Source organism: Perna viridis, chromosome 7, assembly GCF_037379345.1.
Source record: "Perna viridis isolate PV_CMFRI_1.1 ecotype Kerala chromosome 7, ASM3737934v1, whole genome shotgun sequence".
Lineage (NCBI taxonomy): Eukaryota > Metazoa > Mollusca > Bivalvia > Mytilida > Mytilidae > Perna > Perna viridis.
In genome coordinates this window covers 31,538,485-31,610,573 of record NC_142451.1, presented here as the reverse complement: position 1 = coordinate 31,610,573, position 72,089 = coordinate 31,538,485, and the positions used below count along the sequence as shown (strand labels likewise).

The 72,089-nt window shown below is 34.3% G+C and overlaps 7 protein-coding genes across 8 annotated transcripts in view; 3 read left to right on the top strand and 4 right to left on the bottom strand.

Annotated features, from left to right (window-relative positions):
- The first annotated feature begins 23,512 nt into the window (after positions 1-23,512).
- Positions 23,513-31,234, top strand: LOC148612302 (membrane-associated transporter protein-like). Its single transcript, XM_088593607.1, has 4 exons — positions 23,513-24,644; positions 25,037-25,495; positions 25,920-26,095; positions 31,001-31,234. Exons 1-4 carry the CDS (start codon positions 23,513-23,515, stop codon positions 31,232-31,234), a joined length of 2,001 nt encoding a protein of 666 aa, XP_088449733.1.
- Positions 30,909-35,878, bottom strand: LOC148612301 (uncharacterized). The gene is made up of 4 exons (XM_088593611.1): positions 35,632-35,878; positions 33,621-33,731; positions 32,908-32,983; positions 30,909-32,273 (listed from the first exon to the last, which is right to left on the bottom strand). Exons 1-4 carry the CDS (start codon positions 35,747-35,749, stop codon positions 31,832-31,834), a joined length of 747 nt encoding a protein of 248 aa, XP_088449737.1. The 5' UTR covers positions 35,750-35,878; the 3' UTR covers positions 30,909-31,831.
- A 1,967-nt stretch (positions 35,879-37,845) lies between these two features.
- LOC148612300 (uncharacterized) lies at positions 37,846-43,479 on the top strand. Its single transcript, XM_088593608.1, has 3 exons — positions 37,846-38,023; positions 39,443-40,301; positions 42,208-43,479. The coding sequence occupies exons 1-3, from the start codon at positions 37,969-37,971 to the stop codon at positions 43,163-43,165; spliced, it is 1,872 nt and encodes a 623-aa protein (XP_088449734.1). The 5' UTR covers positions 37,846-37,968; the 3' UTR covers positions 43,166-43,479.
- A 1,704-nt stretch (positions 43,480-45,183) lies between these two features.
- Positions 45,184-50,391, bottom strand: LOC148612299 (uncharacterized). The gene is made up of 3 exons (XM_088593612.1): positions 49,654-50,391; positions 46,397-46,539; positions 45,184-45,872 (listed from the first exon to the last, which is right to left on the bottom strand). Exons 1-3 carry the CDS (start codon positions 49,857-49,859, stop codon positions 45,562-45,564), a joined length of 660 nt encoding a protein of 219 aa, XP_088449738.1. The 5' UTR covers positions 49,860-50,391; the 3' UTR covers positions 45,184-45,561.
- Positions 50,392-50,556: 165 nt separating this feature from the next.
- LOC148612298 (uncharacterized) lies at positions 50,557-64,609 on the bottom strand. Of its 2 annotated transcripts, XM_088593609.1 has the most exons (6): positions 64,455-64,609; positions 63,620-63,787; positions 60,500-60,589; positions 56,180-56,641; positions 54,253-54,328; positions 50,557-51,926 (listed from the first exon to the last, which is right to left on the bottom strand). In XM_088593609.1, the coding sequence occupies exons 1-6, from the start codon at positions 64,522-64,524 to the stop codon at positions 51,365-51,367; spliced, it is 1,428 nt and encodes a 475-aa protein (XP_088449735.1). In that variant the 5' UTR covers positions 64,525-64,609; the 3' UTR covers positions 50,557-51,364. The 2 variants fall into 2 exon arrangements, with proteins under 2 accessions (XP_088449735.1, XP_088449736.1); XM_088593610.1 differs by lacking the exons at positions 60,500-60,589; positions 63,620-63,787; positions 64,455-64,609 and adding an exon at positions 59,472-59,714.
- A 1,989-nt stretch (positions 64,610-66,598) lies between these two features.
- On the bottom strand, positions 66,599-68,354 carry LOC148612297 (uncharacterized). The gene is made up of 2 exons (XM_088593606.1): positions 68,231-68,354; positions 66,599-67,702 (listed from the first exon to the last, which is right to left on the bottom strand). The coding sequence occupies exon 2, from the start codon at positions 67,643-67,645 to the stop codon at positions 66,734-66,736; it is 912 nt and encodes a 303-aa protein (XP_088449732.1). The 5' UTR covers positions 67,646-67,702; positions 68,231-68,354; the 3' UTR covers positions 66,599-66,733.
- Positions 68,355-70,643: 2,289 nt separating this feature from the next.
- Positions 70,644-72,089, top strand: part of LOC148612296 (mitochondrial calcium uniporter regulator 1-like) — a 2,411-nt gene continuing 965 nt past the window's right edge. Inside the window, exon 1 of the mRNA XM_088593605.1 lies at positions 70,644-72,089. This exon is cut by the window's right edge and continues 965 nt beyond it. Coding sequence (XP_088449731.1) covers positions 70,770-71,693 — 924 coding nt within the window. The 5' untranslated portion in view covers positions 70,644-70,769 and the 3' untranslated portion in view covers positions 71,694-72,089.

The following is a 72,089-nucleotide window of genomic DNA, read 5'->3' as shown; positions in this document are numbered from 1 at the left end:
AATACATCGTGATAGACTAAGTATAAGTCTGCACCTAGGCCTTTTATTAATTATCCCCTCATAGAAAGGGTTGCAGCGTCTCTGACACAATTATAAATATCAAACAGAGGGATGATTAACATTCTACTGGCACGGTTTGTCTTAATTTGTGGCGACCTTTCTTGGAGCTTGTCCATTGTTTGCGTTCATTTATTGTAATTTGAAGTTTTGCGGATTCAAGGATTCAAACGTTTCTAAGTTAGTTCCAAAATACCTTTTTGTACGTGTATTTTATTTTCTTTCAATTGTTAAGGGATGTGGGACATATCTCAATGTCTATGTAACTACAATGTGAGTAGAACCTTTAGCCGTGAATGTTGGTTGGGGCTCCTACTAATGACAGAGCGGCCTCAAGTCAACTCGGCATTAATACCGAAACAATTCGACTTTAACGGTTTTTCAAAGGGAATCACTAAAATGTCTTTTAAAACGTGAAACTAAGTATATTTGTATATCAAATAAACAAGTGGCGGCTTCAGAAAGGGTGGAGGGAACGTTCGCCACTGAATTTGGGGAACATTATACTTTTTACATGAAATCTTTCAATTCTTACCTCACCCCAAAAAAAACTCTTAATTTTGGGGAAAATGTAATACATTTTTAGAAATAGTTGTTTCCCAAAAAATACCCCTTAAGTGAGTTTCGCACTGTTCGTCAATTCCTTATGTTTACGTCCATATAATTTGAAATCTGTTGATCTTTTTCCGTAAAATTTCTCATGATTCTAACCATTCAAATGGTACAATAAGCATCAGGTAGGAACATTAAGTTTTCCTTGTAACATTTAGTTTCTGTTCCATTCTACAGTGTTCTCATTTTGTCTTTTCTCTTCTAATGTGTTATTCAAGATAAAAAAAAAAACAGATTAAATTCAGTCAGTGTTGACTTGGGGTGATAAAATTAGTTTTGTCATTGAGTTACTATGAGGCTTAGAGAAAATAACCTTTAATTGTAAAACTTCCAATGATTTCCGAATTCAATTTTCTCAGAACCATTAGCAAAGTAAGGATGTCAGACAAAATATCATTGTACATTAATTTGAATTAAAAAAGTGTGTTTGCTAATTCTGGAAAGGCCGAGTTTTGGCTTTTTGACGAGCAAAATAATTCTATTGTGCACCAACACAGCACTTAGATGACCGATATGGTCAGTTTGTTTACAAATAAAAAAGAAATATTAGTATGCAAGTTACACAACCATAGAAGGCTGAATTGTTACTTCTGGTAGCTTACTTCTACTTTTTGTTAACTTTGTAAGTCCACGAAACACATTAAGCCATGAATTGACAGAAAATCCGCACATATCCCAACACAACTTGAAAGATTGACAAAAATTTACACAATGAATCATCTGAAATTAATTTAAAATATGATAAGAAAATCCATGATAAACGGAAATCCACAGAACGCAACACCCCTTTAATGAAGAGTTAGTAGCATTGATAACTCCTGCTTTTGTTTACGTATAAAGTTGTGAACCCATTAAGCTCTTATTTCTTAGATACAGCTTTCCTCCTTTAGGGTTTTCTATCTTGTTTTATCCCTATCGACCTTGATACCAAGGTCAATTATTTACTTATCAATTTACGATTGTTTTGTTCTTCTTGTTGTTTTCCATGCGGTGTTGGGAAATGCGAAATTTTGATGGGTTAACTGTTTGTTCGTTTGCTTTTTGAGAGGAGATGGGGTATTCTAAACATCTTTTGATATATTGTCACACCTTACTACACTTCAAAACTGATTTCGAAAAATGTCGGTCTGGATAGGACAAATAAATAATTTTAAAGCTAACTTTCATTTTGTACAGGCTGTGTTAGCGTTTTATTTGTTAAGTGTCTCATTTTTCTGAATTGTCATTTGGACTCTTTGGACTTTCGAAGTTTCGTTTCGTTGTAGATGATGTCGAAATCTTACAGAGGAATTATTGTGAAAAATCTCTTGAACCTTTTCTGAAATGACAAAAACTCTTAAATGATTTTAAGCGTAAAATATTTGCACAATATTTAATTATCATGATATTACACCGAATATTTGAAGAAGAAAAAAATCGACTAAGTAAATTTTGCTTTAAGAAAAATCTGACTCTCATCAAAACAGACTATAAATAGGTTGAACTAATAAAGGCTATGGATTTCAAAACGCATTCGTCAAAGCTAAGACGATTTTTTCCATTAAAATTTGCATGATGCTTGAGGCAACCTTTCGTGTTAATTTGAAATATGACAAAATTAAACCTAAGAAAATTAATAAAATCAGATCTTAATAGTCAAGCGGACGGCTTCTAACGTAATTGGATCTTAGTCGGCTCTTTGCTGTATCAATTTTTGAACAGAACGTGTACCTAGAACGCCGAGCCTTATTTCCATAAAAGCAGAATAATAAAAACTCGCAATTAGCTGATGACTCTCAAAGCAAATTAAAGTTCTTTACCTACACAGCATGGGCTTCGTTTAGTCAACACAATAAATTAACAGCCTATGTTAAAACAACATTTAGTACAGCAATCACTGAGCAAACTATTTTTAGTAGCTTGTTTCTAAACCTTTAACCCCATACTTTCTTTCAAGGAAAACTAGAACTACATAACCGAGTCTAAAACAATTTCTGTTAAGAAGAGCATATTGATTGGATAGTATTGGGATCTATATTTGATGAGATTCGTTCCAACTCTGTCATCAGTTGCGTAGATGACGAGAGACAGGCCTCGGAAACTGACAGGTAAGAACAATATTTATTATTTTAGGATTTTTTGTCGTTTAAAAAAAACATGATACCTTCGTCGTAAGCAATCTTTTTCATGTAGTGTTTATGGTTTCTTGTTCGTTAGTTTTGTTTGTTTGTTCAAACTAAATTTTGAATTTGAATTTTAAGTCAACTCGTTTTGGAACATCAAAGATTTGACAGAAACGTATGCACACAGAAAGCTGTTGTTCTCTATATTTTTATTATAACTATTTTTTATCTCCTTGCTATTTGAGCTTGATGCTATTTTAATATGTTTTTCTTTATTCTTCTAGAAAGCTGCACTGTAAACGTTTTATTGTTTTTATTGCTTTTCTTGTATTTTTTTGTTTAGTTTGTTATCCTCTTCATTGTTGGTTACTTTAAATGTTTCTTTGGCTTTTTGTTTTTCTGTACCTTACTACTTTATAAACGGCTTCACTACAGATAAACCACCGAATTCCGATTTGAGCTTTTTTGTCATGACTTGTTAACAACTTACTGGCTATGGAATAAATTTGGCTGATTTTATATTATGTGTGTAAGTTTGTTTTTGTTTGTTTGTTTTCTTGCTTGCTTGAATGTTTGTTGTTTGTTTGTGTAGTTATGTTTTTGCTTGGGGATTATTTTAACTGAGAATGAATTTTTTTACATAAAATAATGTCTTGTTGGCCCATCATCACAGGCTTGAAAGCAAAGCTACAAAAAGGACTTTTTTATTTCCTGTAAAGAGTAAAGAATAATAGAATAATTAATTTGAAGGAGTGAATAACCAAAATATAACGAGTGCCGAAGAACGCCAAGTGTGCGAACTTGTTCCGCGCACGCACGAGTTAAATCTTACTGCGTTCTTGGCATGAGTGATCATATTTTGGTTATTTACGATTTATTATCCTATTTATTATATAGATTTCCTCTATTATTCGTTGCTATTTATTAACATAGATTTCAAATTTTGTTAACGGCGGATTGATTTCAAAACTCTGACGTTTTAGCGGAAGACAGTCCGAGAGTGAAATTACCGGATTTATTTCACAGTGTGAATTATCGAAATATATTTCACTGGGAACATTCGATAAAACACCGCTATCTATATAATAATCTTATTTCCTTCACGTCATCGCCTGAATATAGCTGAAATCTTGCTGCTCGGGCGTTAAACCCCAATCATGAATCAATCAATCAATCATCCACTCTTGTATAAATATCCCATCACTATGTGCTCATCGTTCTATTAGTTTAAACATATTTCATTCAGAAATAGTTTGATTAAAATAAATTACACAACATGATAGTAATAAGACAAGGATTCGGAAACAAGCATAGCTTATATTTAGTCCGTCTCTTTATAAAAATGACAATTTGGTTAGCACAAATGTTCTATTGCACGCTCACATGTTGAAGAATATAATATGTGACGAGAAGAAAATAAAGTATTTAGGAAAAAAGGGATGGGATGAAATACATTAATAGGTAATTGATTTTAGTTATGTGTTCACAAACCGTTTACTGTCTACTATATACCTTTGCACATTTGTAAATATATATATATATATATATATATATATATATATATATATATATATATATATATATATATATATATATATATATATATATATATATATATTGTTCTAAAGTTAGAGCATCTGATCCATGAAGCAAAATTTTGGGAGTTAACGGCTGCATACTTGTTGCAGTGAAGAAGATAATGGGCTGACGTTTCAGATTGACCGCATGGGTTATCGACAAGATTTCGCGCAAATAAATGAGCATTCAAAGAACTACCCATACGTAATCGTACATGAAGCACCTGACCGATTCTACTGCCGATAAAGAAGTATGTTGGGCATTCTACGTTCTGAACTTTCAAACAGTTCTTAAACGTTTCTAACGACGACGCATTACAAATGTCGAGAGGCAAGTTGTTCCATAATTTGACACTTGAAGGTAACCAGAATAGATATTGGTTCTCGTACGTATTTCGGCCACGTTGTTGGGATGTCGAGTAAAACGATGATGCAGTTCCGAAACCGTGTTTGGTATCAAGTTGTCAGGAGCATTCTTATGCACCATTTTATGAATCATAATAAGTTTATGATTCTTTTTACGATCTGTGAGCTTTTCCCACCCTGTCTCAACGTATAATTTTGCTACAGAAGTTACTTTAGTCCCACCCGTTACTATTCGCATGGCCTCGATTTGCACACTCTCGACTTTTTCAGACAAATATTCTATATTGTTTTCCTAAATGACGTCGCCATATTCCATTAGTGGTCTAACGTACGAGAAATACATTTTTTCGAGTGTAGATCTATCAAGAACTACTCTCAAGCGACGAAGTGCATTTACACGGATAAACGCTTTTTTGACAATAGACCCTTTTGTGGTAAGTTGGTGTGCATGCTCAATATACACTTCCGCGAGGTAGAGCTTGGGAAGAACAAAAGAATTTTCCTCGCAGAAGTGTATATTGAGCATGCTCTACGCATGCTCATCGACTACCCCAACGTTAGCACAAAAGGGTCTATAATGCCGATGTGATTATGCACCGATCCGTTATCTGAGAATGTTATACTCATTATATTGATGATGTTTGTTATTAAAACTATAAACCATATCAATTTATACACATTTATGTCTTAGTTCGGTTTTGTTTTGATTTTTCTGTTTTTAGTTTATTTTTACGTTTTTACGTTTTATATTTAATTTTGACATTTGCTCACCAATTAGAGCGTTATATTGTATAACTGATTAGTTATTTTATGTCCCCATAAGCAATTAATTATTGCAGATTTTAGAAACCCCACAAACGTCGCGATGATACGAGTACTCAATAACATGACGTTTCAAATTTGTAATACATGTACCTGTGATTTTACAACTTACGAATTACTGTAAAATGTGACTTTTTTTTTCTTTTTTTTATTTGACTTCGTTACTAACCGGAAAGACGTTATAGAATTTTTTATATATATTTTTTTTTAAAGATTTTAATATTTTGGGTTGGGAGGGAATTGAATTAAATCATCCTAGTTTTTTCAGATTGGCATTTCGACATTTGGTCCGAACATTTCATCTGAATTGCTATAGATCCCGAAAAAAGCCAAAACCCCCGACCTCTGAGTTGGATTTAAAGCGGGGGAAAAATGCGAAGGCGCATTGATTCAATTTTATACAGACATGCAGCAATGGAAATTTCGCGAATTACCGTCCTATTAATATCATTTTCATACCATTTATTAAATTTAGGCACTTTCTTTAACATTAAATAGTTTGTTCTGTCACCACAGACTAATGTTATTTACTCGCTCTGATTGTGTCCTAACAAGCTGAAATACAAAAAGAAGGTAATCACGTTATCTAATACAAAAAAAACGATGTTGTCGCTAACCAGACTATTAAATTACATTGATTTTTACAAAGTATTTGAGTGTGTTCTCAATATGGATCAATCACTTCCAGTTAACTAGAAATTCCGGTGCAAAAAGAGTATAAATTACCTCCCTTTTGTTGCAAAGGCGAGAATTGTTGGTTTGCATGCGTTTTGTTTTAATTTGTTTTTCCTGTTATTCTGTTTTTTTTTCGTCTCAGCTTAAACGTTCCGGAAAGTTAACTTTTCAAAAAAATCTTTGTCTATCCCTAGGAAATGAATATAGCCTGCTAAAGAGAGAGAGAATCCTTATCGAAACCAAGTGGAAAGACTTGTTCGGACTCTTTTTCTGTTTACCGAAAAAAAAACTATTAAATTTATGAATTGTCTAGAACTAAACCTTTTTCACAAGGAACGAGTATTACTTACTTAATACTCCCTTCACATACACGAATTTCTCTTACGAATCCTTGCGAATCTCCAAAATTTACAAGATTCGTAAAACTAACACGAATCATTGCGAATGAAGCCACTTATACGAGTGATTTGCGAGTGTTTTACGATTGGTTACGTGTATGAGCGATCATTGAATGAATGCGATGCGTTTACGATACTAGTTCACGATTTACTCCTACAACGTAAGAGGTGGGAGTTACTCCATACCCCCAATCTCTTACTTCCTAACGCCGTATTGCATAACGCTCGTTCCGACATTCTTTGAAATCGGCAGAATAATTGTATTTAACTAGTTAAAACGCTTTATAATTCCTTTACCATAATACGGCAGATGGTGACTAAACTGAAGAAAACAAATGACCTACCTGACGAAAAATCCAGCAATCTTGGAAATCCTTTGTAAAAGCAGTTAAAATGAACTTCTTGTTCGGTTGTTAGATTTTTGAGTGTGTAATTCCGGTTGATAAAATTACGGATTTTAAAATTTGCGAAACGAACATATCAAATTAACCAAAGAATTTCCATTACCAACTTTAAGATCGTTTTGTCAAAAACATATTGCATTCCGTAAAATAAGTGACCTAATTCAAAATGGCTGGCCATTTTGACAACTGTCTTCATTACAAATGTTTTCTAGGTATTTAACAGATATTTAGGATTTTTATCGCTCGATTTCCGGTACGTTTAACTTCTTTTATGTAAATAAAAGATACAAAATATTTTAAAACGCATGTTTAGCTAATTCACATTGGCGGTGGCTTTCAACATGTCAGATGCTAGAGGTTAGGGTGGCACGAGTTAAATAGGCTTGCTAACTGATGATTTGTAAGGATTCCGGAGAAAGATTCGTGTATGTGAAGGGGGTAGCTCTTTCTATGTTACTGTACTAATCTGTTAAGGGGAACGGACAGGAGATCAACTTCAATTAATCCCTTTAGGGATTCGGCGCTGAAGATATTTTTTTTTGTTTCGACCACCACTGAATCCCTTGAAATGCCCAATATGTTGTATTTTGGAAAACTTTACAACTCGACCTCGACTCGTACCGGGACTGATTGCACCAACAGCAGCACGTCAAAGATTCGGGATGGTGGATGATTTGAAAGTAGACATATTTTGCTATGTAAGTAAATATGTCCATTTGAATACCAAAGTCCACCTTATTCGCTAGCTACAGCACATTTTTGTCGGATGACCGCTTCAAATTGTCTGGAGGCCGCCATCTTTGTGTATACTTAAACTCATCATGCGACACACATGGTGGTCAAAATAAAAAAAAAATATCTCCAGCGCCGAATCCCTAGAGGGATTACAACTTGAATGTACGAATCACATACACGCTTAAGGTTGAATATATAGGCTAAAAACCACTATTTCCACTTCCCATAGGCTTCTATGCTAATTTCACAATATTCAATGGCTTCTCTGGACTTTACCTTAACTTTAACCTGCAGAGGACTATATATCAGCATGATTCTACATATGTCAGCTCACAATCCTCAGAATGGCATGTGGGGTTAGCAGACTTGCAGTGCAGTACTGGTCACCGGAAGTGAAGTGTCTATAAATAGCATGGGAAATCCCAGTGTTTTCACAAGATAGGGGTATATTTAGAAATCATTATGGAGATTAGGCTTCATATCACAAGAAGCAAAATGCACCTATAAAATGTACAGAAATGTTTTTCCTATCAGAAACTGTTTAAATTTTTTAAATGAGATGAGAACTTTTTTTCACAGCACTATGAGGAACAGGGGTAATTTCTGCGTAGGACTATTTTTGCCTACGTTCCAAATGCTCATTGGTTGAATTGGTGGTCTGTAACCTATACTAATTGTTGCGTTAAGACCACCCAAACGTGGAAGTCCGAAGCGACTCGTTTAAGAACAGACACATAATTCAGACAGTTATTAGGACGGATGTAATACTTTCGAACAGAAAAAAATGGTTTCTTTTTATTTGTAGACTTCTTTCTAATTGGCCAGTGTCTTGTCCCGTCTTTGTTTTTTGTTGTCGTTTTTGTTTGTTTGTTTGTTTTATTTTACCAAAAGTCATATCCCGCCTTCGCTCGAATCAAATGGTTACCCACAGAAGCACCGAAAGAATAACTGTTTTATAATTTGTTTCGTGTTTTTTTTTTATAATTTATGTTGTTAGTGTTGGCGATTTTTTTTCGAAGAAAAATATTCTTAAATTGTCGATTCAAATATATTCACAGTACAGTTTTATTACATTTCACTGTTTTAGTGCATTTTTTTCTTGTTTTGTATATATTTAGTATATGCATCCGAATTCACGATTACTAATAGTACTATTTTCAGCCACATTTTGCCCAATTGTAGGATTCTAACACATACTTTCTTAATGTAATATAATACCACGTTTATATCATTGTGTTATCTTATTTCTGTGTTATTTGAAAATTTAATTAAAAGACTCCTACGATTCTAACTTGCCACAATGGAACCATTCAAAGTAAAATCGAAAATAAGTAGTTTTTGAATGAAAGAAATTTTAAGTATAATGGCACTGAATGTTTGTGCCATGTCTGAATGTTTTTTTTTAAGTAGTATTTATTTTAGAGTCGTGTACGTCTTGCTATCTATCGTATTAGTTGGGTAAAATCAGGGACAGATCCGTGATTTAAGGGTATTTTTGGGAGGGGTGCTTAAGTATAATAAGGTAGAATTTGTGCGAGAAAAAAAAAAAAAAAAAACGATATTTCATGCGAAAAAAATCCCCAAGTTTAGGGGGCTCACGCAGGGTCCGTCAACATATGAATCCGCGCCTGCAAATGCATCCTCAGTACGAATGAAATTATTATCCGATTATCAATAACATTTTTGTTTTGGAAAGACATAATGTTGTCTGTGATTTATAAGCTCTACAAATAATCAGTTTCTATAATTTATATACATGTAGGTAAAATCAGCTCAGAAATAAAATGTCAAGAAATCACATCATTTGAAATATGTATAATGTGTAGAGAGCAAGTGTTTAGTTAAAAAAAGGGAAAATGTTCGAACCGGTAAGCCCATGTCAACATTCACGTGGCATCGTCTACGATCCGGAATTTGTACTTTAAAATTTGAAATGGCCAGTTTTTGTCATAATGCAGACCCACTCTTATTCAAATAGCCGGACTTAAGGAGGTAGACCTATGGTAAGGGACATAACTCTTGAAATCAGTGACATGTTTGCAACATATTCAATTTCACCAAAACCTATCAAGCTTTCATTTGAAACGGAATGAAATCAGTCCAAGTTACTTTTGATGAGATGATGTAAAATGCTGAATACAAACGTTCCAGTGATTTATAAGAGTTACGTCCCTTACCCTAGGACTATCTCCTTAACTGTAATATTTAGCAGTTTCTTTTTCCTGTTGTACTACATTAAACGAAGAGAAACAAAGTGGCAGGCCAATTTACCAATAAAATGAATCTTTTTCAATTAGAATATGCATGTTCATACAACAGAATCAAATGCAGTACTGATCATCCGTCTGGTTGCAAGTAGGTTACAAAAAATTGGAATGTTTCCTAGAACATCCTTTAATTATTTTTTTTTTAATTCTTTAAACTAGTTCTAAATCGGTAGTAACATGCACTATTCAAACTTGTATTATATAATTGCTTTCGTAACATTTTATTTCTTAGAAACAACAAAGGAAGGAAAGCAATTTTTAAAGTAATAATCTTTGTGTCATCAAACTGCTGCAGTGATATATTACCAACACGAGGAAATAAGCTTGATTGTAAATTTTAGAAACAGAATCGCACTCTATGAATCCAATGACTGTCTACTTCTTATTAAGCTTGTTGCACGCTACAAAACGATGTTGTCTTTGGATACGATCTGCAACATATCTATACGATGTCAACACAAATAAAGACATCACCTAAGTAACATGCGGAAACGGAGGTGTGGGCCATAAATAAAAAAAAACTGCTTAAATTCCTTCGAATTACTCAAGACGTTTTAATTATTTTGAACAAGTATATAGGTAATGGTGATTCTCTTACAATTTTTGAAAATACCGTTTTAACTTATAATTCCCGCGAACATTTTCACACTATGACCTAACAGATCAAAGTTTTTAATTGAACCTTAGCTACATGTATAGTTTTCTATTACAATACATGATAACACATCCTGTTAGAGATCGCTCTAGGCACAGGCCATTTTCTTAATTCTCGAGGTTGAGGGATTTTATTTTGAGGTAGAAAAAAATGTTTTCGCGCAAGCGCAAAACAGGTTTTGCTGTGAACATAAATACATAGCTAAGGATTCTTTAAGACCAAAATCATAATAAATACCAACCGAATCCATCTCCTTTAGCTTCTGGATGAATGGACACAAGTAAAAAATATATATTCTTCGTCAGTTTCAAGAGTATTACAAGATTTCTCTTCTCGAGATATAGATATCTTTAGATTTGAACCCACGAGCTTCAGCGAATGGATTAAATCTAAAATTTAACTATCGAGAATGAAGAAATCATGTCATCCCCGAGAGCGTTGGAGAAGAATCTATTTCTCCCCCATAAAATCTGTAGAAAACTCGGAAATGTAAAATGGCGAGAAAATCTCGCGTAAATTTAATCACCGCCCGATGGTTAAAAAGTCACGTGCATTTTTAATTACCGATTTAGAATGGGAGAAATCATTTTATTATTTCTGATTTCATTATTTATGTGGGAAGGTTTCGATCAAAGGTTTTTTCTTGATTTATTTCGCTGAATTTTTTTATCATTATTTTTTTATTATTCTACGACCTTTTAAGAAGAGGAGTGATATCACATGATGCACTGTTATTCCATAAATTCTATTTGATCATCTTTCTAATTTCGAATTTTGTCCTTCAACAAATCGGGCAAAATGGGAAAAACCAGAAACTTGCATGTAAAAAACTTATCGATATATATATATATATATATATATATATATAATTTCACTCAAGGATATGCTTATTTGATCTTTGCATCACTGGATTTGCTCAGAGTTTTTTAATGGAATGTTATCTGCCCTTGAGATGTTCATTTTCAGTGCATTTCAATGAAATTATAACTTAATTAACATAAGTTATATGGAAAATCTTGTTTCTTTTCCTTGATTCTGATGGTGCAAGTAGTCAAATTAAACTTTCAAAATCCTGGTTTTTATACCATGTTTCGCTAACTGTCTGCTTCTTACAGAGACTTAACACTAAAGTGCACTTATTTCTTTAATCTGTATATTTTGACAAAATCATGACGGCATTGGTCTGGTCCTTTATCAATATCTGGAAAATAATGAATACCTCCTTGAAGATAATATTTTATTTTAGGCACCCCACTATGCAACTATGGTTATAACGGTTATGAGTCTTGTCTTTAGATCTAAAGAAAAACCTCGGAGACGCTAAGCGAAAGAAGGTTACAGACCACCAATTCAACCAATGAGCATTTGGAACGTACCAAAACTAGTCCTACACAGAAATTACCCCTGTTCCTCTTGGTGCTGTGAAAAAAGTATCTAATTAAATCTTATTAAAAAAAAATTAAACAGTTTCTGAAAGGAAAAACATTTCTGTACATTTTATAGGTGCATTTTGCTTCTTGTGATGTGAAGCCTAATCTCCATAATGATTTCTAAATATACCCCTATCTTGTGAAAACACTGGGATTTCCTATGCTATTTATAGACCTTTCACTTCCGGTGTCCAGTACTGCACTGCAAGTCTGCTAACCCTACATGCCATTCTGAGGATTGTGAGCTGACATATGTAGAATCATGCTGATATATAGTCCTCTGCAGGTTAAAGTTAAGGTAAAGTCCAGAGAAGCCATTGAATATTGTAAAATTAGCATAGAAGCCTATGGGAAGTGGAATTAGTGGTTTCTAGCCTTTATAATGTACAGAAATGTTTTTCCTTTCAGAAACTGTTTAAATTTTTTTAAATAAGATGAGAACTTTTTTCACAGCACTATGAGGAACAGGGGTAATTTCTGCGTAGGACTATTTTTGCGTACGTTCCAAATGCTCATTGGTTGAATTGGTGGTCTGTAACCTAAACAGTCACTTTTTGTCTTAGAAAAAATAAATAACTATACAGGTATCTTCCTACACACATACTGAATGCATTTGCAAAGTTTCAGTGAAATGTGACAAGCACTTTTTTAAATATTTGATTTTTAAATATAGGGTAACCAAGTTGTGCGAGCAAAAAAGTGAAAATATTCTACCATACTGAAATGCATTAAATATTTGCAAAGAACTTTTTCTGACTTTTCAAATAAAAAATATCAATCACAACTTGTTTTTTAACAATATTAATGAAGAAATAGTTTTAAAAGTAATCATTTTCTGAGAAATTGGTCTATTTTTAAAAATTTATTTCTGACATGCCTCCCCCTTTTTCTTGATCACATGTCAAAAATCCTAAATCTTTAAATTTTCACAAAAGGTGATATATTTGGCTTTAAATTTGTAAATACAGTGTTTTCACATTAGAACATGACCAGTAAAGGGCACCTAAAGCAAAAAAAGTGCTCAATAATGGATTTTCCATGTTGCCATAGGGGAATGCTTATATGGCCTTAACCGCAGTAATGAAAGTGAGTTTTTCCTCATTTCTTACCTAATTTTTGCTCAAATCTACACAAAACTTGATTTCAAGTGCTTATTACTACCATATTTAGGTAAATATAGCCCTCAATGTTTAATATTTGATATTTTTACTAAATTTTCTACACTTTTTACAAGATAGGACATAAAAATCAGCCAAAAAGACCAATTTTCCATAATTTGGACCTATAACTTAAAAAAATGCATATTTTGAAGGATTTTTGTAGTGTATTCCTCTCATGGCAAAGTTAACAAGATCTTCAAGTAGTTTAAAGCTATTTCAAGAAACTTTTCATTTTGCCATGGCTTCATCTTAAGGCTAAAAACCACTAATTCCACTTCCCATAGGCTTCTATGCTAATTTCACAATATTCAATGGCTTCTCTGGACTTTACCTTAACTTTAACCTGCAGATGACTATATATCAGCATGATTCTACATATGTCAGCTCACAATCCTCAGAATGGCATGTGGGGTTAGCAGACTTGCAGTGCAGTACTGGTCACCAGAAGTGAAGGGTCTATAAATAGCATGGGAAATCCCAGTGTTTTCACAAGATAGGGGTATATTTAGAAATCATTATGGAGATTAGGCTTCACATCACAAGAAGCAAAATGCACCTATAAAATGTACAGAAATGTTTTTCCTTTCAGAAACTGTTTAAATTTTTTAAATAAGATGAGAACTTTTTTCACAGCACTATGAGGAACAGGGGTAATTTCTGCGTAGGACTATTTTTGCGTACGTTCCAAATGCTCATTGGTTGAATTGGTGGTCTGTAACCTAGAATCTGTCCGGAATTTGACCGATCCGATTCTAAAATTATAGTTTAACTGGTTGAAAATTATACCATTTTTTCCGTGCTCCTAGCTTCGCGCCAAAATTCTTGACAGAGTTATTGTCCTTTTTCAAGTAATATCTAACCAAATTGTTTAGCTCCTCCTAGCGGGTAGAACTACTTTGAGTCTCGTATGACTACAATTCCGGCATTTTTTCAAGAAATACTTCTTTCTGCACCCGAGGTTATTTATAGTGTAACGGAAATGGCAGATTAGTTCCGGTTCCACTTGATAGTCTCGGGTTACTTTGATTGTTTTGTTGTTTACATCCAATACAATGACTATTGAGGCGGTGTCGCATAATTCAAGTTGAGGTATTTTGAATAAGATTAAAGTACACGTGAAATCCTATGAGTCAAACTCTTGATGTAAACTAGCGATGTCATTGCTTCCCTTCTGTGGATTGTAAACAATAAGTTAAAAACACTAGATATTGGAGGCGTTGTCTGAACATTAGATAATTAGTTCCAACAAATAAATGCAGTTTCCTTATGTCTTCACATTCATTGCACTTTTAGTTTGTAACTAGTCTTAAAGTGGATACTACCAGTGGCAAAAAATAAGGAATTGATATTGAAATATCGAAAAATGTCTCTCGGTCAATTTGCTTGTAATTTAGCAGATGCTTCAACTGTATTCTGTCTGGAACTACCATGCTGACTGCAATAAGTATTTTAAGGTCGACGTTTAATTTCTTTTTTGCGTAATTAAAACATGACTGCTTTGCATTTTATTGTGTTAAATTCTTTGACTTTCAAGACAAAAAACATTTTTTGAGAGAGAGTAACGTGTATATCCAATGGATATTTTTTTAATGCCAACGCATTCTTTTTCTTTGCATTATTCAGTCTAAAAATGTTTTTGACATAGAAATAAAACAATTTATAGACATCTCTGGCATAAAAAAAATGTTTGGTTTTTTTTCAAATCCGGGGTCATCCGAATGAAAGATTTAGGGCATACCTTAAGGGAATAGACCTAGGGTAAGGGACATAACTCGTACAAATCATTGGAACGTTTGTATTCACCATTTTACATAAATCTCACGGAAGCGTCAAAGTAACTTGGATTGAAATCATTCTGTTTCAAAGGCTTTGGTGAAATTGAATATGATACAAACATATCACTGATTCCACTGAGTTATGTCCCTTACCCAAGGTCCACCTTCTTAAAATTATAATTAAAGAAAATTCGTGTTGTGAACTTGTGATTATAGACATCCCACATTTCAAATAATGGTCGTGATATAGACACCTTTGAAGCTCAACTTGAATAGTAATTTATCTTCCACCGTGACGCTTTTGTTTAAAACGTAAAAGCATCCATATTTTCAGCAAGTACAGGCTAACAGACGTTATCAATTTCATTTATTCGTCCTTCAGGCCTCCCAGAGCTTACTGAAAGGTGTGTTTACACTTATTGAAGACCTTTTGGTGATCTCTAAAGGTATTTAATATTTTGTATTTAGGTTATACACTGGTGCATTTGTTACGTTTCATCATATCCGCTCTTTTTCTATTCAAAAAGTCATATTTGACGCGCCTTATCAGCTTAAATCTACAAAATGTGATTTTTTAGTTGTCAGTTTAATATCATAACTCATCAACTGTTTTATAGATAATGTTCGTTATATTCCATTAATCGGCAATCGTTTTCTCTCTACTCTGATTTTCACCAGCAGTTAGCGTTCTGTTGCTTGATTAACCCAATATAAAAGCTATTAGCATTCATTCCAAACCGTGATATATTGTTGCCCATGTTTCCTGAGAAACTCAGATTAACCAAAACTGTTTATTTGTATCCATTAATATAAATTGAAAGTCTCGATCATTAAGAATACATGGGAGTTGTATTAATGAGGATTGGTATTTTAGCCTTCGGTATGATGAAGTAGAAAAAAAATCTAATAAAACGCATGCAGTGCAGGACAAATGTCAGAACGCTTGCACTTTTGGCGGATTGACCTTTATATAAGGAAATAAAAAAAATAAAAAGACAACAGGAAAAGGCACGAAAACGCCTACTTTCAACGGAGAAGTCGGTTAAAAGTAGGTTGAACAAAAGTTGGGTAATAAGTGGCCATGATTGAAAAGTATGTTATGTCTTGAAGATTAGAAAAAGATACCATGGTTTGGCTTAGAGCACAACGAGTGGTTGTTATTATTTATGTGAAGTGTATACGTAAAAGGAGATATCATCAGGGATACGCGGTTGGAAACAAAGACGAAAAACAAAAGGAAACACAATCGAGTTGCTTTGCTGGAAATAGGATAAGTGTCTCTTCCTCATCTTTTCGATATTGTCACTACTAACTGTATTTGACGAGCTAGGAAAATAAATCTACCAAAATTACTGTTTTGAAGTAATTTGCCCTTACCACGAGAGCGGTAGACAACTCATTAATCGTAGCACTGAAGCCAGACCTACCATTTAATCAAGTTAATTGGTCCGCTCTCGGAAAAAAGTTTAATCCTGGTTTGCCTACTTTTAATTACCCCTATTATCAATCAGTTTTATAAACAAAAAAGTCTAAGGGTTCACTGACTATGAAGTTTTATAGTCTGTTCCAAATTTATAGGTGTCATACATGTATCATGTGTATGTCTATTTAGCAAAATCAAAATAAAATATAACAGTAGAAGTTTTATTGAATAAACTCCTAAAATCAAACTTATTCTGGGAGACACTCAGTACTGAAGTGCTTAAGCACTTTCTGTACTTGGATTCAATGCTTCGAGCCTTCCATTATTAAGCTTATACTTTGTGTCTAGAATTTATATCATAAATAACAACATTAACAAGTGACAATGCATTTTTTACAACTTAAATCTCAGCTTGGCGTGTTAATATTATTCACATTATGTTAATTATTAATCTTCAATGAGTTGCATAATTTCACATGCAGTTTATGCTATATTATCCATGTTTTTATATTTCCTCTGTAACTGTTTATAGTTCATGGGAATAAAGTAAAGAGGTGAAAGATTCGGATAGTTTTAATATTAAAATGGTAAAAAATAAGACGTATTTGAACAAAATATAATTAAATACTTAACTCAAAAGAATGTCTAAATGATACAATAAATTCCATTTAATATTTTATGCTATGTGTATTTAGCTTTATATATAGAACGTCTCAGAATGTGACGACTCTATTCACTACACTGCTCCATCGGATCAAATTGATACAATGAAGATAACGTAAACTTATAGTAGGGTCTGAAAAATTCCCAACGATGTTAGAACTGTCAAATTTGCGAAGCAAATTTTTGTCGTTCCCTCCGCGGGACTCGAACTCGTACCGCTGTGGCATCTATGGCAACACCGCCTACACTAAGTCCAGCGCCCTAGACCACTCGGCCAGCTAGGCTATATAAATATAGCTTTCGCTGGCCGGGTGATTCCTCGTCGTAGGATTAATCTAGGGCTGTAACTTAGTACACGATGTATGGTATAGCATATTACAAGTGACGTTGATACTGATATTGATTTGTGTAGCATTTGTGTACAAGGAAATGAAGATGAACTAAATTTGTTGCTTGACATTTGAAGATATAAGTCAAGAATAAAAGAGGAAAAACATTTTTGATATTCTATATCTTTTCCGGTGATCAATAAGGAACGAACATTCTTTCTTCTCTCGATATATTGACGAAATTGTCTTAAGTTTTACCAATACACAGACCGCAAAGTATTGTGTAGTCAATGTACAAAATTGATATACTTACAATTCACATCCAGGTTTCGGTCAAGGGCCACTCAAAATTAGTTCTCCGACCCGCTTGTGCAGGTTTTTGAATAGATTTGCTTCTCATGAAAAACCGTCATGAGGAAATTTTTTTCCTGTCGTAAATCAAGTGGGTGTCATAAAAATAGCTTGAAGCTACTTCTAGACGATGTTTAAAATATGTTGAAAAGTTTCACTGTAGACTTCCCGTTTTTCAGTTGTTGGGTACTTTACTTTATTTCGTATTTTCTTTTGACATTTAAGTTTAAGGAGGTAGACCTAGGGTAAGGGACACAACTCATGAATTCAGTGATATGTTTGTATCATATTCAATTTTACCAAAGACTTAAAAATAAAATGAATCCAAGTTAATTAGATGCTTACATAAGACTGATGTATAATGCTGAATACAAACGTTCCAATGACTTTTAAGAATTATGTCCCTTACCCTAGGTGTACTTCCTTGAAGTATTGCTCACCGTATTTTTCTCGATAAATTGAACTACAGCGTTTCTAACTTACCGCTCTTTTGGTGGTAACTATAGGCGCTCAGTACTAATTAACTTTTACTTAGGATTAAAAATAAGTCATTAACGGAACATTAAGTGATACCCCGCCACTTAATGATGTAAAAGGGGATAGCTAAATGTTCAAAATAGCCATACTTGAAAATTACATTTTAGGATTTTGCTGGAAATTGAATTTGAGCTGTATTATGTTACTAAACAACTAACTGTACAAAGTTTATAAAAAAAATAATTCGTTCTCAAGTGATCATCCGGAAACCATCGGGAAAGGACAGGCAGATGGGCGGACACGCAACTTTTCGGATGGTATCACATAGTCTGGTGGGATATTTAAGGCGAAATTTTAAACTCAGGAGTGTTTACGGTGAAAAGAATTTTTTCTTGCCTTTTACAAACTTTAATATTTAAGCATTTAGTTTCGAGTGGCATTATGATAATTTCCTATTTCGAGATGTATACTCTCTGGACTTCATTTAAAAGAGTTTCTTGTACTTATATGTACTTACGCATGCATGAATAAAACGTATATGACGAGAGAAAGCTGTTGGCTAATACCCATCTATGCTTTAAATCTTAAGTGTAAGTCCCTGTAAGAATCGGGCAGTGGGTGAAACAAGGTATAAAAAAAAACATCGTTTTGATAGTGTAATTGGACTATTTGCACCATCAGAATCAAGGAAAACAGACAAGATTTTCCATATCATGCTGGACCATTGAGTTACAATTTCAGTGAAATTCACTAAAAATGATCATTTCAAGAGCAGATAACTCTGTCAAAAACCTCATTTTTCTAAGATTCTATTGAAAAATTTCTGCGCAAAGCCAGTGATGCAGAGATCAAATAATGGTCTTTAGAAATAGAGAAAGTATCCTTGAGTGATATTACATTGTCAGATCGGTAGGGTTTTGACATGCATGTTTCTGATTTTTCCCATTTTGCCTGATTCTTACAAACACTTACACTTAACAAACATAGCTTATTCATGTTAAAATCTTAAACGAACAAACCAGTCCAAAAGATAATTGCCTATTGTCATGAAAATATCCAAGTGGTTAGTGGAAGGAATTCGCAAAGTAGGCGTATATATAAAATGGCACATTGCTTTAGTGTAGTTCTCTGCACACAGTTAAAATTTCCACAAACAATACAGATTAATGATAAATACTATCCTTCGAAATGTAGTAGGCGTACTTCATTTACAAATGGACTTATAATTATAGCCGATAGCGGCTTATTAAAGCCATTTGTCACGACTTCTGCTTGGTTTGAAGCATTGTTGTTTAGAGGCATAACAATGTCTCGTATATTACTGACTGGATTATTGTCAGACTAAGTACATGAAACACCAGGACGGTACATGCAGTACATTATAATTATCTGTCTTGACACCAAGTCTAGTGCCTACTTGTTGATTATGAATATCACTGAAACTGTATACCAAACTTCCGGTATAAACCTTATGTCTGCTAAAGCTGCCCATCTAACTACTGAGATACACCTAATAATTGCAACAATTTTGGAAAAAACACTTTTGCAAAAATAAAATTTTCATGCGTTTTGCGCGAACTAAAATTTATATAACCTACATTTAAGTTTTACTAGCAGAGACATATTTTGTATACCTAATCATTTATTCCTTGATTGCCAATTTCATCTGATTTAATATGATTTTTGTTGTTGCGTGCATTAACACCAGAGGCTATAAAGAAAGTGAAGACCACCGCCAACATCTGTGGCAAACTTTTTCTTGTATCAGTGAAGATGTCAACCAAACTTCCGGTATACACCTAACGTCTTCTGAAGTTGTGTTCTAAACTTCCAGTATACTCCTAAAGTCTTCTGAAGCTATCTAAAACTTCCGATATACACGTAATATCTGCAACAATTTTGGGAGAAGCGTTTGAAAAAATAATATTTTCATACGTTCTGAGGTATACATGTGTAACCAACAATTTTGACAAATTTGATGAGAACGGCAAGCTTTTTCTTTATAAAGAATCAGAACTTTCATTGAAAAGACACCTCTATTTACTGCTTAGTAACTTCTCAATTAGGAGTATATTATCTCAATTTCGTATGGAAGAAAAGACTGCATTTGGCTGTTCTTTTTACAGTTTTGTTGGGTTGTTGTCCCTTTAAAACATCCTCAGTATCCTCTTTTTTATTTTGTATAAGCATAGCAGATACATAAAATGTTACATCTACTTTCACGTTGGTTGTTGCTTAAAATTTAAAAGATTTAAACGACTGTAATGTTATAGAGCCCTAAGGAAAACAATTTAAAGTAGCTTAACTATATGGCATAGCGTTATATAAGGCGACAAATAGACCAGCCCGTGGTAAATCAACGATAAAACAGAGTTTCCGTGAATTATTTCTATACACTATTGTTTAGCGTTTCGGTGAATACCGGTCAGGACTTGACTATCAAATCCAAGTCACATTCGTGTGATATGACAGATATAAGACATGTTTTAACGTTATTACACATCAATGTTTAAAAAAATCACACTCAAAATGAACTTAGTTTATTTAGCCGATACCTATCTTTTTCGAGCTATAGAAAAACAAATATAGCTTACTGCTAGGAAAAATAAACGGAATTTTCAAGATAAATTGCTGCAAAACACGAACAAAAAATCAGCTTACCCACGAAGAAATCAATTAATTTAATTGAAAGTAATCAGTACGGTTTAATAGGACTCTTTTATTTGTGGAGAACACTTATGGTGCTAGTCAATATGTCAACCATTCCTGAGATGAGCATACCATTAACACAACTACAATAAGATCAAATTCATCATACGCTTTCAATGCATTTTACGGCAGAAATTTAAGATTCTTCACGCTTAGAATATACTAATCACAGTGGCAAATCCGGAAATTTAAAAAAAGGGGTTTTCAGGCAATTGTTCCGCATTTTTGTTCCAATTTTGGCCCCGTGTAGGTCCGGGTGTTAAAAGAATAGGCCTGCAGTAGCGCTAAGCTTGTCGTAAAAGGCGACTAAACAGTGCTCAGAACCCTAGCCGGGGGCTAGGGCGCTTTGCCCATAGAGCAACTGGGATGTGTGCCCCAGGTGGTTAATGGTACCCCTGGCGTATTACATGCTGGGGTTGTCAGGCTATAATACGGAAAACCTGACCGCAAACCATAGTGGTGCACCGTGTTGGGAAAGATGCCACGTTCCTCACACGTTAAAGAACCCTTCTGTGGTATTCTCCCGGAATAGGAACCATAGGGCTCCGCCACAGGAGGCTAGATTGTCCGACCCTACCCACCTCTCCCTGTTTCCGGTGGCAATCAAAGTTTGTCGATCCCATTGTCCTTGTGTCCCATCCCTTTTTCATTTCATCATCGTTTCATGTTCATTTTATCATCGGTTTCATGTTCATCGTCTGAATATAGCTGAAATATTGCTGCTCGGACGTTAAACCCCAACAACAAACAAACATGTTCCAATTTTGCACAAAATCTACAAGCTTTTCCCCAAAAGGGTGGGGGTTCACAATTTCCGGAACCTCTTTTCTCATGGATCCGACACCTAATCATATTTCATTGTTAGGTTCTTTTGCAAATAACTTGACTAACTTACTAAATGTTCATTTTTAATCGTTAGAAAGTAAATGTTTAATTCTGTCGCTTTGTGATATTAACGTCTACAACTTGATGGAAATGTTCTTATTGTCCAGTATTGTTGAAGATATCAAATTATTTCTAATATGGCTGACTCAAACATCCTCTTCCTCCACTCTATCATATCAGTGTCATAAAAGATTTTAGGAGAGCTATAGAAAATGGCATTTTATGAAAGAAAGTTGTGATTGTTTATAAATTAGGAATGGCAGTTAAGTATTAATGAAGATAATCAATATTGTGAGATAATTAAGACAATCAAGCTACTATAGAGCTTCGTCTGATTTGATGAAAAATTAACGCATCTAAATGTAAAACTTCCTAGAAAAAAAAAACGAATAGTATAACCGCTATATACGATTAAACATGCGAAATGACTTTCATTTTAAAATAAAACTGATGAAAACTGCAGTTAACATACTGCTCACATCGTTAGCTTTAAAGTAATATACATAGTATACCGTTATTCTTTCCTGAAATGCCTGGGCTTTTTGAGAATGAAAAAAAAAACTGCACTGTATGATCTTGGAAACTATGTAAGGAATGTTACCACCTACATGTAACAGTAAAAACCTGCTCAAATGACGTAATTTTATTTTGTCTTTTTAAAAGATTATCGAGATTCCATCTCTGCTATAAATAACACCACATCTGACAATTTTTTAAACAATTCTTCCATGTTTTTTTTTTTGATTTATGTCGATTGCTGCATTGTTCTCGTTTGATGTAGACGTATGGCTCTCAACACACAATTAGTTTCTGACTGCTCTATATACTCACAATCAGTTTCTGACTATCATAATTAATGCCAATTGTTCTGTACTTGGTAGAGGTGGATTCAATATTTTACAAAAAGAGGGACATTTTCCCCTTAAAATATGAAGAAATGGTAATGAGTCATTTATTTTAATTGTACAATACCAATCACTTATCCAAAATAAATTATTTTGTATGATTTCTGATCGTTTTTCATGCTTTACAAAAAAAAAAAAAAAATTTAAAAATTAAAAAAAAAATGAACATGTACACGGGGAAAATGCTAACATAATTTTCACACATGAATTTCACGCGATTTTCACCTTAATTCAGTATGTATGATTTTGGACGACTTCATATGAAAGACCTACGCGTCGGCAGAACTAGATTCGTAAAAGGGGGTGCACTCCAGCGATTTAAGATTTTTCTATGTCATTAATATAATCAACCAATTTTTCTTGCATGTTTAAGCAGGATCCGGACCACGAATTGAAACTTGATGTGAACATCATTTAAACTTTTGCATAAATATTTAGTAAAGTTATTTTTCCCCTTAAATTCATGTAGATTTCACCTGAAACTAGATTCATGTATACTAAAGAATATTTCCTATATATAAAGAGAATGGATATGTTGAGTATGTAAAAAGACAGCACACCCACCGGGAGGAAAACTGTCGGCTCAAGACCAGGCTTAAGGCCAAGTTCAAGGTAGTTTATTTTATTTTCGTTTCCTGATTTTGATGTGTAGAAGCAAGTTTCAGACTTGAAGTAAAACAAAGCACTGAATGTCTTAAAATTGACATGTACTTTTTCACGTTATTGTTTTTTAGAATGTCAATTGGTCTTCTTACATCTACAGTTCAGACTTTAAAAAGAATTCGAGAAAACGCAGATATTTACGTACAGTCAGTCGGGGAAGGTATTGGATCCTTCACGAAATTAGGCGAAGATTCCAACTGGATACACAAACGGAAAAGTCGTCTGCAATTAATTAGGCTTAGCGCCGTCGTATGTGGTATCGAACTTTGCTACGCAGCTGAGACTGCTTTTGTTTCGCCGATTCTGTTGAAACTAGGCGTGCCAGCCACATTAATGACACTTGTATGGTGCGCAAGTCCTTTGATTGGATTCTTTTTCGTACCACTCTTAGGTTCTGTGAGTGATAGATGTAAATTACAATATGGACGACGGAGACCATTTATTCTTCTGCTTTCAGTTGGGATTATTATTGGGCTTCTTTTAGTTCCGAACGGAGAGTATATAGGATTAAGACTAGGTGATAAGGGTACGGCGTCTTTGACAACGTTTTTCCATAATAATTGTTCTTCTCTCAACAAAACAATCGATTTGAACGCAACCGGAAGTTGTGATGATGTCTTGCATCAATTGCAAGATAGTGAAAATAGTACATTTCCAGCATTATTACAATCATCGAAAGTCAGTTTGTTTTCATTTATCAAAGTCCCACAGAACCATATCTATGGAATAGTATTTACAATATTAGGTGTAGCCATGTTGGATTTTTGTTGTGACGCAGCGCAGTCTCCATGCAGGTCATACCTACTTGATGTCTGCGTACCCGAAGATCATTCGGCTGGATTGACAACCTTTACAATAATGGCGGGTTTTGGCGGTAGTGTGGGTTATATTATGGGAGGAATGGATTGGAGCGGAAAAGGCAAGCTAGATGGCCTTGAAGATCACGTTCGAGTAGTCTTTGTAGTTGTATTAGTATTTTTCGTTATATGCGTAGCCTTAACAGTAACAAGCTTCAAAGAAGTTCCCTTAAGCGATACCAAGGTAACTGTAGAACAAATTCAGAAAACAAAGAAAAAGCGTGGCAAGTCAAGGTATCAAAAATTTACCAATGACTCCAGTGATGACGATTCTGAAGACGAAAGGAGACCAAAATCTAATTCATTTAACCAAGTGCCAACTTATGGAAGCTTTCCAAAACAAAATGGTAAATTTTATCTTTATGTTGTGATAATTAACACACAAATCGCACACCATGGTCATTTTCGGTTTAAATTCGGAATTTGGAGAAAAAAAATGCAAATATGTAACCTTAGATACACACGTTCATTTGTGTCTCGAATATTGACGAATGATCATCTTTCTACATTATAATATATCGACCATAAAGTCACAAAAATACTTTTATATAAACTATTACGGCATATCATCATTACAGAGCATTGGAAGTGTAGAATTAATACCACTTCCGTAAATATGTAAATACATTGGCACAAAACATAATGCATACTTAAACACAAAGCATTTTCAACTTTGTTAGTATATACATCTAATCATCTTAATTTTACCATTGCATCTTCATTTGAAAAATATTGCTAGGTACACATATGCCTCAAGACAAGTCTGATTCTGGAGACAATAAAGCAGATTTTCAAGGCTTACCCAGGATATTAGAAAACGATGAGGAACTGGACAAGTCACAAGTGTTAGAAGCAGAATTCGACAGAATTGGAGAGAATATCAGACGACAGTCTATTTTTGTAACTACTGAAATAACATTGAAAACATACCTTCTATCCATTGTTAGGATGCCCAAATCTTTGCTTATTCTTTGCCTCACAAATCTATTCAGCTGGATGTCATTATTGTGCTATTCTCTATTTTTCACTGATTTCGTCGGACAAGCTGTTTATGGTGGGAATCCGAAGGCGCCGGTTGGGAGTCGCGCTCATGAACTTTATGACGAAGGAGTCCGCGTAGGATCATTCGGAATGTCTCTTTATTCCCTTGCGTGTGGAATATACTCCATTTTTATTGAAAAGCTAGTAGACATGTTTAGTAAGTATTGTCAAAAGTCACTACTAGGTGTTTTCATCATTGAAATACGGGTATTTTAGATTAAATTATAGGACAACAACAGTTTAGTCTCTTGCATATCACAATGAGTTTATGAGAAAATTATGAAACTTGACAAGCGTTTCCGATAAGAAACACAATAACAACTGTATCAAGAACAGTGGAGGTAAAAGCTGAGCACAACAGTGTTTTGGGACATAATTCCATTTCATCACGTGACTTAACTAATTGAAATGATCTTAAAACTAGCGGAGTCTCAATGAGTAAGAACGATTTGACTTTTTTGTGCAAAAAAGTAATTTCTCTCAGCCAAAAAAATAATTATTAAAGTCCTTGTCAACCTCACAACCTCTCAATATCGGGTATTATTTGCCATTCAAGTAAACCAAAAAGAAATTATTTTCAGGAGCAAAGAAAGTTTATGTAGTCGGACAACTTGTGTACACACTTGGTATGGTTCTAATGGCATGTTCACGACACCATATAGCAGTAATTGTCCTTTCTCCAACCGCCGGGCTTATGTATGCCACGCTGTTTACCTTGCCATATCTTATATTAGCTAACTACCACACAAAAACACAGGTATGTAATTCAGACAACCTTAAACATATCTTTGTTTACTGCTGTCTTCTCTGTGCATTCACATTTGGTAGGCAAGAAGTATTTACATTTCCTTTTACAAATAATAAATATAAAAAATTCCAGTGCCTCATGCAAATTGCCTTGAGTTATGCTGTCTTGTTAATGAAAATACTTTTAATGCACCGAAAACAAATATTGTTCTATAAATTTTTCTGGCTAAGAGAACAAAATCTTACAAACAAAATTGTTAATAATCGGTTTTCAAATGTAAAAGAGGGACATGTATTTTAAACCACCTGGCCTACTTCGTTATTAGGAAGTCCATTTGGCGCGTTACGTTTCCGAAAAGGAAAAATATATGAATTCAAATTTGCGTTTCCAGAAAAAAAAATCCCACGTTTCCAAAGGAGATATTTTTTCAGGAATAAAGAATCTAAGGTAATTTTTTAAAAATGTATGTTCAAAGTTACAGAAATGCCTCTTCTGTTCCATTGATGTTTGTAACCCCCTGCTCACCAACAGGGAGGTGGAAGAAGGTCTTAAATGAGTGTCAGTGCCACATCAGTTTCAAAGACCACGATTAAGCCAAAACATTGTCCACCATACATGACAAATGTGTCGTCGTACCAGCAGACAAAGGCCCAAAATACATTGTTTTTGTCTACAAAACGCACTACATCCAATTCTTATTATCGGAGGTAGACGTAGAAAATAATAGCAGTAATAAGACCTATACTGCTACCACTCTCTTCAAAGAAGAGACACTATTAAGAGGGTCTCCAGTCTTACCACGACACTCGTTAATCCCGTAGTGGTATAAATTCAATGTGGATCCTGAAAAATTCGAAAGACCTGGAAACCTGCAATTCAAGATTATTATCAGAATACAGTAGCATTAGAACCTATGATTTTTTTCAACTTTTACACTTTTCTTCCCCATACTCAGTTGAAAATCCTGATTCAGGAACATTATACATCGTTGTTACTCTAGAAAAGACGATACTCCTAGCTATAGATACGTAGTACTTGTTAGAGATTCCTCATATTTTGTAAAAAACAAATATTCTTCCAAATATATCGAAGTTGTTTTTAAAATGCTGGAATTTTTTACCGACAGCATATTTGTCCTGTTATGTTTCTACAGGATTTAAGTCATCACTACAGAAGTTTTATGGTCGTCATCATGAATTCATGGATCGTTACGGTGTATCCATCTACACCATGAGGACCAATTTATTGAACGTGTTATAGTTTTCCTTTCCTCTTTCGTCTACCCTTGACTTGACTTTTTATGAGCAACTCGGCGGATGATTCTAGAAAAGAAGAGTACGCTTATCCTACCAGTGCACCTTGTTCATGCTCCCAGTTTTTAGTGGAGTCCGGTTTACTCATTTACCTTTGTTTCTTTGTATGTATTATTTTAGTTATTTTATGTTCCTTGTTGTGTGTGTCTGTTTTCCTTGTCTAGCATTTGTCCCTGTATTGCGTTCTTTTGATTTCCGCTAGAATCTTGCTTCCTTTGATAGCTATTCGAGCATGCAAGTTATTTTTTTTAATTTTCTTTTATTAAAATGAAAAGTTTAAAAGTCTGCACTAAAATAACCTCTAATATGAAAATTGGATAAATCTACTAAAACGTCATAAAGTCGAGTGTTGAAATAAGCACTAACGAGTTTCAGTCTTGAGATCTTCAATGGTACCAAACGTTGTACAAAACCAATATATCTGATATAAGTTTTTACAAGTTTGGTGTATTGATTAACGACGCGGCCTCCCTTTCGTGTTTCTTTATTGATAATTCACTGTTCTCATTTTAATGTAAGACATAGTTAGAGGGTTAGTAAGTAAGAAGATATTAGAATGTCTTGCGCAGAACTGCCAGTAAGTAAGTAAGTAATTTTTATTTACAGTCGTGTTTCACATTAACAATAATATAAGCTCTCGTGAGCTTTTATAACGACTTTAACTTGTTGACCGCATATGATTAATTGATTGATTGTTGGGGTTTAACACCCGAGCAGTAATATTTCAGCTATATTCAGGCGATGAACATGAAATGGGTAAAATGAACATGAAATAATAATGATGAAATGAAAAAAGGGATGGGACACAAGGATAAAAGGGACGACAAATTTTGATTGCCACAAGATAAAAGGGAGGGATGGGTAGGGTTGGGCAATTTAGCCTCCTGTGGCGGAGCGCAAAGGTTCCTACTCCTATCAAATACCACACCAGGGTTCTTTAACGTGATAGGAACGTGGCATCTTTCCCAACATGGTGTACCACTATGGTTTGCGGTCCACCCCAGCATGTAACACGCCAAGGGAACCTCATTCCACCACCTGGGGCACACAACCCAGTTTCTCTGTGGGCAGAGCGCCTAGCCCCCGGCTAGGTTTCTGAGCACTATTTAGTCGCCTTTTACGACAAGCTTAGCGCTGCTGCAGGCCTATTCTTTTGACACCCGGACCTGCACGGGGTGTTGACCGCAAAAGTAAGACGCCCAATTCCTGGTATTAATATCGGAAACTGTTTCATTAATTCGTATCGACTAACTTTTCGTTTGAACTGTGCGATGGTCGATTAAATGATTTTTCAATATCATACTAAGCATAGTGGAAGTCATATAAAGTAATGGATGGAAACTTTTAATGGTTTTGTAAAGAAGACCCTTGTTAAAATAGATGCAAACAGGCTTAAACAAATACAAAGTCACGTACGTTTCTTGCTGGAGATTTGAAATCTTTGTCAAAATTTGATACGTGTATAAGGAAATAATTTTTTTTTCATTTATGATAGAACAATGCATTTCCGTTAATATTTTACATTTATTCAGTAACAATAAACCTGATTTTAACCATTTTATACTTTGACAAAACAATTGGTTGATCTAATTGAATAGTTCAACTTTATTGTTTGTTTGTTTGTTTGTTTGTTGGGTTTAACGTCCGAGCAGCAATATTTCAGCTATATTCAGACGATGAAAATGAAATTGAAGATAAAATGAACATGAAACGATGATGAAATGAAAAAGGGATGGGACACAAGGACAATGGGGTCGACAAATTTTGTTTGCCACTGGAAATAGGGAGAGGTGGGTAGGGTCGGGCAATTTAGCCTCCTGTGGCGGAGCCCTATGGTTCCTACTCCGGGAGAATACCACAGTAGGGTTCTTTAACGTGCGAGGAACGTGGCATCTTTCCCAACACGGTGCACCACTATGGTTTGCGGTCAGGTTTTCCGTATTATAGCCTGACAATCCCAGCATTTAACACGCCAGGGGTACCATATTCCACCACCTGGGGCACACATCCCAGTTGCTCTGTGGGCAAAGCGCCCTAGCCCCCGGCTAGGGTTCTGAGCACTATTTAGTCGCCTTTTACGACAAGCTTAGCGCTGCTGCAGGCCTATTCTTTTAACACCCGGACCTGCACGAGGCTCAACTTTACTGAATGTTATCAATGAATTCACACAACAAACAATATCCTGTAAATAAGGAAAAAAAAAACAAGCCTCTTGAAATTTTGAATAGTATGATTAAAATATATTTCGAACAGGAAAACTTGTTTAATTAAACAAACAATTCACAGTTTAGAATCTTAATTGATATAAAGATTCTAAACTGTGAATTTTTGGGTTTTTTTTTTTTTTTTCTTTCCTGATCATCTTTGGTTTTGTCTATTAGATTGTATGTTTTGTTTTGTTTTTTTTGTTTTGTGAGTTTTTGTTTCTTTTCTTTATTAGTGTTTACTTTAATCAGATTTTACAGACTTTTGTAAACGACATGTAGCGGCGGATCCAGACAGTTATGAAAGGGGTGAGTTCGACCCAAAAATTTGAATAATTTTTTTGAAGAAAATTAACCAATTTTTAAAAAAGGGGGTCTCAACCTCAGACCCAGCCCCGGATCCGCTGCTAACTTCTCAGATATACAACGAATTTTCTTTTTAATAACTGATTAATTATTGGTGGATTACCTAAAGAAATCTTTAAAAAATGCTTTAGCAAACTCGGTTCTACTTTACAAAACACTTAAGTAATTGGCTATAAAGCTCAAGTTCGTAAACAGAAAAAAAGGAAATAGTCTCAACATGAGATGACATCAGTTTATGTATAATTCAACCTGTTTCTGTTTTCAAACTTCCGGTTTCTAACAGTCATGCTTTTATTACCCTTTCTATGTTAGTATGGCATTTCACAGATTAAAGAATAATCAGGGGACCCAGCTTCTAGCCAAAATCAAATGAATGTAGTCCAGGGACAAAGACCAGACATAGAAAAAAGGACACACGCAACAAAGAACATAAAATAATTAAAATGACACATACAAAGCAACAAAAGTAAATGAAGAACTCGGACTCTACTAAAAACTGGGAGCATAACCAGGTGTACCGGAAGGGTAAGCGTCCTTTGCTTTTCTAGAAATACCCGCTGAGTTGCTCATAAAAAGTCCAGGGTAGTCGAAAGAGGAAAGGAGAAAAAAAGACGCATTGGGTACAAAAGTTCCTTATTGTCTTTTGAATTCTGATTCAATTGATTTCTCTCGTCCTCTACTGATGAAAACTAAAAAGTAAACATTTTAGATTTTGCATTTTCCTTCCTTATTTCACCCTCGTTTTTGCCCGTATCGAACATTTTCGAAAGTGAATTTGTAGTAAATGGATGAGGTAGAGTTCAAATTCGAATTCTAGTTTAAGCTCATGGAGTTTTTTTTTATGAAACCTCATGATTTCTACCCTTTGCGGGCAGTACACTACAATGTAACTATATTTAGATTAGTTCATCGATCGGATAAAGAAATAATATAACAACACAGTTATAACTCGTAAATTAAGAAACAAAGACGAAATTTAAGCAAAAGACTGCGACTTACACAAACTATGAAAAATCTTGTATGTATTTCAGTTCAATGAATCCTCCCCAGAAGATGGAGACGGAGCTACTATACAAGTTAGGGGTCTCGGAACAGATGTTGCAGTAGTAAGCAGTATGGTGTTTCTGGCACAGTTCATACTGTCAACGTTTTTAGGGTCAATTATTGACCTCGTGGATAGTACGGTTACAGTTGTTGTTGCTGCAGCCATTTTAAGTTTTTTAGGGGCGATAAGCGCTAGTCAAGTCATGTATTTAGATTTATAGATGTATTCAAATATGTTTTTTTTAAGAATGATGTTATCTAATCGGTATTAAAGTGACGAAGCGTCAGCCACGTCATATATATAAAAATGCTCTGAAATACAAATGGCTCAAAATCAATCAGTCGGAAGTGACGCGTTTCGGAAATGACATTGATCGTTTGAACTTTTAACGCAGATGCATTCATAGGAAGCCTCGCATATTCCCGTATTTTCAAGACGTTTCTCATAAACAAGTCTTCCTTGGCTACTCACTCATTCATAGGCAAAGCCTAAAATCTCATTATGCTTTTTAAAATAAGTCACGAAGTTTTTGTCTATTACCTGACGTTTGCCTTGAACCGGACGTTAGCTGGTTTTCTACAATATATTTGTTTCATCTTTTCAATTAGTTTCTTTGAAATTTATAAAGTGTGATCATAGAAAACTAATTGGTTCTTGACAAAACGTACATCAATTATTCGAAGAAAATCTAATTGTAGGAAGCTCGTTATATTCCACTTTATCCGTTTCATCGGTTAATAATTTGGAGATAATGACAGTTTTTCCTCATATTGGAAAGAATTCTCCTAGAAACATCGTGATCGAACAAGTCGAATATTTACGATTTTTTATTTTCATTTTTGTAATGAGCAATGTTTTCCTCAGACTGTTTTTCACTAATTCTGTCAAGTGTTTCTCTAGAAGCATCAATAAACGGAATACTGGATCCTTTGCTCTTCGAAGCTGCTATATTCGGTACTACCAAGTTAACATTTTCCGTCACATTTCTAGGCAAAGATTTTGATGAATAATCCGTTTCTTGTGAAGGTTTCTTAGAACCAATTTCAATGTTTTCGTAATTCACTGCATTTTGGCTCTTTTTGGAGCTTGATCGTCTTGTCGGCTTAACTGGGGGTGCAACTTTTCCAGATTTCTGCGAGCCTGAGTCTGAATGGATGCTAGATGAATGTTGAAGGAACAGTTCCCCTTCGGTATTTTCGTATCCATGATTTATGTAGCTTGCTCGGTTTGCCCTGCCCTCAAGTTTACGTTTCCTCCTCCTTCATAAAAGAGGAAATAATTGTACCCACATATAACCAAGCTTTTTTAACTTCCCGCTTTTTTACACAATATTCTGTTTTATGTGCTTGCTTCAAAATTTGCTGGAAATAGACTTCAAAGCACGATTAATTTGATCGTTCTGACATTCTGTTAACTCAGAGTGTATGTATACAAAAATGTGCATATCAAAACAGATCAAAACAGGAAAAATAAGAAACATTACCAGGAAATTTAACAAACATTAAAAAAATTGTGTGTCGGCAGTTTTGAAATTGAAATCGGAATGGGTTATGATACCAAATGACGAAAACTTAAAAAATAAATAAAAATAATTTTTAAAAAAGAAGACTGAGCAACAAAATTCGTACGGAAAAGCATATTGGGTCGAACTTGGATTATCCTTGAAAAACGTTGCATGGTTCGGTATTGGTTAATTAAGCTTTGTTTCTAGAAACACGCCTCCGAACAATTATGCCAAGTCCGGTCGTATTACCGGGAAGATGCCGAGACTCATTGACAGGAAGAAAGTTATAAATCCTTCAAGGGCTGATCCGGGAAGTATGTGTTCCAGTCTTTGGCAAAGCTTGCACAAAATTTAAGTCACATTTAATCTTACGAGCATTCTAAACTTACCTGTGTATCATCAAGAAGATTACAATCAAGCTAATCATGAAGACCAAGGCAACTGACAATAACAATATAACTAGTCCTGTAAAACAGTTAAACTGCAAAAATGTTCAAGTAGTGAAAAAATATCAATTAAGTATCTAGCATGCGCGAAAAAAAAAATACTCGAGGACATTGCAATTATCTAAAATGTTGATCAAGCTCACTCATAATGTAAATTTTTTGTGGTATGTAAGTCTTGAAATATGGAGGGTTTCGTTTTACGAAATGTAAAGTGGAGATTTTCTCAAATGCCTGCGTTCTTTTACTCAAATATTTTATTTCAAGCAATCTGGTTAGTTGATATTGGGAAGATTTCAAGAGAAACTAAGATTGAAATGTTTTCTGAAACCGGATGTTTTTAAATCTGAAAGATTCCGAAATATAAAGAGTGAATAGCGACGGCACAGTGAGTTCGTCTCCATACTTCCTTATTCCTGCTTTTTTTTAAAATACGATTTTCTTCTTGGTATTGTTGTATCATGTTTTTGATGTAGAATTTCTATCAAACCTTGTTTTAAACATTTGAGCAAAACTTTAAGATGATCATACAAATAACAACATGAAAGCTACATAAGAAATAATTCGTCAATATGTGCATATTTTCATACCTGTTACAGCTATCATAAAATAAACCATTTTTAAACATCGTTGTAAATTTGTTAATTATTCATACGTGCCTGTGGTTCCAAGTCCCCCTCCCGATCCGCTTTTGTCGTCGTTATATTCTTTGTACGGTTCTGAAGCCTGTGGTTTCTCTGGGGTAGTATTATCAGTTGTTTGGCTAAGCGCTTTGATAATATCAATAATAAAAGAAAAAGAGATTTAATCTATTATATTTTAACTAAAAACAAACAAAAAAAAACCCCAAAAACAAAAACACAGCAAAAATAAACAAATGAAAAGATTTTTCTTAACACTTATAATTTTTCATCAATCGATAATTAGCGCCATTTTTTTTATTTTTGTAATGGGATATGAACCATTTAAGCTTAAATGAGCGATGAAAAGAAAACAAAATCAAAGACAAGAAGGCATAAATCTTTTTTATTAAAATAAAAAAAATCATCTTCACAATGCAACTACAGGCAGTTGTCTCAGAATTAGTACATATTTCCTATGTACTTTATCATATCAACATGTCATGATAAGGTATGGGGAATATCTTTTTTTTTCTGAGATTGTCCCTGTGCATTGTTCGGGTAGTGCAAGGTCCACGAGATAACCCCTACAGCTGTATAAAGCATCATTACAAAATCCAACTGTTTTTTTTTTGTTTTTGTTTTTTTTTATCCTTGTCTCAGTTTCTGAGTTATTGTGTACTGGCACTATTACATGCATATGATATGCGACATCTTCAGGTATGTGATGGAAAAACGTGAGATTGAGTAACTTCGTGGAGATGATGTTTCGGAACATTTTCAGGTGGATTTGCCTCCATATAACAATTATGTCAGTGCGCAACCGCGCCTTATGCGTCTGTGTGTCGGATTTACTTAAGGATATTCACTTCTTTATTTAAGAATAAAAGGGATTTCAAAGGGTTGTGAAATCTTTCAAGATCTTTCATGCTGGAACAAAATAAGAAAAAAAAATAGATGGGTGAGTGTCCTCGTTATTAAGAAAAGTATTCAAAATTTTGGCGGGAAAGGGATTTCTCTAGATTTTCCATAGGTTTTGTCTTAGTTTGTTTTATCCATAAAAAAAAACACCGAAGAAATAAAAAGGATTTCATAAAACAACTTTCAAACTAACATTTTAGGGTGTGTTTAATGAAATTATGAAAAGAAAAGTGGGAGTTACTGGTTAAAAAATATTAATGCTTCGAAAAGGATAAAAAAAATTATAAAGATTATGAAATGGATAAAATCTAACAAAAATGCCTGAACATCCTTAATGCACAAAGCAGATACGACTACCGGAAAGGAAGTAAACTATTTGTTAAATTGTGTTATAGGCGTGTTTCGTTGACCAAATCATAATCTAGCATGTATCCGGTTAATTAAAAAGATATACATGAATATCAAAGTCTGTAATTTATTTATAATTTAGTCAGATAAAAAACTATTTCGATGTTAATATGGCAATAAGTAGGGGGAACTGAATTAGAAACTTTTATTCGGGAGATCGAGGGAGGGATTAAGCAATATGTGTAAAATAAAAAGTTTAGATCATTAACCCCACAGAGAATTAACAATAAGAGTATTGAAATACTGACACTTAACCAAATAATATGAAAGCGACCAACATCATTCAACAGCTCAGAATATCAGTCGTTAAATATTCTTTTAAGAATAGCGGTCATAGAACATGAAAGCTTAATGTTATGCATACATGAAAAAAAACAACTAACAACTACATTGATTTTAACAATACTACAATGGACTCCCGATCAACAAAACAATACTGACGGTGTTTTCAAATAGACATGCATTCTTCCATCCTATCTTGAATTAACATACAAAAATGTATTATAACTAATATCGAGCAAGACAAAATTATTAAATGAATAAATACAATGCCGATGGGCTAAATATATGGTAAGGGTGCAAGGTTCGATAAAATATATTAGTACAATACTCATTTTGCATTGATAAAAACAATAGCCGAATGTCGCCAAAACAAAATAAAACAAAAACAAAAACAAAAACAAAAGACAAAACTAAGGAGAAAAATACAGTAAAACCTTACCTCCTTTCAATACACTGACAGACACAACAACCAATACGTAGTTCGCCATGATGAAACAGTACGTAATCAAATGACTAAGTTGTTGTACACAGCACTTGACTCGACAATATACACTCATATGACATATTTCATTGACCACATACGAATTGTATTACTAATATTCAAGTTGCTGCAAATGTGGATTCAGGAAACCGGCCATCTCGGCCTTTGTCCTTTAGTTAATGCTTCCCTATTAAAACTACATGTATTTACATATACATGCAAGTACGTACATGCATTTATACTTATTACACAAGTTTTACTAGAATGTAGTCGAGTATTTAGATTGTATAGATGTATTAAAAAAATAAGTAAGTAAATATTGCTAAATCACACAATTTAGAGTAGATATTTATATACACAAAATTCATCAGAATACAGAAATTGAAAAAAAAAAACATTTTGTATAACTATTATGAACTTGTCCAGGGGAGGGTGCAGTCGGTTTGGCACCCCTACTTTTTATAGGAAAACGTCATTTTCATAGGTAAAATTGACTAAAAAATGGTTAATAAAGTCCTAGTACCCCCTCTTTTTTCTAAGGAACTCTGGCTGGCACTCCTCAATTACAAAGTGTCTGGATCCGAATCTGGTGTACGACTGTTGGGGCCGCTGTTCTCAGTTCTTATGAGTTTTTAAAGAAAACTCCAATAAAGAAAATGAATCAGAGCACGCAGACCGTTAACTGGGGTGAGAATCAAACGGAGAAAGATGTGTAGACCCCTACCCATTTCATCGGATAAATGGTACGGAATAAAACGACTTACTTTTCGCAAGGGTTCATATCAAATCAATACACAAAATCACTTTCTACTATCACCGGAACAGATTCCTTTTATCCAGATAAAACCATTTGTCAATGATTTTAAGGGGCAAAGTTTTGGCCCTTTTTAACTTATGGTTATCTTATCTATTTCTGTGTCTAACTTTTTTTTTTACTAAAGTATAACATTTCCTATTTTACAAGAAGCTTAAGGAGCAATCATTTGATTTCTATAGGTGTGTTAAGATCAAACTTTACATCATGGATTTGTTTTTCAGTATAATTTATGATCCGACTTTTTTTCTATCTATTCTAGGCTGCTCTGGATTTTTTTTTTCAAACCAGATCCTGATTTTTTTCTTCCACTAGCATCCTGCCCTTTTACTTGACACCAACTGTTCATCCTCGATTTCTTTAACCATACATCATCGTCCCGCCATTTTATTTAAAATTTGATACTAGTCACCCCCCCCTCCAATAAGCATCAAATGATTGCTCCTCGCCCTTTTTTAATAACCAAAATTTACATGAGCAATTCAATAGGTGTTGTAATGAGCAGAAACTTTTATACAGTAGGCCCTGCACCTGTTTTTTTTACCCCTAGTTTGTTTGTTTTGCTTTCATGTCTTTCTTTAAATTCGTTTTTTTTCATTAAATTTTATCTGTCAATGTTTTGTCCTTTTGGATTATGTTTGTTTCTATCTCATCTTCCTTGCTTTTTTTATTTTATTCGTCGTTTGATTTTCAAGTTTTAGATTTAATAAAAGTACTGTCATTTATGCTTTGGTTCTTGACACAGAAAAGATGCGGCGGCGTTGAACTTACATAACTCTGTTAGGCTAACAGATACACAAATATTCAAAAGATGTCCGGTCCAATGTAAAAATAACCCACCAGTCTTCGGTTTTTTTGTATTTTTTTTTTTTGTATTTTTTTTTTTTTTTTGTATTTTTTTTTTGTATTATTTTTTTTTTTTTTTTTTTGGTATTTTCTTAAGGGGTAAATATCTAAGAAGCCATGATTCACATCTTTCATCTTCTATTTTGAATGTAAATCACCTCGTTAAAATACCAGGGCGTATGAATCACCCCTTAACAAATCATACACATACACAAAAAAACGGAAACACAAACGTTAAAACCAAACTTCAAGATAGTCTTAGAAAAATACGACTTAAAATCAATGTTGGTAACTTCTTGGTTCATGTCAACGTGAACTAGTGAAGAGAACAGAGCAAATAAGGGAACAGCCTGATTGTATCTACTTGACTAGCACAGAAAATGTCAAAATGATATCAAAGCTAAGGAAACCGGAAGTTAGTTCCTGGTGCGATATAATTGTTTCCTACATAACTTGGAAATTTTTCATTTTCATTCTTAACAAAATAATTTTTCAATAAGGTGTTGCATTGAAACATATTTGCAGTTAACTAAATCGGAAGTCAGTTTCCGATAGTTAAGTATAAACACGTCCGTATGGGATAAGCCAAAACATGGAGTAATTTTTCGAATAGGAAGTGTTTAACTAAGTCAAACATGGCGTTCCATTTCTTGGCTGTGCTGCTAATTGTTAGTCAAGAAACAACTTCTGGTAAGTCGATTCCTTAATAACTCGCTAAGTGAACAGTTTTGAAGCACAAGATATGCACCATCGTATAACCTTTAAAAAATAGTAAATACTTACAAAGACCACAAAAAGGTTTTCAATAAGAGTAAACACGCCTTTAAGTAAGCTCTGAAAGGCCCCGAAGTAAAACTAAACTAACAAGTCGTCCTCAGAAAGAGAAATCAGATCTATTCAATTCGTTTTGTCGTTGTATAAAAAGTAGAGAACCAAACGTAAGTAAACAAATGGTAGATCACATACAAATGTCTTTTGCTTGTCATTATGATAAAGGAATATCTTTGGTTCGTCTCACGTCTGCTAAGCTTTTACAGGATCACTTGGTTTTCACGTACCGATCAAGCTATAGGGTTAGTATTATGGAGGGACTATTTAATTTACATGGGAGAGACAGACTAGGGTGAAATGCGGCAATTTACTTGTAATTATAATCAAAATATATAAAGACAATAAGGGATCATGTCTTTTTATTTCTATATGGTTTTTTTTTTTTATTTTTGTTCTTCACCTATGGACAAGGAAGGTTTATAAAACTTTACCTACCTAGAATATGTCACTGACTGTCACGGAAACATGTCAAGTATAAGTTGTAGATATTTGTATTTTTCTCATATACCAAGGACGTTGAGAACACGTTATTCTACTTCTGTATGTACATGGGAGAATCTTTACTACGGTCTCCATTAAGCTTCACACAGCGGCAGACGTTCGTTTTGTCACTAACTAACCGCTGCAGACAGGCCTTTCAAAATTCTCGGACATTATTCAATTCATACGTCGTTGACGTCGCATAAAATCATTCACTTTTTCACGTCTTTGCAAGATTCTTACATCTTTGAGAGGACTGGCTACAGCGTCTAGAGTGAATTTCGAACATCAGACGCTGTTCGGAGCTTGGGTCCCCACATGGAATTGATATTTTGCAACTTTGAGAAAAAAACGGACCACGTTAATTTCTGCTTATGAGACGTTAGCAGTTGGTGTAAAGTAGGGCTTAATTGACTCTTCCTGTTGGCTTCAATCGTCGTTGCCTTTCTTATTTCATATATTTGTCATGCCACATTATTCAAAGGATGGAAAGGTCCAGGATCTCTATGTACACCACATGTTTAATCCATGGATGCGTTTGATGACTTTCTTGATCCTTTTATGTCCTTCTCATATATTTGTATTTCTAGATTGTTTGATCGGTGTTGTCACCAAATCTTTGCTTCACGGCCAAAAAAGATTTAATGATAAACATATCACGAGTTTCGCATATATTTACCTCGAATATTTTAGCAATGAAATTTCCTTAGAGATTTGCGCTTCGAAAATACAATGAGAATATACTCTGTAGAACGATGTAATTGAGCATTTAGCATGTTTTTATTTTTTTAATTGTAGCCCAAACAACTAATACAATTTCAATAGAACCAGGATCAGGCGATATTGAACAGTTTCTTCAAGTGTCGGATGAAAGTTCAACTGAAGCAAGTCTTGGTGTATCAACAAGAGCAAAAACAGAAAATCCCGTTACATCAGAAGAAATGTCAACTTCAAATATAACAAAAACAACATCGCAAAGTTCAACTGAAGTAACTAATGTGATAACAAAAAATGCAAATGTAATAACTGATCCTGGTGACACCACAGCTCATTTCAATGACATCACAACCGATATCAATGACATAACAACAGATAACGATGACATTACAACAAGATTTAGTGGCGTTACAACTTACTTCAGCACAAACCAAGTAGCTAGTGAAAGTGACAACAAACTATCATCTGCAGATACATCAACGTTAGTTACAACCGCACTGGAAGAGGTTTCAACGGAAATGTCTAAACAATATGGAAGTACACAGCCCAATCTAACAACCCAGGAAGCTCTAACTGACAAGACGCCAGAAAACATTACATCTGATTCAAATACAGAATTAAAAACAAGCGTTGACAGCTACACTACGAGTAAAGCTGATACAACGTCATTCGAATCTAAGTCCACTATTGCCAATCAAACTACCGAGAAAACAATAACAATATCAGACAACATTTCTACATCTCCTGGTTCCGTTCCTACACAACCAGTGCCTATAACAACTCACAGCCTCAGCAACACGTCCATGTATACCGGTATGCCCTCAAACCAAGATACAAAAGAAAATGATGATGATAAATTGTCACTACATCTTGCCTATATATTAATCCCATTCTTCATCATCGCTGTTGCTATAGTAATAAGTGTGATTTGCTTATACAGGTAAGTATTTTCTTATTTTCAAGGGCCAAGTTCTTGTTTGGTTAGAATAGAAATGCATTGGCCGCATATCAAAATTGGATTCGACACAGGCGCGGATCTAAAGATTTTGAAAAGGGGATGAATTCGGGGTTACTATGTTCCAATTTTTGTCCTAATTTTGCCCAGAATTAAAAATAAATCCCCAAAAAGGGGGTTATACCCCTGACCCGCCACTGTGTCATGCTCTGACCTTCGTTTCAGACTAAAGTGATCTAATTATAATAATACCGTTTCACATTAACCAATGACATATTTAAGGGTACATTTAATGGCGACTATGACTTCTTCCTAAAGCCTGTAGCACATACACCTATGGTATGCTCTACTTTCTGATACTAACCAGCATCAATACAGTTGTAATATTTTGTATGGTCCCGGAAGTCATTTACATGAGCAGGGATGAAAGGTTTACGTAAGAGTCTTGACATAGCCTCTCCGTAAGACAGAGCAGTTCGGTTTAGGCTCGTGGTGCTTTAAATATATACATATTTCAATAGTATTATCATTCAAGCTGAACTAGCTTTACTGGGCTTTTACCATTATATGAGATATTTCATGTAATTAATTGACTCATATTCCATTTTTGGCATACGCCTTAAAGAGTAAATCATTTCAAATGACTTACCAGACGAACCGGAAGTAGAATTAATGAAAGACGGTATGTACTGGAAACTGGAAAGCCGCGTGAAACAATACATTTTCATCGTTTATTTAAACTTACTTACGAGAGGATGTCCCGGAATACTTATGTAGGATTGTCTTTGGCTGACCTCCTTATCTAACACTTTAGTTACACCCGTTTTATGTATGTTAATTGGTTCATACAGTTTACACTGTAATCTTTATAGAGTAAATCTCTTTTTATTACACTTTGTCATTTGTGGACAGGAATTTTTGGATAGGAATTATTCCAAGCAATATTTTTTGGTGTTTTTAATACACAACCCCCCAAAAACACAAAGGCAGAAAATCACCACAATTTTCAAAGAAGAAAGGGGTATAACTACTGGACTCCCTTTTGGATCAACTCATGAAATTAACATTGTTCTTTTCAACGGATACAATCCTTTATAGAAAAATACGCTTGAGATCAGTTCCATAACAGGCTAGAAACCACTAATTCCACTTCCTATAGGCCTCTATGCTAATTTCATAATATTCAATGGCTTCTCTGGACTTTACCTTAACTTTAACCTGCAGAGGACGATATATCAGCATGATTCTACATATGTCAGCTCACAATCCTCAGAATGGCATGTAGGGTTAGCAGACTTGCAGTGCAGTAAGTGAAGGGTCTATAAATAGCATGGGAAATCCCAGTGTTTTAACAAGATAGGGGTATATATAGAAATCATTATGGAGATTAGGCTTCACATCACAAGAAGCAAAATGCACCAATAAATTGTACAGAAATGTTTTTCCTTTCAGAAACTGTTTAATTTTTTTAAATAAGATGAGAACTTTTTTCACAGCACTATGAGGAACAAGGGTAATTTCTGCGTAGGACTATTTTTGCGTACGTTCCAAATGTTCATTGGTTGAACTGGTGGCCTGTAACCTAACATAGATAGAGTAGTCTTAAAATAAAGCTGTAAATCTGGTTCTACGAGACCTGGCTCTTGTTCAGCTGGTTTAGGAACTGTTCTCGTATAACTTGCGCTTGTAGTACAGTTATGGTAGAGCCGAAATTAATAAGTCTGTCTTATAATTGCCTTTGTCATAGATCTGTCGACAATTTTTTTTTGTGAAAAAATGCGAATTACAATAGTAAAGTGACGAGAACAAACGGTTGGACTAAATGACATTGACTGTAATTCACAAATGCTATTCCAATTTATATTTAATATTACTATATGTATAATTACAGGAATCGGAAAGGGAAAGAAAGAAGTGGTGACTTGGTTGCTCGAAGAAAGAATCCTGCTTTTATGGATCAAAATATAAATGCTTTAGCTCACCAATTGAACTCTCGTGACTCAATGATGCCTAAAGCGACACGATTAAAGTTCAAAGACAGTTCAATGGATGGATTCGAAGATGTTGACTTACGCGAAGAAGTTGAAACTTTTTCACACGGAAAACAGGGGATAAAGTTAAATGGAATAGACCAAGAGTTCCAACTATCAGACCTGAGTTGCAGTAGCAGTACAGAAGACAATTCAAAATTTCTGCTTAAAAAGTATGACACGTCGTTTAAACAATCAAGCAGTAGCGAAGACAACTCAAAATCTCTGCCAAGAAAATCTTCATTTAAACCGTCTAAGGTATTAATGTCGGTAAGCAAATCTGAAGAATCAATACCACCACTTCCGGAAAAAAGGCGAAACGAACCCGAAACTAACCCTAGTAATAACAGAATATCCCATTATGATTCGCTTCCGATGAGGGAAAGCTTACCTATTAAACAAAGAAAAAACAGTGCAAGGGATGTGATGGATATTATTGCACCAGTAAAAGGGAATCCCGAATATGACGTCTTGCCACTAAAGACATTTTGTGGAACTACTTCTGACGTTGAAAAACAAGGAGAATCAACATTAACAATGACAAGTTCAAATAATGATTTTCCTTCATCCGTTTCAGACTTAAAGGCAACAAGTGTAGACTTATCTAATTCTATGGACAATGTTTTCCAGGAAACTGTACGTCCGGAAAATAAAAGCAGACATTCACATGATACGGATAGTTCTTTTGATGAGTGCGATATAGAAACAGCTCACCACGATACTATAGAAAAAATGCGCAAGCGTGAGCCGGCTAATAGAGCACCATCTTTTGTAGCGTTGCCTAGAGCAGCCTCGGGATCACTAAGAACCGCACTTTGAAAATACACGTAAAACCAAAACGGTCCAAGGTTGTAATCAAAATTCGTTTCTTTTTTCAAATACTGCGCGATGCAGTTTCGTTGCATTTTTTTTTTTTTTTTTTTTTTGTGCAATTTTTCTTACAAAATTTCACCTACATCACTTCTATGCAGTTCAACAAGAAAAAAATAGAAACTTCCGTTCATATGGTTTTTATATTGTTACAGTTTTTAAGGCTTTTGTCTAGTGCTATACCAACACTTCCTAAATAGTGGTTCTGTATGTGCCTAGACTCGTGTTTTTTTAGCTTGTTTAATAAATGTACATTTATGCTAGTCTTACTTCACATTTACATGTACCGACGACGTATTATGCAACTACATGTTTATTCCATTTTTAGGCTTGAAATGATTCACATTTATTAATAATCTTTCCACAACATTGAAGAATTTACAAGGAGTACAAGGAACGCCTGTATAGGTCTGTATAAAATCATATTTTTAATATAGTACTAGTATAAAAGTTAACGTTAGTCATGAAACGAGTATATTTAGACAACTACCATGAAACGATTGGCTTATACAAGTACGCGAATAACAATATACTTGGATACAATAGAGAAGTCGCTTCTTAAAGACATGTACAAAAGAATAAATCAAACCTCTGGTTATTTTATAGGTTTCATTTGAATTGAAGAATGAGTGATCCACCTAGTGACTTGACGGAGGGGCACTACCAATTTTTTTCATGAACCGTGGAAATGACAGGCATACAGTGACACTTCTTTAACATATAGTTTTAATTTTGAGACTTTTAACTCCCCCTATCACGTATTTCTAATATATAAAAGTGCTACATGGGTATATTACGCTATTTCGTACAACCCTGCTACATACATGTGTATGATAAATGGCAAACTATTCATGATATCTCACGCTCACCTCGAATACAACTGGTTGTGAACTCGATCACCAGTGGAGTCATAATAAAGGCTTTGATATTGGTAGTCACTAATTCTCCACCAAACGTGTGGTATATGGTTGGCTGACGGTCTGAGTAATGTATCTGAGTTGTGTGACACTCATTATCCACTACAGTTGTTAGCACATTAGAAGCGCGTTGGGTTGATAAAGGGTCCTTCCGATCAATCAATCAAAGATTTGTTAACGTTATCTACTCGAAATAAATGAAATATCTACAATGGGACATTCAATAGACCCTTTTGCGCTATACTCATTGAAACGTTCACGTTTCCCATTTTATCGTTCGTACATCGTTTATCGTGCGTTTACACATTGTTTTGCGATCGTTTAAACGCACGATAAATGCACGATAGAAGCGTCCGTTTATTTTTGATTATTTCCTCGATTAAACTTTTATTTTTATATTTTTTTGCTATTATTAATCTTTATATTTTCATTAATTTCATTTTCTATTTTTTCTTTTGTCATTATTTTTAATTATTATTATTTTTTATCGTTCGTCTATCAGGAGCGTTCGTTTATCGTTCGTTTTGTGGGCGTTTAGCGTTCGTTTAGGTATCGTGCGTGCGGGAAACCTAAACGTCTCAAGGAGTGTAACTATAGTCGATGAGCATGCGCATAGCATGCTCAATAAACACGTCCGCGAGGAAAATTCTTTTGTTCTACCCAAGCCCTACCCCGCGGAAGTGTATACTGAACATGCTCATCAACTTATCACAAAAGGGTCCATTGTAATCAATCAATCAATCAAAAGCTGTTAACCAAGATAGTGAGGTGAGTATCCGATAGATACAACGATAAAGCTCTATACATTTTGTATATTTACTCCTTTCGAATTTGTAGAAGTAAACAATACAAACCTCCAATTCATTTGTGTTATTATAAACTGAGTTTTTATAACCGTTAGAGGATAATCAATATCCCCATATTTAAGTGTGAAACAAATTTACGGGAAAAGATGCAAAACTTCGACATTCAACATAGCAACTTGAAAGCAAAAATTTTAAAAGCTACATATACTCAAGCAATATACAGTTAAAATGCATGGTTATTTAAAAAAAAAAGGTTTGTTGAATACTATGTTCCGAGAGTCTAATTTGTTACACTCTTTTATTGAAATATGTCTTGTATACATATTATATAAACAAAAATAATTGCCGATGGGTCTTCTATACCGAACACCACATCATTGTATGGTAAACTTCGAAATATATCTAAGTCGTTGTGTTTTATGTCTTGTCACATACAACATCAACGAACACAAACCTCAAATCTTTCAAAAAACATGCCAAACTGGAAAAAAATACAATTTTCCAAATGTGCTACATCCCTAAAAACATTTTAACAATGCAACCCGTTATTTACAGTGTTGTAATATGTTGCAGATTAATTGCTCAAGTTTAAAGTACACATAACCAACTCTTCATAGTCCTTTCATGTAGCAACACGACTTTTTCTATCATAAGGCTGTTTGCTGACAAAATCTGGCATTGGTTCATCTTTTGTGTCCCAAATGTCGTAGACAACAATTCTTGCTGAGTTCCGTTTTTCTTTTACTTCCTTTCGGATAAAACATACCATCAGAGCAGAAGTTAATAGAAGAGCGCCACCTGTCATCGCAGGAACCAGTGCAAACGGAAATTCGAAATGGAACTTTGGATGGTCAGTCATTTCTGCTTGCATATGGTTGTTCGTCGCGGCTGTTGCAAATGCTATACGCCCACACGCCATCATTATCAAGATACCTACAAGATATAAGATTTATTTAATAATAAAAATGTTATAATATATAAGTGAAATTTATATGGAAATATCTACTATGAAACAGTGGTACTAAACAATAAATGTTAAACAAAAATATCAAGGACTTTTCATTCAATCTATCAAAAAAAGAAGAAAATATGCATAGTTTTTTATACGGTAATTTTCACACAAGTGAAGCGGAAGTCGATCTTAATAACAATTTCATTCATTTGCAAAATTACGCCAACATGGGGCAAGCGAAAAGCAAAACACAATAGGCAAAGCAAAGACGATAATACTATACATCTGGATGTAGCAGAGAACTCTAGACCGACATGGACCTTATATTTGCAATCCTATAGATTACTTTATAGAATTGCATATTTCGGGCAAAAGTTCAATATTTGGATTAAAAAGAGTTTTTAGCTAATTGAATGGTTGAACTAAAATATCAAAACTGCGCGTACTGTAAAAAGTGCTTATTTCTGTTATCTTTTAGATACGATCTAGTTTTCATAGTGCTTACCTCCTACAGAAAACAATATTGTCGACATTAGAAGACGTTTGCAGCTGACATAACGCCTTTGTCCTTTGTATAACGTTATTACCCCGACGGCAGACATTACGATGCTGAGGATGACCTCTACCTCGAATTCTAACACCCAGAACCTGAAACGGTAATTGGAAAGGTTTGAATCCTCTAAAGGCAAAATTTTGTCTCAAAATCAAAGTGTACCTGAAGAAAGTTGTATGTGTTTCTAGAACTCTTTGGTGTATCTTTCATATGATTTAATTGGTTTACAGTAATAATTCGAAACATATCTGAATGTATTACCCCTAAAAATTGAAAAAAACTTGTGAGAGTAATCAAGGGAACCAAGATTCAAGCAGAAATCAAAAGAATATAATCTAGGGACAAAGACCAGACGAGGAAAACAGACACACACAACCAAGAATATACAATAACCAAACTAATACATACATAAGTATAACAAAAAGTAAATGAGCAACTTGGGCTCCACTAAAAACTGGGAGCATAACAATGTGCACCGGTAGGGTAAGCGTCCTCTGCTTTTCTAGAAACACCCGTCAAGTTGCTCATAAAAAGTCAAGTCCAGAGTAGACGAAAGACGAAAGGAAAAATATGACACGTTGAACATTGTGCAGATGGATACACTAACGATCCACGGGTTTATGATGACGACCATAAAACTTCTGTAGTGATGACTTCAAATTTGTAGCAACATAGCCCTGTTCCAGAAGCCTATTTTAAGAAGTCTAGCGCGATACAAAAAGTCTGCGTACTTACGAAAAGCTCTGGCATAACGTATGAGTTGTGATATGAAAACTCCATACGCAGGTGCTGAAGGGATGTTGCCACAGATGAAAGGAAAGTTTACAATAGTGGGCGAATAGTCATCGCGTTTGTTGTAAAGTTTGGTTAATAGTTTTCCTTAACCATCGATCTCTAAATTTAGGTCAAGATATGAGACTTCACAGTGTGTAGTATCCTTTATTTCAAGTTCTTTGGGGGTATGTGCGATTTATCAAATCCCCGCATCTATCTCATTTACCGCAAAAAAACGCCAAATTTTACGGAGTTTTTTGCTCTTTCAACATGGACCGCATGCGTTTTCACTCTCAAGCTTCACATAATTTGTGTAAAATCGTCAATTATAACTCATATGCAAATATCTGGGGTGAACACATGTGTTCCTAACAAATCCATTTTAAAAATTCAAGAAATGGTAAAATTTTGGGGGTGATTTGTAAATTTTGCATAATCAATATTATTACTTCTAGATTTGCCTCCAAAGTTTCGTCAAAATTAGTTTGTATTATTATTTAGTATTTGCAACCATTTTACTATATTACTACTACTACTAAAAATAAGTTTTAATCATTTTCTTTTCAAATGCACAAGTTATGAGGCCAAGTATGATCCTTGACGAAGCTACTACTTTACTTCACACACAAGAAGGCACGATTTTGGGAAGGTTAATCAAAAATGATGAAAGAAAAAAAGAGTTGTATATAAGTTTGCGAAAGTAACGAAAAGAGTCAAAACAGTTTACATTATATTCAAATCCTATTGAAAACTATTTTTTCACTACGCGTCACAATACAACCATTTATTTTTTTCTTCCCTATCCCAATTCTGTCTCTATCCAGAGTCATCGGTCCACTGATAATTGTGGATTACTTAACACAATTTTCAGACGTCCATATGAAACAAGCATAACCACCGCTAGCTGAGTGATTCCCATTGGTTCTGAAATATCTTACGACAACGAGGTACATGTATACTGGACTCATTTTACTTTCATTACATGCTATTCTCTATAAGAATTAGACAGTGGGTAAATCATCATAGGAAATAAATCTTTCCATGAAATCTTATTCAAAATGTTTCCTGGAATGCAGAAATGGCATTCATTTCCTTTTCAAATGTCAGTAATTCGAGGTATATATTTTATGAAATGCAATATCTTCATCAAAGGGAGATAACTCACTTTTCTCCTTTTATTCTATTGTAAATTTGAATCACTTTTCTGCACATCAGACATTTCTAAGATTCAACGAACTGTCAAGACCATAAACTATGTGCCCACAAAGTGAAATCAGTGTATTCTTTAAGTATGATTTTGCCTGATTTATAGATTCCAATACCTAAGAATGTGGACTGATCAACCTTTGCTTGATCCTCAAGTGAACCTGTACTTGAATGAATGTTTTTTTTTCTATTTACGCTTAGTTCGGTTCATTGTTGTTGTTGTTGTGTGTGTGTGTGCGTGTGTGTTTTTTTCCTCCCACTCATCTAGGAGCTTGTAATTCGGTGGCATGTAGCATTTCTTAAATCATTATTTGTTTCTATCTACATTGCATTTCCTACAATTTGCATTGTATTTCCTGACTGATGACGTGACGACTTTTCATTCAGAATTTCAACTTCCCTTTCATCTGTGGCAACATCTCTTCAGTACCTGGATATGGAATTTTCATATCACAAATCATATGTTATGCCAGAGCTTGTCGTAAGTACGCTAGACTTCTTACAATTAGGTTTCTGGAACAGGGCTATGTTGCTACAAGATTGAAGTCATCACTACAGGAGTTTTATAGTCGTCATCATGAACTCGTGGATCATTCTAGAAAAGCAGAGGACGCTCACCCTACTAGGTCCATTCTCCCAGATTTTAGTGGAGTCGAGTTGCTCATTTTCTTATGTTACTTTGTATATGTTATTTTGTTACTTTATGTTCTTTGTTGTGTGTGTCTGTTTTCCATGTCTGGTCTTTGTCCCTGGATTACATTCTTTTGATTTCCGCTAGAATCTTGGTTCCCTTGATTTTTCTTGAACATCCCTTTATTGAAATAATAATAACTATATAATAATAAGTTTCTTATGGCGTCCTACAAACGTGAAACATTATTTAACCCGATATATTTACGCCTGGAGGATTCAGATGCCGAAATGATTGTTCTAGTCATTTACACATGGGTTGACCTTTATTCTAATGTATTGTTTCTTGATTCACTGCAAACGCTCGGTATAAAACAATTTAATATAAAGACGCAGCACACGCGTAAATAAAAACAACATCATACCCCCACCCCACGTAAATCATTTCTTAAATATATCATTAAATTACGGAAACACTTGGGTCAATATTCATTAATGAAAAAGTTTGGAAAATCCCAAAAACAATTCCAATCCTCAGACGACATCAGTCTTGAGTTGAGGAATAACTGTTAATTCTATGACGTATATACACAACTTACATGTTGGATTTGCTTTCGAAGTGGAAGACATCCAAAAATCTAACTGTTTTACACGATTCAGCACAAACAATGCCATAGAACAAACTAACGTATGAAATATATCCAGTTTCCACGTATTTCTTTATAATCCAGCCAGGTAACAAAGCCGACAAAGTAATTAAAATAGACGCGATAGTTCCTAAGATAACTGGAATTATAACTTTCATTTTTCTTGTTTATTTTTGAAAGCCTACCATTCAAACATTAACATTTTTATTTTTTTTTCAATGACATCTACGCAGCTTGTAAAAACGTTCATATCCGTGAAAATGTTAATCGCTTTGTCCGTTTCTTGTTCATTTGTACGACGTTTGTACCCGGCTTAGTGTATGTTGCATTTATCGATTTACCTTAAGGATATACTAGTAAGTTTATCGATCATATATTACAGCATGATCCATGTGAGCATTTTATTGAACTTGTAAATCCTTGCATGCGTATGTTTTAAAAAGAAATATCCATTTTTTCACGATAATGTGTCATTTTACACTCGTATTCTCGTTTCAAAGTGATCGAATCTTTGGGGCCGGGTAAGTTTTAATCCTTGTGTCAATACAAAATCGTGTAAATCGACTCATAATGGGTGAGATAACCTTTGAGCATTGGGAAGGACTCTTGATTAGTGGAACCATTCGCAGAATGTTTTTATTCTAATTTTCAAGGGACCATTCTTTAGCATTCCACCTAATGTCTAAATTGCTATGATAATAAAGTCCTGGGGTATGGTCCAATGGCCCCTTTCTACTAAATCCAATTAATGAGCTAGGGGATAGAATCAAAATGAAAAAGACAATGAGCACCAGAATTCCAATTGGTTCCATTGCCAAAAAGCTTCAGGTAAAAAAATGAAAAGCAGAACAGAAATTGTCGAGGCATTAATTCTTTTTATTCAATGTGATACCCTTCCCCTTTTTAAAATAAAGGTACATATATAAAGAAAGTTCTAAGAAACACAAGACCTGAAGTCAAAACTCATAGTGTTGAACTAGGATCCCATATTTACAAGTTATCAGTACATTACACACGCCATAACGAATTTAAGTTGTCATCTTTTATTTTGCAGAAAGGATTTTACGAATTTGAAGAAATAATCATTCATTTTCATAAGAATAAAATAAATTAATGATAGATGATCGTATACTTAATGACATTAAAACTTGAGAAAGTAAGATGTACATTGCATGTAGTCAATTTACTGTGCTGAGCATAAAACCTTTTGGGAATGTACCGTACTTTGTATGGCGAATGACACAATGTTTTGTTTTTCTTAAGTACCAGTCCACATAAAATTCAGACACTGCCAATAGTAAAGTGATTCATGATGTAGAAAAACCAACCGAACAAACAACGCTTTGTCAATCTACATATGATATATATTTACATAAAAATATTTGTTTCTGTATTCAGATCTACACTATCTTTTGGGAAAATCTTACATTTATCTCCCAATAAAATCAAACAAAATCAAGAACGATAACTCTTGCAAAATGTAAATTTTAAGTACAATCTATATAATTTTTATCTCAATAGCGCAACCTCCAATTGAAAAACTAAGACTGGTTTTGTGATCAGTGGCTGTTTCTGACCAAGGAATGAAAGTGAGTTAAGTGGGTTTTTGAAATGCATAAATCACCTTTTGTCCGATTTTTATATAGACCGCTACTTAAAACCATTAATTATTATGTTCAGTTACTACAATCTCAATACTGCTACAATTTATTCCGGAATCACAATTGTCCTGTTTATCACTTTTACCGATTTCTGATGATGAAGCGTCTGTATTATCACGATGATATTGCACAACACAATTTTTGTCTTGAATTGAAATGTCCACTGTTTCCGTGTCTGCTATAGGATAATCTTCCGAAAGATTTCCTCTGGCTTTTTGTTTTGAGTTTCGTCGAAACGTATTTCGCATTACAGCCATTAGCCTCGAAGGTCTGTCTAAATATGACGGTTTCTCTAGTTCTTCTTTCTTTTTCAATTTTGCCTTCTTCATTCGCAATGACCCGTTAGATTTTGATGATTTTGCTGATCGGGTACTACTTTTGCGAAAGAAGTTCCCGAAATCAGTAAATAGGCTGTCCCGTGGAGCCGATGAATCGATTGGTATGTGAAGTCGGTCATCAAATGGTTGCATGTCTATACTAACCGTGCTATGATTGCTGTCTATCCTATGAAATTGTGCTGGTTCTTGTCTTCCATGTGCTGGTATTGGTTTTGGAACCTGGTGCCTGAAATTAAACTGTATCATATGCATTGCTTTTCTTTGAAATGGAAATGCATAAAGAAAAAACGTTTTCCATGTGATAATGGTTTGTCCAATGAAATGTTATAGTTCTTCATCGCCTTGATTTACATCATATGGATCTGTGATAAAGATTTGATAAGAATATCCACTAATCTTTATTGATTATTTCATTCGTAAAGAGGTCGAGATCGCCAACTACTTTTAACAATTGTAACACATCGTTAACTGATTGCAAAAACTCGTAGAGCATTCGCCAGAACTCGTGAACAATTATCTAATGGATCGTTTTACGATTCATTTACAAATAATTGTGAGTAGTTGTTTTGCGGTGGATTTTCGGATCAAGATGAGCTCACGGAAAATGAACTGATAACCAAACTATACGACAAATGCGATGACTTCTCGTTGCGTATCTTCAATTTTCCTTTCATCTGTGTAAACATACCTTCACCACCTGCGAATGGAGTTTTCATATCACAACTCAAAGGCTATGTCTTGCCAAAATAAAACTTTTGTACCGCGATAACTTTCTTACTTTAAGGCCTCTGCGACAGGATTATGATGTTACAAAGCGAAGATTACAAAAAATTTATTGTTCGTCATCATGTTCTCATTATGGTGTATACATATGTATCATGAGGACCGATTTGATCACCATGTCATCTTTTTCCTTTCCTTTTTCGTCGACCCCGAATGTCGCATTTGTTGAACAATTAGATGGGTGTTTTTAGAAAAGCAGACGACGCTTACCCTACCGGTGCACCTGGTTCATGCTCCCAGATTTTAGGAAGTTCGGGTTGCTAATTTATCTTCGTTTATTTACGTGTTTTGTTTTGTTTTGTTTTGTTACTTTTGTTATGTTTGTTTTTTTTTTGTTTTTTTTTTGTTTGTTTTTTTTTGTTTGTTTTTTGTTTGTTTTTTGTCTTGTTTTTCTGGGTTTTTTTTGTCTTGTTTTGTTTTGTTTTGGGGGGGATTCATGTACTTTGTGTTTGTCTGTCATCTAGTCGTTTTTACTACCATTCGAATCTTGGTTGGCTAGATTTCTCTCCTCATTCGAGCACACTGTGCATCATCCCATTCCGACAAACATGCTTTCATTGTTGCGGATTCTTCTTCATCCCTCTGTGCCAGTGGGAGAAGGAGTCGCACAAAGTTTTGATAAAATATTAACTTGTTTCTCTCGTAATACGCGTCTCATTTTTCTGAATATTTTCTTTCCGAAATATTTAACTGAAGAATGAATGAGGCTGTATGGCCTAGCATTTTTACGAGTGAATACAATCCTATTAAAAGCAATCATTTCCGTTTGTTTTTCACTCATAACTATACCGTAAATATTCGTAAAATATTCGTAAAAGCTCATTGGTTTACCGTTAAATATTTGTTAATTATTAGTTAAAGCTGGGATCAAATCGTAACAATGGATATTGTACTCACAATAATTATAAAAACACTCTTTGCATTCGTAAATTGCTCGTATCTAACATTTCTGAATCGTGAACTTTCATCATAAATTCATCGACTTTCACTCATATTAAATCGTGAAGTGATTGTTGAAACACGTGGCCAATTGTAAAGCACTAGCAAATCACTTGTGGCTTATTTGCAAAAACTCATGTAAGTTTATGGAACTTTGTAAATTTGGTTTCGTAAGGATTCGGTAGAAAAAATAATGTATGAAACGGAGGCATCAAGAATCGGAAAGAGTCTTATGCGAATGATAAAACAAATTCCATCTTCTTAAACGAATTGATACGAATGTCAGCGAACGCATGTATGAGATGTTATTGAGTTATTCATGGATTCTGGCGAATTAAATATGTATTGAATACGAATTGACTATTCGTAAGGAATTCGTGTATCTGAAGGGTTTATTTAGCAGCATCTATATCATGATAATTTAATAATTGTAGAAGTATCGCGTTTTTTGTTTAGATGAAAGTTGTATCGTCTTACTGGCACTATTTTACAACAAGAAAGTGACGTCATCAATGTCTCTTATTCAACTTTTTTCCCCGTCTATTCAAAATAAACCCATAGTGCAGACTTGAAAACATGCTACGTGGGTTATTTAGTGTGCACATTGTGGTTGAAATTCTTCACAGACCGTAAAATATTACATTCACTCTTCAAATAAAAGTAAATCCGTCCCGCCAATATACTACCATTCGAACTGCTCACAGTTTCATGAATATTAATTGTAGTTGTTCCATTTTCATTTTTACAGTTCGGTTCTCGAAGCCAAAAACTGGCTGTGTTAATCATACATTCAAGCACAAGTTAAAATTGCTCAATTGAAATATACGAACCTTCGAATGCATACTGCCACAAGAACAAGAAGAGCAACTAAGGAACATCCGCCTACTACTCCGAAAAGGACCACTCCTAAAAATGCATAAATTAATTTCAAACATTATTTTTTTTCATAATAGACTAATCAAACTCAGGCCCAATGGTGAACGTTATCCTATGGCAATAAGAACCAAAGCTAGTTGAGTCCATATGGACCACATTAACTTTCAAACGTATTAAAATTTACTCATCTAAATAATGGTAACAACAAAATTACTAATCCGATTCATAATCAAGTCAAATCCAAAATAAATCTGGCAAAATAGATATTATACCACCGGAGCACCTGGTACTGCAATGGTCCTGAGTTGATACAGGCACTTCTGGCGAAATGGTGGGTTAAATCTAGGTTTTACAGCACGGCGCTAAACCTCTTCCACTGCGGCGTGGATCTAAATATGATTTACTTCCTTTATTTGGATAATAGGTGGTTATATAGGTCATTATGATAACATGTAAATTACTAAATTCAAATTTTTATGTAAGAAGTTCAATTTCAAGGTATTTGAAGGTAAATTCGGTTGATATTTCTGGTAAGTGGGTTGTAATATAGTACTGAACTAGTGTTATTGACATACTTGTATACTTTTAAAAGACAGTCTCTGTAAGAAACCGGCAGTAGGTGAAACATTGCGTGAAAAAAATCCATTTTTAAAGTTTGATTTGACTATTTCCACCATCACAATCAATGAAAAAAAGCAAGATTTTCCATACATGTATCATATTGGTAAATTCAGTTATAATTTTATTAAAATGCACAGAAAATGAACATTTCATAGGGAATAGCACTGTCAAAATCCTCATTTTTCTAGCATTCTATTAAAAATTTTATGAGCAAATCCAAAGAGGCAGAGATCAAACAGAGGAAGCATTCTTAAGTAATTATATTGTCAGATTGGTGGGATTTTGACATGCACGTTTCTTTTCCCATTTCGCCTGATTCTTACAAACACTTACATTTAACGTTATGCGGTGTTCCGGCCTTACCAAGGAGCTTGTCATATTTTTCATTTAGAAAAAATCGTTTTCTGGACCGATTTCTATTAAGTAAATAAGGAAAACCAATAACACAACACTATATATTTTTTTTCTCATTTTTCAACATTTTAAGAATTTACCCAACACTCATTGCTACTGTCAGTCATTCTTTGAAAGCAAGAGTAGACAAAATATCAATAAACAATTCATGTTTAAGCCATTAACGATTTAATCAAATTGATTGATAAATTATACTCATAGCCTAATCTAGAGGGAGAAATGAGCACAAACTTCTCCTTGTTTGTGATAACTCCTCCGATTTGTATTTGACAGGGAGAAGTTTGTGTAATATATTACATGGACAAATAAGTCAATAGACCCTTTTGTGCTACCTCTTCGGAAATCATGAGCATGCGTGGAGCATGGAAAGTTCTTTTCTTCTACCTAAGCCCTACCTCGCGGAAGTATACATAGAGCATGCTCATAAACTTACCACAAATGGTCTAATTTGTAATTTTCAAACATGATTTACTTTAACATTCCCCTTGTCAACTATGTCTGGATTAGACTCTAATATCTTAAAATTCCTATTCTTCCGGGTTAAACATTTCGAACATATCAAATAGCACAACAAAGAAACAAACCTTCTGAGAATACAACCATGATCACTCAATGTTTTCCGACAGACTTCTTGTGCACATTCGTGTACAGCAATTTAGGACTGGACTACAACCGTTCGGTTTGGTTTTAATAAAGTCTTTTCATTTCCCATTTGATAACATACTACAGTGTACTTCCTGAATATCGTAGGTGTATTATTAAAATTTTACCTTTGATAACAGGAAATAAATCTTAAATAGTCTTTAAGAAGAAGTTTTATCGTAAGTTAATTTATAACAAACTTACCTACACCGCTGCTTTTCTCCTGTTTGGTGTTACCATGTGTTGTCGTCATTTCTGTCCGGTTTTCCGACGTTGATGTTGTTATTTCAGAGATTAAGATCGATGATGCTACAGTCTCATTTTCTAGTGGAAAGAAAGACGATGAGCCGAACGCTTTGGTTGCAACCGATGTCATCTCATCAGTAGTGCTGTGTGCAGTGGGGAAGTAGTCTGTTTCAAGTGTAGTAGATTGGTTGTCAGCGCTGAGTGTGGTAAAAAATTTGTCAGTTCTATATGAGGTAGGCATCTCGTCAGTTTTGAGTGTAGTGCGGATGTCAACAGTTTTCAGTGTAGTAGAAATGTCAGTTTTGAGAGTAGATGTAAGGTTGTTGAGTGTAGTAGACACATCTTCAGTTTTGAGTGCAGGAAAGTCGTTTGCACTGAGTGTAGTAGGTAAGGCGTCAGTACTGCGTGAATCAAAAACTTCTACCAAATATAAAAATAGTGAAGCATGACTATAAATGAATGATGTCTTGCAGTATAGTAAATAAATATAACGCATCCTCAGAAAATTACGAAATAATGTACTAATTCAAGATCAAACTCTGGTATACTACTGTCGAAGTTCAAGCTTGTGATTTTTCGGAATTCTTTTAGTATTTCCTCTTTACTTTGTCCCAAAAGTAAATCGTACAACCGCTTCGGTCAAGAAAACCATCTAGTTTTTTTTTTCTTTTTCCGTTTTATCTGATGTTGAGTATTTAAAACTAGTAAGCACCAGTCCAAACAAAATTCTAGCACTGCCTATGACAGGGGCGTAGCTAGATATTGATAGATATATAGGCACTGTGGGTCAAGGGCCCGGGAGGTGGGGGGCAAAGCCCACCGAAGCTCACCGGTTTTAGGTAAAATCAATCGCATTTCTTTGATGAAGAAATGCATGTTTTGCCTGATTCGTACACCTAAAAGGCTGAATCATTTCTTCATATATACATGTTTGTCTTGGTTAAGTTGGACGTGAAAGTTAAAAAATACTACAGTTTAAGTGTGCATATGTTGCGTTACTCCATATCCATTTTGTTTTCAAAAAGGTAGTCCTAATCTACTATTCAATATGGAAGAATTCACAAAGAAAAAGGTCATGAAATTTAAGGTGTTCTGTAATTATTTTACATTTTTTTTTCCTTCTGAATACTATCTTGTTTATGGGAAGTCCAGACGTCGATTTTTTTCTACTGGCAAAAACGTCAACAGTGTTGTCAAGGTATATATATCATTTCCAATAAAATCGTAAAATTAAAATGATAGATCCAGTTGTTACAAAGGCTTTCGACGTTGTCAATGAAGACAACATATTCTAGACCAACGGACAGATAGACAACATTAAACTCGCATTCCTGACACGTCTTCTAATAATATTGGGTGAATATTAGGCAGGCATTTTAGTACATCATTGGTAAATTTCAATGTTTTAATTACGGGGACGAGATTTCAATGTGACTGTCGTATAAATTACGGGGACAACTTTTTGTTCGAAGGACCGACAGGAAACTGATATCTACATAGAGCACTTGTAGAAATCGCGATGTTTTCGAGTACAGAGTACATGTACCTAATTTTTAAAATATTTTCGTGTTTACTCTAAAAATCGGGCTAAGTGATGAGCTCTTTATTTAAAAGAAAGCTTTTTTCATTGTCCCCGTCTCGTTAATCGAATGGTTACAAGTAGATACTGTTTTTTCATTGCCCCCTCTCGTTAATCGAATGGTTACAAGTAGATACTGTTTTTTCATTGCCCCCTCTCGTTAATCGAATGGTTACAAGTAGATACTGGTAACCATTCGATTATCGGAACGGGGGTATTGAAAAAAAAATTTGGTTGCTATCTATTTTTGTGCAATGAAACAATTTAAATGTATTTGAAAATATAACTCATGTCAATTTGGGGCAGTTACTGACAGAAATGTTTAGACAGGCTTACTTTTATAAAGAATTCCACTTAAGTGCACGTTAGGGGCCTTCTTGATCTTGTTTGAGGGTATATGAACTAACTGTTCATTGTTGAAGACCCTTGTACAATATCAAGATGCAGAACAGGAATAAAATCCTGTTCCTTGAGTTTCAATGTGATATTTTCAATATATCATGTGAAGTGTTGTCATACGCACATTCACTCCATATCCTCTCTTTTTATATTAATATGTACACGTACATTTTAATATTATGAACATTATTTTATTTATTTTTCTATTTACAAAGTTAACTTCATTTTTGTATCAAATTATCTCTTTATAAATCATTTATGAGGGGTTGGACACGGAGACAGGAACCCGGGAATAAGGGGAGGTAGAAATGGGAGTTAGGGTGCAAGCTTGTCGGGATATTACAATGGGAGTAAATGAGAGAAAACAAGTGAGGGAGATCTGGAACCCGATAGCAAAATGGAACAGGAACCCCCTGTCTACCCCTCTTGTATACATGGACATTGGTCAACTTTCGATAACGATATTTCAAACGGCTGGACCGTTCACGCCCAGGGAACATATACATGTAGCTCAGACATTTACACTAGTTTTATTAAACGGAAAGTCGTATTAGGCCAATACAAAATATAAGTATGCCTGTTTCGGGTTGAAAAAATAGGGTAGGTAAATTATTTTGTTTTTCAAAATCATTTTATAGACTTCAATGGGGCACATATCGTGACTTTTAAAAATAAAGTTAACGCTGCTTAACCAAAATCATTATATTTCTCGGAGTTTCCCACGGCAAACTTTACCAATAATTAAAAATTAGCGATGGCAGAATCTAGGTAAAAAAGGAACAACAAAAAATAGGGTAAGTAGTTTGGGCTGAGGGACGGTTGGTAAAATCCAGTTATTTTTATTAGGTGAAAAAATTGATTCTTAACCTTGCAGGGAAAGGGTAGCTGAAGGCATTCGTCCATTTGGAGCACAAAATTGGTTGTTTGTCAGTATCAGATATTTCACTGAGGCTTCGAAGTTTAGCTTCATCTGGGTATGGTGGTTGGAACTGTGTAACTGTAGACAGGTACTAAAAATACTACTTTCCTTTTGAAATTTGACAAATCAATGCGCTTAAGATCTAGACTCTGACAAATTATTCTCTGCATCAGAGTTCAAAACTGTTGTATTCATTGTGTACCTGACATGATAAGCTTTCAGATGATACCAAGTTTGCATATACTGGCTAAATCACAAAAAATATACAATGCATCCTAAGAACTACTTTGTTTTTTACGGACTACTTTCTGGTATGTGCAGGCGACTGGTTCCCCTTAATAGTGGTATTATACCTAGAGCTACTTGAATTTGATGGCACTTCTGAAGGATCTGTGCGAATATCATTAATACTGGCAGTGGTCGCTGGCTCAGTATCTGATAGAATACACACTGAAAGCTCATTCTCAATACTGCCTTCCTCTGATCTTTCATCTCTTCTTTTTTCTTTTTGGTCGAATGATAAACTTGTCCATTTTGCGGAAATCGCAAATCTACTTTTATAGAAGTTATCGGAACGTTGGAATGATTAGTAGAAAACCGATAACGGGTAAATGACGTTGGACTTCCGATTCCATGTTGCTACACTGAAGCGCAATTGAAAAAGTAATATCAGCCTTTACTGTACAGTACTCGTTTTATATGCATCCATCAGATATTAAAAAAGAAAAAAAATAGTCAAAATTTTGTACAGGCACAAGCCTGAACTAGCCTTACGTAGCAACGCCCCTGTATGGTACAGGTAATTCATAGTGTAGAAAACACACACAGAACACACATTTTTTTCGATCTTCAGATGCTGTATTTAAGGGAACATTAGTCTTTTTTACATTGATATCCACATACTTTTGAGAAAATTATACATTAATCTTCCACTAAAACCAATTTAAAACAAATCAAGCACGATAACCCTTGAAAAGTTTCTGAATAAGAAATAAAAGTAAATTTTGTGGGTTTCCGACGTGTATGAATCACCTCCTTTTTTTTTTTTTTTTTTTTAAATACCGCTACTTGCACAATGTTTATACAATTACTTATGTTAAAACTCTATCGTACTAAAATCACCCAGTTTTTGGCTGTGTTAGTACTTCCTCGTTCCTTCTAAATAATAAGATATTTATCCAATAAATTTACAATGAAAAGTGTGTTACTTTACACCACAGTAATATTCTCTATCACCCTTCATGTTATTTGGGCCATTAGCAGATATTTGCCCAACACAAGTATGTTAATATCCGTTCTCAATTAAACATAAACCAGTATTTGATAAATAGCTACCATTTTAAACGAGAGCAATGGCCTTGGATTTTTGGATTTTACTTACCAACTTTACATATGACAGGGTAGGACTCATTACAGCTGACTGAACTCAGAGTTAAGTTGGTGTTAATATCTTTCGCAACTGTGCAATTACCTATAAAAATTGAAAATTCACATGTATATAGACATTTTTTTAACCCCCCCCCCCCCCAATGTAAGTGATAGTGATTACCCTTCTTTCCGTCCCTACTTCCCTTACGCAGAGACGTACCAATCTCTTATCTCTTATCCGTTACTCCTTCTATACCACTGAATAGAATTTAATGAAATTTTTACAAAATCTTCATTTCCTATTCCCACTGTGTACGGGGCGCCGAATGGAACTTGATCTTTTTGTGATCAAAATCAACTTTGTGTCACAAAATTCAATTCTATGTCCCAAAAGTCAATTTGATCTGTGTCACAAAATTCAATTCTGTGAGACAAAATTCAACTCTGTGTCACAAAATTCAATTCTGTGTCAAAAAATTCAATTCTGTGAGACGTAATTCAATTTTGTGTCACAAAAGTCAACTTTGTATGCAAATTAGTTTACAAAATCCTTTGGATATGCAAATTAATTCAAAATGTGCAGCATCATGTACACGTGTATTACAAACTTAAAGCAGTCACTGCAATACAGTGGATATGGTTCGAATGTGCACGGTTTTAATAAAGCACATAAGTGAAAGGTGAAAGAAATATTGGATATCGTAATTGTATAACCCACTGTGTCACTTTATCTTGTTCCATTCAACCGAATTTTTTGTGTCATACAAAATGTACATCAATAAAATCGGAATGAAATAAGGAATCTATCTGTATCTGGCAAAAAATCGTGAGGGATAGTGGAACAAATAATCTTTCGCCGACTTAGACAGATAACAAATTTCACCACACAACACATTTCTAATATGATTTTCTTGGCTAATCTGATATTTCATTTCTTTTTCCAGCAAAATTTGGGACAAATATATAAATACAAATTATCTTGTCAAATTTTTAAAAATTTGATTACGATTAACAGGTCGGGCAAAGCATTTTATAGTTGAGTTGAAAGATGTCAGGAAATGATCACATGATTCACCAGGAGAAATCCCAATGAATCGAAAGTAGAAAAATCGCGTATTCTAAAACCTGATTTTTCAAACAAATCTCACAGAAAAAGTATAATAGCAATTTTAGTCATTTCAAAACAGTTTTACTGTAGAAACAACTTATAAGATTTTTTTTTAAATTTCACTTAAAACGGCCTTAACCGTCCTGCGTTGCTCGAAGTAATCGGAAACCTGAGGTTACTATTTCCAATGAGAAATCTTACAAAATCGTGATGACAGAATTCATTTGCGTATTCAAAGAATTCTGTAAACTAATTTGCAAACACAAAATGTGACACAAAACTGACTTTTGTCTGACAAAATTGATTTTTGTGACACAAAATTGAATTTTGTCTCACAAAGTTGAATTTTGTGCCACAGCATTGACTTTTGAAAGTTGAAAATTTGTAGTATTTTATAAATTTTGTCAATCGGAATTAATTTTTGTTGAAAAAAAAAACGACTTTTGTCTGTACAAAATTGAATTGTGAGTACAAAACTACAAGAGCCCCATTCGGCGCCCCGTACTGTGCGCCTCTTATCTTAGATTTTGATCCGCAACAATTTGGAGGTCAAAAGGTGAACGTTATCATCAATCGGGACTACTCGGCCATTTTCGCTCCTCTACAAAAATAATCTCGGATGCAAAAAGGAGAATTACTTCTTGAAAAAAATGCTGGCGGTACGAGATCACAATTAATTCCCCTTGACTTTTTATTGTATACGATTATAGTTCCTTTTTTTTTGGTGTGTTTCTTCCTGATTTTTTTCTTTGCAGTCATAAACTTTATTGCTTAGTATTTACTGCAGAAATGTAGGGCAAGGATCAAATTTACAAGGAATTTTTTTTTCATTCTGTAATTTTATGTGGAAGTTGTGAATTGGTCTTATGGAAGTAGGTAAAAATTTAGAACATTTGGCAGTGGTCACTTTTCATGTCTACGGGCATGAGACCACAATTAATTTTCAAGTGCATTTCAATATACACATTTGAGCAGATTAAAACATTCCACCGGCGCAAAATGAATAAAACTTCTCTGGCCTAAAGATATGTACAAACAGGATTTTATAGATAAATATTTGAAAATTTTACCATCATTTTCTGATATGAATACATATGACCCAGAAGTGGGGTAAACTGAGAAATGAACCGAGTTAAAAGTCCAAAATTTTAACCTTCTTCCACTGCACCAAATTACAACTTTTAGTTAGAATTGATTAATAAAAAATATCCCATGTAATTTTAACCTATTTTCTACCAATCAGAGGCAAAACTTCAGCAAAAAAGTTTCCAGTAAAAATATGAAAAAATGTGGAAGGTACCTACTACCAAAGTTGGAACTATATTCGTACACAACGGAAACCAAGGGGAATTAATTGTGTTCTCGTACCTTCGGGGTCTCAAAAGCACTGAAATTGTTCGTGTTAAATCCGGTGTGGACATTATATGGGTAACCCCTAACCCCAGAGCATTGGCCATGGCACTATTTTTGCAACTCCTGAATATGCAAGCTCCGGAAGAGCGATCTGTCTTCCTATTCAAGACTTAAACACCGTTGTTTGGAGCTTAATTGCACAATTGGATAAATGGGTACATCGATGGTACAGAACTAGAGCTGCTTCTAGAGTTTGGAGCAAGTAGGCGGACGTGTCAAGAAAAACAGAGGACGCTTCTTCTATCAGTGTACCTGGAACAGGCTCCAATGTTAAGGCTGTATTGCTTATTGTTTCTTTTAGTTGCCGTGTGTATTCTTTTATTTAATATTTGTGTTATTCGTAGTGTTTTGACTGCTTTAGTGTTTCCTATTTTTTACTTTTCTGTCTATGTTCATGTGGTAATCGGTTGGAGACCGGAGCAGATCCAAGGGCAGGCGTGTCTGTCCCCTAAAATTAAAAAAACTAAATTTTTTGCATGAAATCTTGATTTTTTTTCATAAATAATACCACCAAAAAAAATTCCACTAATGCTCCTAACATGAAATACCGCTTCCGGCCCTGTGACTCCCTACATACATCGATATAAGAAAGAGCTTAACTATCAAACCAACCTTCACCAGTTCCATTTATCCAGGAAGTGGTATAGATGTTATTTCTAACGGCATCCGTATACAAATCGCTTCTTTTCAAAGCAGTCCCATTGAACGCCGAACAAAAATCTTCTATCTCAAACCATGTTACGTTGTTTTTAACATATTGAACTGATAATGTATGGATTCCTGTAAATATAATTCCCAGTGCTAATTAGAAAACGATTCGTTAAACAATGCGTACAACCGAATGCTGTGCGTAACTGCTGATTAACCCGAGCGTTGACGATTGATACGGAAACTTCGGAATCAGGGACTCTCCAAAACCTACGGAAATGCAGACTAGGCACATTACTTGTGTTGTCCATAAAAAATGGACAAAAACTTAATTTTACATGAAAAAAAAGCAATGAACACACATAAACACACAGAACAGTTCATCAGATGTTTTTGAGACCTTGTTTAAATAATCCAATTTATTTTTGCTAGGCTGAATTTAATGTAAATTTGTGTTAAGATACACCATGCATGCATGATATTGCAATGAATGTGATGAATGAAAAAAGAAAACATCTCATTTTTATGCTTTCGAAAGAATTATTATTCCATAAATAGCGCTGAATTAACAAGTCGAAACAAAAAAATCAGTTTTTGCTCTAGTATCTCAAGCATATAAAAGGTGTTATAACTACTTGCATACATAGACAGGGGGTGAATGTTTAACCTGAGTTACATATGTATCACTTGGGTACAAAATTAACAGTTAAACGATTAATTTGGTGTGTTAATAATCAATTCATATATAGAAAAATGACAACGAAAAAATAGAGCTTATTTAATGTATGTAATAACTGACCTTGTTGAAAATTAAAACAAATTATAAAATACCAAGGTATGTAAGAATATGGAACTGCTTCACCTCGCATTTCTTAACAAGGAAGACCTGATAAAAAGGAAATGATTTAAGGAAATTTAACACCGGCGATTGGTATCCGATCGTCACGCATCAACAATTAAATAATTGTTTTCTGTAGATACGGAAGAATTGTTTTTATTACTTATTTTTTAAGTTTAAACATCTTGAAATATCGATTGTGAATATCTATAAATAGGATTGTTCTTACTTTAACAATTAAAAGATTGTTTACACACAAAACCTTCAAATAAAACTCATTTGTGCATAACATATGAAAATTGCGCAATGTCTAATAATGCGTTAAATTGTTTTGAACAAATATAAGTAAAGAGCAATTTTACAATAATCAAAGCGCGGAAGCTTTGTGTCAATGAAGACGAAAAGTCAGCATAGCATTATTTGATAACGTTTGTTGAAAGAGCAAAGGTTTCAGTTGGATACCATTGAGTATTGAGATGTTCTACGAGCTACTATCGTATGGAATCCGTCTTCTCTAAATGGGTCCATCATTAAGCACTTCGTCTATTGGTCATGTGGAATGCCAGTATTTTTGTTTAAAGTTACCACAGAATTGACAGACGACGTAATATCATAAACTATATTTAAAGGGTTTGTTAAGGCATTTTACGTCATACGTCATAAGACTTAGTATCTCGTTTATAAACGACTTCGTATCTCGTTTTTACAACATAACTAACTCGTTTAAACGACAGCATCTCGTTTAAACGACTTAGTATCTTCGTTATAACGACTTAGTATCTCGTTTAAACGACTTGGTATTTCGTTATAACGACATAGCTAACTCGTTTAAACGACTTTGTATCTCGTTTAAACGACTTTGTATCTCGTTTAAACGACATAGCTAACCTGTTTAAACGACTTAAGATCTCGTTATAACGACATAATTGGCGTTGTTTTTTTGTTTTTTTTTTTTTTGTTTTTTTTTGTTTGTTTTTGTTTTATTATAATCTCAATGGAATTATTTCAGATTCGGATACATTGTTATTGACCACCAAAGACAGACCAAATTGAAATTTGAAATATTTCACTTTTGTCATTTGAGAATTATGCCCTTTAAAAAGCTAAAAATGTAGAACTTGAAAGTCTTCCAGATACTAAGTCGTTTAAACTTAAAACGAGTTTGCTAAGTCGTTTAAACGAGATGCTAAGTCGTTATAACGACATAACAATAAGTGAACACCTGGCACTAATGGGCTTCTACGGAAGCCCATTAGTGCCAGGAGTTCACTTATTTTTAAGTCGTTATAACGACTTAATATCTCGTTTTTAGACTTAGGATCTCGTTAAAACGACTTAGTATCTCGTTTTTACAACATAGCTAACTCGTTTAAACGACTTAGTATCTTCGTTATAACGACATAGTATCTCGTTTAAACGACTTAGTATCTCGTTATAACGACATATCTTGCGTGTTTTTTTTATAATCTCAATGGAATTATTTCAAATTTGGTTATATTGTTATTCACCACCAAAGACAGACCAAATTGAAATTTGAAATATTTCACTTTTGTCATTACAATTTTGAGAACTATGCCCTTTAAAAAAGCTAAAAATGTAGAAATTGAAAGTCTTCCAGATGCTAAGTCGTTTAAATGAGACAATAAGTCGTTTAAACGAGATACTAAGTCGTTATAACGACATAAAAATAAGTGAACACCTAGCACTAATGGGCTTCCGTAGGTTACTGACTTGTGTTAATATGTTTCTCTGGTATATGCATATGTTTTTACTATGTGTGCCTGACTTTTATTTGCTCTGTATACACAAATTAAATTCATTCACGGCTTTTGATTTTATTTTGTGGGTAACGTTAAACAATGGTTGCTTTCGATTCTTCTTCCAACTTTGCATGTTGTGTGTACATTTTTTAGGAATTCCATATTTATTTTGATAGTGCAGATATTACCAACATGTAATGAATTTAAAACCATACCTTCCCTGATTAAAGAATATAATACAACAAATTTTTTGCCCACTTTTGAGATATATATAGTTGGTGTTCCTGTGATCTTTCTGAGGATGCAAATATTTATATAAAAAAAAACAAAAAAAACAAAGGTTCCTGACTATTATTGGTTTAATTTTTGCCTCAAATATGCACAAGAATAACAAAAATAAGGTCCAAACAAACCACCTCCACTTACATTCGGTAATGCCAATCGAGCTGGTTCTAAAAAAAATGAATTTAAAAATAAGATTTAGGTTTTATTATATTTGTAGATCGTCACTGACTCGCCGTCATTATTAGCCACATACAGACAGTCATCGTGTATGTTGAATAAAATGCACAAGGGATTAGTTATATCATGTTTCTTTGACAGAACAACAGCTGATTTCGTACCTTCTGTGTTAATTGCATGAATTCTATTCTTGGCGAACTCTGTGGTTAAAGCTTGTCCTGACGGATGTATAGCAATGCCACGAGGGCATTTAATTGTCAAGTTCGAAAAACTGTAAATTTCCTCCGCGAGATTGTTATAACACAATATTTTATGCGACCAGTACACTGAACAGTAAATATACTCATTTCCACAAGAACAAAGACTTGCCTCTCCAGTCACATCGGAAACGGTAGTCTTAATTTTACCACATGTGTCCATAAACTGTAATCCACTTTCTAGACAATTTACAACAATTTTTTCATCACAATATGTGATACCATGGCAACTGTCTGGCGTTTTCAAAAATCGAAGAGTTTTTCTAGTCATGATATTAATGACAGCCACAGAACTTTTCTCCTGCAAAGTAACTGCGACTTTTTCATTGTCTAAGACTGTGAGACAGCATGGTTTGCCAGGCACAATCACTGATTTTTGCTTTTCGAGATCCTGGCTGTATATATAAAGTTTATTATTACTAAAATCTGCCATTACAACTCGACCATTCGGAAGAGTATCCATGCTACTTATCCACGCTTTCGCCTCTAAGAGCTTAGTGATATTGAATTTTACCATTTTCTTGAAACTAAGTTTATCAGAATGTTCCTTGTCACATGCGCCAAGATCGTTCTTTTCTGTCTTGTGTTTATCTATTTCTTCGAAATCTATTTCTTCGAAACTATCTTCGATTTTATTGTCATCTACAGCAACCGTATCTGAGAGCATACTCATGACAATTGTATGTGCTACTCTGCGTTATGTTTGTTGTTCTGTCTTCTGCATTAAGTTCTGAAATGATTAATTTCAGACAATTTACCAAAGTTCTTTCACAAAACTGACAGGATTTTCCCTGTCACGTAGTCAGAAAGTAGAATGGAATAGAGCTAGGAAAAAGCATTTCGAAAAACAATGGTTCTTTTTAACCTTTTCGGAGAAAGAACTTGCTTTAAATGAATCCGAAACTTACTTAATCATTGTTATTAAATCGGAATTCAGAAAAGTCATGCATGTATCGATTTATAGTAATTTAGTCTTTGTATTTGTTTATTAGCCAGTTGTTTTTTATTTGATTATTAGCAAATTGTTTTATTATTATTAACAAACTTATTATTATTATTGCTAGCTTACATTTGAGTATGACATATATATTCCATACCCCGTGGGCCCACCTTCAGCGGTAGATTCCGGGGTCCAGGGGTTGGAATAAACATTGTTTATTTCATGGACAATTTGTGCAAATAATAGTTTGGAGTCCCTTTTTTGCTGTATACCCCTTTTAAAATGTCTACACTCACTTCTTCGAAAAGAAAAGCTTACCTTGAAGTAAATGTGCCTTATTTACAAATGCGCAACAGGTACTGGGGTATATTCCATTTAAAAATAACCTAAGAATTTCCGATCAATGTGGTAATGGAAAAATATATACATACATAAAGTAAACAGTAAAAATCGATATGTCGTTGATTTAAATTTGCTCTAAATGTAGATTGTCAATTATTACGATTATAATGATATAGCAAGTTGCGACATGACTATGCCAACACGTGTTCCGAAGTAACCAGTCAGCACCATCAGAAACATGCAAATATACGGGAGAATCTAAACCCCAAAATAATTTAAACAAACCAAAAATAGAGATCAGAAGACAAATCCGAAGGATACCATATTTGAATGTGCGTTCATAGTACATCAAGTTGGTTAACGCACTTTTCTTATATGGCTAACATATGGATCTATGCCACATCCGGTTCTGAAGGACGAAATAGAAAATATGGGCGGATCCATAGATTCCAAAGGTATCCTCCAAAAAAACAGAAGGGCATCTAGGCTACTATTTTGCCAAAATTTTGCAAGAAATAAACAAAATTCCATAGCAAAAAGAGGGTTACTACCCCTGAAAAAACTGAATCCACCACTGGAAAAGGCTACCTTATATTAGAATCAAGCACAGTTGATGCTTAATATAAACTCTGTTGATTATGTTCAGTATAATTTGTATGTTTAGAGATTGTACTGAATTAGCATCTTCGGTCGGTGGCATTCTTTGATTTTCAATGTGGCCCAGAAACACTTGTTTCGGTTTTTTATAACCATGATACACAACTTAAAATATTTGCTGTATGGGATGGGTTTTGTTGTTCCCTTGTGCTTGTCGGGTCTTGGAACGGGATATCTTTTCCCATCCCTTTTTGATGAGAAAAACTACTTTTTTATAACAGAAACATAAAGTTTGGGAAGAATTATTAACAGCTACATGTATGTCTGGGTGTATATCTTTATAGATAATTTAATTAACATAGAAAGATTTATTTTAATAGATTTTGTATTTTGTGCTTATTCAAATCATTCTGTTTTAACACTGTACGTGATAGCTCTACCTCGGCAGATATACAAAAATTATTTCAATTTTAAAAGTCGAAATTTCGACTTAATTACATTCGTGGGTCCATAATAGCCTCCGTACTCGAATCGTTTTGAACAGTATTAATTATTTCAGAGACATTATATTTATGTCTCTAATTATGTTAATGAAATTAGTCCATCTGAATCTCTGTTGTACCTAGTCTGGACCCGGTGGTGCTCTTCTGGTAGTTCAAAACCTTGGTCCGTTTCCAGAAATTGTTTTTCCATACCCTATGGTAGACAAATGGATGGAAATGTAGACCCAGTTGCAAAGGGAATATTCCTCTGATGCATAGATTAATATGTTGATAATTCAGCCGAAAATGCAACCCCGTGAATGGAATAGACGATGAAGAGCACTTTACACTAACTAAAGATGCAAAAAATGTGGTAATGCTAGAGATGTTTTGACAGATATATATATATATATATGTAATCAAAATTGTGATTTGAAAAAAAACACATAACTCCAAGAATAGGTTATTTGGCTTATGACAAATGAAATCCTTTGGTTTTAGGTGTTATCTGTCAATTTCTAATAGCATGTGAAAATCCACATTTAGAATAATATTAGTATTATAAAATTCCCGTAAAGGGAAGGGAAGGGGTAATTTTTTTATATGAAGCAAGTGTCTGTGGTTCCGTCCATTTAGTTTCGAGCAGGGACTTTATATACACTACCGGTTTCGAGTTGTTTAGTAAATTTAACTCGGGCTTCTTTTGTGTTATTGATTGATTTATAGGTCTCTTAATTTCTATCAGATGATTAAAGAGCTGTGTTTCCATCACTTAAAAGTATATAATTACTGAAAATTTCCTCTTGACTACGACAGTTTTCTGTGATACAATTAGGCTTATGGAACAAGGGTTATTTCGCCACAAGATTGAAGTCATCACTTAGGAAGTTTTATGGTCGTCATCGTGAACTCGTGGATCGTTACGGTGTATTTATTCATCTGCACCATGAAAACTTATTTGTTCAATGTGTCATAGTTTTCATTTCCTCTTTCGTCTACCCCGGACTTGACTTTGGTATTTTTAGAAAAGCAGAGGACGCTTACCCTACCGGTACACCTGGTCGACGCTCACAGTTTTTAATGGAGTCCGAGTTGCTCATATACTTTTATAGCTTTGTACGTACTATCTTGGTTATTTTGTTGTATGTGCCTGTTTCCATGTCTGGTCTTTGTCACTGGATTACATTCTTTTGATTTCCGCTAGAATATTGTTTTCCCTTCCATTGATTACTCCGGATTTCAGCGGACAGTTACGAAATGGCATACTGTTTTTTTTAACTGGTTACCTGTTTAATACCACAAGCTATCCCTCTTATTTCAACTACAGTTTCAGATCAATCAGCTGTAAATGTGTTGTGTCTGCAGTCTGCTACCGTTGTCACAAAACTGCAAATGCTTGTATAAGATTATCGTTTGGCTTAAAAAAAAACGATAAAATGAATGGAATTACACCATATCAACTTGTGACAAAAACGTGTAATCTAACAAGGCAGTTTTTAGGTAAGGGGACAAAACGTTCTCTTCACAATCGGTTGCATCAGACTTCCTATGATTATGACATTGGTGCACTTCAAAGTACTTTCAGAACTTTAAAAAGACTATATTGTCATGAATCGTCTGGGATTTTAGATAGTAAAGTAAGTGAAAATTTGACTTTATCTAAGAGTCCAATTACAACACCAGCGACATCTTCAAAAACAAAAAATGCACCAGTCACTGAAAAGCCCATTGACATTGTAATTATGCCGCCTAACACTGAAAAAATAAAATCTGATGAAGCATGGAGATCCATTAACCCAGCCGCAACAAAAGAAGTCAAAATGTTTTACTTCGATACACTGACCCTTGCCAATAAGTTTAATGATGCTGGACTTACACGAGAACAAGCTGTGTGCATGGTCGAAGCATTTGTTGAAGTCCTGAACACTTCAATTGAACATCAAACAAAAAATATGGTGACAAAGCCAGAGCAAGAAATAATGGTGCAACAATTATTGGCACAAATAGCAACTGTGAAGAAGGACATGGTCATTCTTGAAAAGAGCGAATTCACAATGTTGAGAAATGAAAATGAAAAGCAAACTGCTGAAATCAAGCAAATTAAGACTTACATTAGTGATGAAATTTCGAAGCTTCAAGGACATGTTAAACTTGATGTGAACTTAGAAAGAAGTCGAGCTACTGAAGCTCATGCAAATAATGAGAAACAATTACAGATGATAAGAAATAAAATTGACACTGATGTTGCAAACTTGAAAACTATCTATGAACAATATAGAAATGATGTTATAAGAACTTGTCTTGGAACTGTTGTGTCTTGTGCGGCAATTATGATAGCGGTCATGAGGTTGATGAGTTGAAGATTTAAAGACATGCTGCAATATATAACATACCAGTGATGATGATTTTATAAGCAACTTTTAGAACTAACCCTTCCTCTTTTGCGTTATGTATGTGCCACTATTTTTTAAATTGGGAAATTTGGAATATTAAGTGTATAGTTCAGTTATGAAATGAGATCTTCATATCTTAATTTATTTGTACTTTTAACTGCTGTACATGTATTACAGTATATTAAAATATCAGAAAATAATCAAAAATATCAAAAAAACCAATAGGCTTCTGCAGTGGTGTCATAAATCAAATCCAAATCTTTCATTCCATTATATGAGTATTATAATATAAAGTTAAGGTGTTTTTAAGTACCATTCTGTATGAAATTCAGATACCTATAGTAAAGTTAAAAAAAGTTAGCC

Excerpts from the sequence above, each read along its gene's own strand:
- LOC148612302 (XM_088593607.1), top strand. The coding sequence starts at position 23,513 with ATGTCAATTGGTCTTCTTACATCTACAGTTCAGACTTTAAAAAGAATT. Across the intron at positions 24,645-25,036 it reads AAGCTTTCCAAAACAAAATG|GTACACATATGCCTCAAGAC; the intron begins GTAAATTTTATC and ends AAATATTGCTAG. Across the intron at positions 25,496-25,919 it reads AAAGCTAGTAGACATGTTTA|GAGCAAAGAAAGTTTATGTA; the intron begins GTAAGTATTGTC and ends AATTATTTTCAG.
- LOC148612301 (XM_088593611.1), bottom strand. The coding sequence starts at position 35,749 with ATGAGTGTATATTGTCGAGTCAAGTGCTGTGTACAACAACTTAGTCAT. Across the intron at positions 33,732-35,631 it reads TGTCAGTGTATTGAAAGGAG|CGCTTAGCCAAACAACTGAT; the intron begins GTAAGGTTTTAC and ends ATATTATCAAAG. Across the intron at positions 32,274-32,907 it reads ATCTTCTTGATGATACACAG|GAGGAGGAAACGTAAACTTG; the intron begins GTAAGTTTAGAA and ends TCTTTTATGAAG.
- LOC148612300 (XM_088593608.1), top strand. The coding sequence starts at position 37,969 with ATGGCGTTCCATTTCTTGGCTGTGCTGCTAATTGTTAGTCAAGAAACA. Across the intron at positions 38,024-39,442 it reads TAGTCAAGAAACAACTTCTG|CCCAAACAACTAATACAATT; the intron begins GTAAGTCGATTC and ends TTTTAATTGTAG. Across the intron at positions 40,302-42,207 it reads AGTGTGATTTGCTTATACAG|GAATCGGAAAGGGAAAGAAA; the intron begins GTAAGTATTTTC and ends GTATAATTACAG.
- LOC148612299 (XM_088593612.1), bottom strand. The coding sequence starts at position 49,859 with ATGAAAGTTATAATTCCAGTTATCTTAGGAACTATCGCGTCTATTTTA. Across the intron at positions 46,540-49,653 it reads TTCGAAAGCAAATCCAACAT|GTTCTGGGTGTTAGAATTCG; the intron begins GTAAGTTGTGTA and ends TTACCGTTTCAG. Across the intron at positions 45,873-46,396 it reads AATATTGTTTTCTGTAGGAG|GTATCTTGATAATGATGGCG; the intron begins GTAAGCACTATG and ends TATATCTTGTAG.
- LOC148612298 (XM_088593609.1), bottom strand. The coding sequence starts at position 64,524 with ATGCGAGGTGAAGCAGTTCCATATTCTTACATACCTTGGTATTTTATA. Across the intron at positions 60,590-63,619 it reads GATAAATGGAACTGGTGAAG|GTAATTGCACAGTTGCGAAA; the intron begins GTTGGTTTGATA and ends CAATTTTTATAG. Across the intron at positions 56,642-60,499 it reads CCCTGTCATATGTAAAGTTG|AAGTTTTTGATTCACGCAGT; the intron begins GTAAGTAAAATC and ends TATATTTGGTAG.
- LOC148612297 (XM_088593606.1), bottom strand. The coding sequence starts at position 67,645 with ATGAGTATGCTCTCAGATACGGTTGCTGTAGATGACAATAAAATCGAA.